Source organism: Suncus etruscus, chromosome 18, assembly GCF_024139225.1.
Source record: "Suncus etruscus isolate mSunEtr1 chromosome 18, mSunEtr1.pri.cur, whole genome shotgun sequence".
NCBI classification, from domain to species: Eukaryota; Metazoa; Chordata; class Mammalia; order Eulipotyphla; family Soricidae; genus Suncus; species Suncus etruscus.
The window spans coordinates 48,655,222-48,727,310 of record NC_064865.1 but is presented as its reverse complement, the minus strand read 5'-3'; positions in this window follow the sequence as shown (position 1 = coordinate 48,727,310).

Sequence of the window (72,089 nt, the reverse complement as noted above, 5' to 3'; positions counted from 1 at the left end):
TTATTTGGGAGAAATTCGAGTTAGAATAGGCAAAAATACAGATCCCTCCAATAAATGATTGCTATGAGAATAAGAAGCACAGATCTTTCTTTTGTCCCCTTGAGAATATAGTGAAAATGCAACCATTTGAAAGCCCAACAGAGAGCTCTCCCCAGAAACCCTGATTGAGTAGAAAGCTTGGTACTTTGACTTAGGACTTGCTAATTTCTTCATCTGTATGAAAATCAATTATAGGGTTGAAGGTTATAGTAGACTGGTGAGGCATTTGCCTTGCACATGTCTGACCTGAGTTTGATCCCTGGCATCCCATTTGGTTCCTGATAGAAGTGATCTCTGAGTGCAGAGCCACGAGTAAGCATTGTTGGGTGTAATCAAAACTATAAAACAACAACAACAACAAAGACATTTTAGTTTCTTGAGCCCCTGGCCATGGTATTTTTGGTATGGCAACCGCAGAAATGGCTATAAAAATGCCCACATATATACAAATACATATTAATGGAATAGTTGCAATACCAGGAATCATTGTATGCTTCTGTGTAGCCTAGATAGAGCTCTGTTTTATGAAGTACAGTTGCAGCAAAGTCTTTAATAGTTAAAAAGTTTCTCTGTTTAGTCCATTTGGAAAAGGTATTCCCTCTAGGGGAGTGTTTAATAAGTCAAAGACATAACAGAAGCAGTGTTGACCTCATTAACATAAGTTCCCTTCTCCTGTTTATAACTTGCTCATAAACCTTCATAACTGCTCAGTAAGAAAACCGTCTGGATGGTAATAGTACTCAGAGGGGGTGTTGTTTGCAGATCAGTGAAGCCAAGCCACATGTCCCTCCACCAAAGAGCCCTAAATGTGCTGTTCTTGGTGAAAACAGCACTCCTTTAAAAATTATTAACACATTAAGACCACTTAGAGAAGAGACTGTAAGTGTCGAAAGTATAAAAATTTTTCTTTATTCTTTTTAACCCTCATCATACAAGTTTATTCTCACATTCCCTGAATTCTGAATTAAAATCAATTGCATAGCTCACCTTAAATTGAGACTAGGTTTTAGAATTATACATGTGCATATCCATGTCTATGTGGACCGCTCATGGACATACTACTTGAATATGCATAATTATGTGGCTGTAGTATAAATGTATTATATGTAAATGTTTACATGCATGCATATTTGTGTATATATATACAAGAATGGACCCATTGATGGTGATATCTTACCCTAATTTTCACTATTAGGTGAACCTGCCATAAAATCGAGTAAATGACTTTATTTATTTTTCAAATTTACTCTTGCATTTAAATGTGTGTGCTTTTATGTGATAGAGAATAACAAAGAGAAGGAAAAGCTTTCATCTTTGCATTTACCTGTCAACACTAATGAGAAGGTAGACCACATATGTAACTGCTTAGGGATGAGAGACGTAAGAATTAAAGATCACTTGAGGGGAAGCATGAATCAAGAGATAGTAGTCTAGATATGACTGTTCTCTTCAATCTATGAAATCTCAGTAGGAAACAATAGTAACTTTAATTTCCAAGGCAGAGGAAATGCACTCTCCAAATTATCTATCTTCCCATATTAATTAAATATATTTACTTGGGCCCGGAGAGATAGCATAGTGGCGTTTGCCTTGCAAGCAGCCGATCCAGGACGAAAGGTGGTTGATTCGAATCCCGGTGTCCCATATGGTCCCCTGTGCCTGCCAGGAGCTATTTATGAGCAGACAGCCAGGAGTGACCCCTGAGCACTGCCGGGTGTGGCCCAAAAATACTTACTTAATAAAATATATTTATTCTATCATTTATAGAATCTAAACAATGCCCTAAAGAAATGACCTTTAAAATATATTGCATGTACATGTCTAAGAATCTAAGAGAAATTGAAATTAAAATAAGATAGGAACACTTCAATCAAATAATGAGTACATTTACAATCACCTTTACATTGTTATGAATAGTATCTCATGTCCCCTGTGCCTCACTCATAAAAATCTTACCAAAAATATCTCATCTGAGTTTAAGAAGAATGAAAAATATTTAATTTACTGTTAACAAAACGGCAGTCATGAAATAAGTAAGTGAAACAAAGAAATAATGAAGGATTAATATTGAATTTTTCTATGTGAGTATATTCCAGTTGTTGCTATTATCACCACCACAACAACATGAACACTAAAGGGGAAAGAAATAAAAAAATAAAATAAATTTGTTATTTTTCATAAATAAATACATAACATAGAATATAAAATGTAAAGTTATAATGAACAAAAAAAGGACTTTGAATTCTTTTTATTTTATTTTTTATTTAATCACTGCCCTTACAAAAATGTTCATACTTGGGTTTCAGTCATAGAATGCACACTGCCTTTCACCAGTGTGATCTTCCCACCACCCATAAATTTTTAATTTTGATGGATGGTGCTAATCCAGTGTTGGTAAAAATGATAGTTGTATATGGATATATGGATACAGAAATGATATTTTAGAAAATGTTCAATATTCTTTCTTACTCCTCTTATTGGCATTGTGAAGCATCTTCTGCTTATTCAAAATACCCTCTTCCAATTCCCCTGGATCTCAACTAAGAATATTAAAGAAATTACTGTAAGGATCTGTACTTTCCTCTAAGATACATATAGACCTACCCTAAGTCCCCCAGAGTATCAAAAGACTTGGAAATATAAAACATTCCCATGATCTAATCCTTCCATCTGTCCAAGAGAGATAGAGAAAGAGATTTAGAATATAATTTTCTGCCAGGCATCAGTCATATCTTGGGACAGATGGAGCTTCAAAGAATACATGAAAAATCACATGGGATATCAACCTGATTAGCAGATGACCCAGAAACCTGAATAAAGAGCATCAGTGTTGCATTAGCAGAAGATGCATAAGAGTGAGAGACCCTTTGAGCACCACCCCAAGATAGGAGATGCCCCAACTGAATCCAATAAAGACACACGGAACAAGAACAATCTGAAAAGCTGATAATTTTCTTTGTTGCCATGGAACTGATCTGGAGGAAGAAGAGAAGGGCATACTTGAGAGTTCCTCACTGGAATCGCAACTTAAAAGGGGAATCCAGCTTGGTATAAATGCAATAAGGCTTGTGCACATTTAAGCTATGCCAATAAATTGCTCAATCATTTCCAACCACTGAGAGTATAATCCATGGCATTCTCCTTTTGACTCACAGAGGCATGTTTTCTCAGATTCAGAGGCAAAGCATTCAGAATTGCTCATAAAGAGCTAAATTCTTTTGCCTTTTCTTTTGCATGACATTTTTTGTTTTGCAGGGTAAATTTCCTTGGGTTTTGGAATGGTGTGAAATCATCAGTGGCCACCACTTTAATGTGTTTTAGCACAGCAGTCTTCTGAAATGTGGCAAGAGGATGCAGATGTAAGTCAATAACAGAGGCCAGCTCCTAAGAAGAACCAAGACTTTCTAGTGGGAATCTTAAAGACAAACCAACAAAAACTAGGAGAGCATTTATAGCATGCAGGAAAAAGAAGTAGGACAAAATAATCCAACAGCACAGGACCACAGCGATGTTATAGAGAGAGTAGGGCTTTGCATGTAGCCAAACCAGATTCAATTCCCAAAACCCTATATGTTCCCCTGAGCCACTAGAAGTGATCTTAATGCAAAACCAAGAAGAAGGCCTCAACACTTCTGGGTGTGACCCAAAACTAAATTACAAAAATCACAAAAAACAAATGCCCCATGTTATCAATAGGAAGGAGAGAAGGAGCTTGAGAACAGAGGAATCTCAAAGATGAAATTCAATCATACAAAGCAACCAGAGAGATGACATCAAGCATGAGCCACACTGAAACAATTACACAGGCTAAAAAGAAAGCGAGGTAAAGTATTCTGTTCAATGGCTTTAAATTTTGCAACACTTTTTTTTTTCATTTTAGATCAGATAAAAAGATCATATTACCACAAAGATTTTACTTTGAGTGTTCAAGTGTGAAACAAGCTGCTAAACCTCTTCGGTATTTATGTGGGTGTATAAGTTGGTAAGTGGATTTGCTTCGGCTTATGTGTGTTTGTTTATGTGTGTGTGATTGAAGCAGCGATTATTAAAGCCTAACTATTCCTGATGGTTAAATGATATTTTAAAAATAATCACTAATCCTTCCCAAATTCTTTCAAATGTACCTGAGCTAGATACCAATATTAGGTGTGATTCTAATGAATAGACCAAATAGTAGGATCATAACATTTGATGTTGACCACCTATTCACAAACTGTTTTTTACAAAAATCACATCAAGAACTATGGGAGTATTTTTTTTTTTCAAAATTTAAGTGAATCTTATAGAGAAAAATATAATAGTATCACAGTAAATAGACAAAAATATTGGACTTGACATTATCATTGAACCATATATCCTGGTTTGGCTAAAACTATATACCTCTATATATTTGGCTAAAACTATATACCTATTCATTTTTCTCTTACATAGACTTTTATTGACTGGTAAGATGTGATCTCTTTCACTTCTGACTTTTTGCTTTTAACACAAACATGAACCTTACTTAAGTCCTAAAATATTTCTGAGGTCTTCACTAGTAGGAATGTTATGTAACAATGCACATAAAAATAAGATTTTTAACCACTTTGTATGAAATCTACTCCAAAATAGCTTGTAAAACTTATTATGATATCTGATCCCTGGCAAGTGAGAATAGAGTATCATATTTCTACCAACACTATCCATCAAGCTGAGTTCCAAATTTATTCCTACCATCAACACTTATTCTAGATTCTCAAAGTAAGATCTTTCAGCAACATTTTCTCCAGTGATAGATTTAGATTGTGTAATAATTGTCAATTGAGGCTTAAAATGTTCATCAACCTGAATTCTTTACTAAAAAGTCAATAAAACAAAAGTACAAAAACTATATTGAGCATCTCCTAAGAATAGTGCTATAAATCTCAAGGACAGAAATTCAATTCAAACGGAAAGCCGTCACTTTTCTATATGGTGGGATTTGGAAGTCTTATGTATCCCCAGAATCCACCAATCAAATTTTCAGCAAATGTGATGTTTTTTCACCTGTGGGTTTATCCCAGCATCTTTCAAGAAAGTTCCAAATGAAACAAATAAAAATGATGTAAAGTAGAGGTAGACACCCCACAGCTACCAGCATGTAAACAATAACCCAACTTCACAACTTTCAAGATGAAACTTGGAAGAGATGCAAGCTAAGTCACTGGGTTTAAAACTCTCAGACACCTTCAGAATATGTGCAGGCTTGGGAATAGTCCCAGTGCTACAGATCCTGGAGTGCCTGGTGCATGTGGCTACATACATAGTCACATAAAGCATCCCAATTCCAAAATACTGACAGTACAGTAGGAATACACCAATTAATTTTTTTAGTTGAAGGGTCACTCCTGGTGGTGCACAGGGAACCATATGGAATGCTGGGAATAAACATGTGTCAGCTGTATGCAAGAAAAACGCTCCTCCACTGGGCTATCACTGCAGCCCACAGCACACCAAATTTTATGGGAAAAAATAATAAAAGACAACTAAAGCTCAATAGAAACACCACACAGATTATTCAATAAGCAACCAACAATTCAGTGAACTCTCAGATAGGAACTTTAATGACCCCATTTTGAGATATAAAACATTTTACAAATGATCTTTCACTAAAGTATTTTTCAGGAACTCCATTAGTCAGTTTTTTTCCAAGAAGCAATATAAAATAAATGATTTTGTACCTGGTAAGTGGGAAGGCTTGGTGGGGTAGGGGTGGAAACTGGGAACAACGGGGAAGGGAATGTCACACTGGTGTTGGATTGGTGGGATTAGTGTTGAAACATTGAAAGCCTGAAATAATTATATTATGAGCAATTTCATAATTTCCTAAACTATGATGTTTAAATAAAGTAAAATAATTTAAAAGGGAAAAATAACATTAAAATGTGTTATAATAAAGCCAAAACAAATAGATAAAAGGAGCTTAGGAGTCATTAGACCAATTATAGAACATGAAAAAAAGAATATTAAAGAATCTAGGTCCTAGAATAACCTTTGAAATGAAAGGGCATGAAGATACCTATTCTAGAAGGTTTTTTATAGGGCCTCAAGCATATTCCAAAATATTTCAGCAAGAGTATACTGATGACACAAGTTAGCTTTTGTGTACATCCTAGTGGCAATTAGTTAACACTTGATGTAGCCTAATTATGATACATATTACAGTGTGTTCTATTTATACCTGAAAACATAATCAAGAGTCCACACTCCAGAGAGTTACCAGTCAGTCTCGGCTCTTCTGAAAGCTTTACCAACCATTACTGACATGTTTTATAATTAGCATAAGAAATTATAAAAGGGAGAAGAGAAAGAAACAAGATAAGTGACAGATCAAAGTGGAGTTAGTGAAGCAGGAAAAAAAATATCCAGACAATTTCAACTAGAGGCATAAAATACCTTTGCAGTAAAAGAGAACTCTTTCCCAAAGATAGTTTGGCATCTGTCCTTGGTTCTTAGGAAGTAATCTCTAAGCTGGCTTGATAAAACTATTTGAAGACTTGATCCATGGCAGATAAACTTTTCTTAAAATATGAAACATGGCAAGGAGCCTCAGAATACATACACACCATCAACAGGGGCATTAGTCTAAGGAGGCCAACCATGTTTCCTGCCTGAGGCCAATAAACGGATGAATGCCAAGCACAGCCAGATTCCCCTGGCTGTCAACAACTCAGTATCTTCACATGTTCCTAGAGCATGTAAGCATAGTGCACACAACTCCACAGAGTGAGGATAACTGGAACTTTCTCTCCAGAGAACGCCCCTGGATCTTTTCTCTCAACTGACTTGAATCTAAATGCTCTTCCTAAAATTAAACTTAACCTACCATGACTTTCAGAGTTTTCAGTAAGTTCTGAGTCTACCTCCTTAAAGTGTTGAGCCTGCTGATGGTCTTGGGAGTCTCTGAACTTTCAACTAATATCAAAAGTGCAGAGAATCTTGGGGACTTCACTTTATTTCTTCAGAAATTAAAGTGAGATAAAAGGTAACTCAGCCTGATGGTGAAGAGCAAATAAAAAACACAGGTTTTTACATACATAAGAACCCACTGTTCTGAACAGATCTTCTACCACAGGAACTGGAATTTGAGAAAGGGCAAAACAGAAAAAAAGGCCAAGATAGAAAGAAAAATTTTTAAAGTAATGTTTTAAAAGAAAGTTAAAAAGCATCTATACCATGAGTTGCTACATTACATTCACCTCGGTTACATACATATGTGAATATATATAGATATAGATAGAACATATATAGTATATATATATACACCATATGTAGTAAGTAAATATACATATGTGTGTGTGGAATCCATAACTTTTCTCCCAATTTTATATGTTTATATTTTATGGATGTGCCCACTCACTGATTTGCAATACTAAATCATTTTCAAAAACTTTACTGCTTGGCAAATTTAAACACGCTTCACACTCATCACCAAGTTTTAGTATCACTCATTGCTATGAAATTGTTCTCCACTTTCCTCATCACCTACTTCTCTTCCTCTTTCTCTCTGGCAGCACCATTTTGTTCTCAGAGTCTAAGAGCTCTGTTTTTGTCCTCCGATTTTTTTTTAAAGTTAAATAATTTGTGAGAACAAAGGTAGAAAGATAGAAGAGTAGAGAATGCTGGTGAGAAACAGTTCTGGAGATTGTTCATAGGGGTCCCTTTCCCTTCTAACTTCAAGACAAAGCAGCATATAATTCCCTTCAGAACCCAGATGGAAATAGAGACTGATGCTCTATGCCAACTCTGACTCAAGAGTTGCCTTTACTAGAGCCTAGCACCTAGTTCACACTTCCTATGCTGATCAAACAGAATGGCAAGCCCATTAGGAAAGCCAGAACCCTAGAGCTTCAGAGTGGCCAAGGTATATAGATTTCGAAGGGAGAAGTGTTTGGGTTAAACATAGCCCTCCATCTACAGAAACCTCCACAATTGTCTATAAATAACATCACCGAAAGCAAACCTCTATCAAGGAAGACCCTACAGATGCCCTGGCACAGACTTACTTCAAAGAGGGTTCTCTTAACAACCAGATGACTTAGCAACAGCACCAACCTACTTGCAAGGCAGGGCTCTCTGCATTTCTCGCTAATGGTGAGATGAAACTAGAGAACTCTCAACATCATCCTGACTTCGATGAAGAAGATGTACAGAAACCAGAAGCTTTAACTTCAGAAACCTGACACCAACAGCGAACCTGTGAAAAAATTTTACCACGACCACAGAGAATGAATGACTCAGGGGTTGGACAGCCTAGTATGCCTGGACCCTGAGTTGGTCTTATGCCAGAAAATTGCAAAGGTAAGGTCTCCTTGTATTTAGGCCAAGGCTTTTCCCTTCCATTTCCCCCATATTTTACTGGGCCTATGCAAACAACAATTGCCACCCACACCGTTTTTACTGTTTTTTTTTTTTAACTCTCATCCTTTAAAAAAAATAAGAGCTTACTAAACTTTCTGCTAGTGCTTCAATGAGTTCATTGGTGATTCAATAATTTTCAAAAATATACTTGCCACTAAACATTTTCTTTCCTTTCTCTCCCATCTCTTTAGTTTTTCTTACAATTTTCTATATTTTTTAAATCATGTTGCTTTTGGTCTTCCTGAAACAATTGCATTATGATCAATTATATCAACTATGTGATGCATTTTATTCAATAAATAAGGAATATTATATGAAAAAAATAGCCCTCCTCAAACTCTGGAAGTTGGGGTTACATGACACTCCAAAGAACAAAACGTCCATGTATTTCTCCTGCAAGATATGCTGTTTTCCTCTCACCAGCTTATGTGTACTGTACACACCAGCTGATACAAGGCAGGTAAGCAGGTTTCAGTAACCTGTTTGTGTGAAAGTCGAGAAGGAGGCCATATGCAGAGCAGCAGCTGTTCCACACGAGATAGCTGCCTATTGCCAACCACATTGCTCTGTGTCGGTTGCTCAGAAACCGAAGCCATCTTCCAACTCAAGAGGCAAGTTCCAATTTCCTTGCCTTGGATCCCACTTTCTTTCCAGAAAAGCAAGACCCTGACACACTGTGAATACTTAATATGTCACAGCAGATTGTTACTTTTTTTTTTTCCTTCAGAACGGTACCAAAGCCAAATAAAAGAAAATCTCAGTGAATTATTGATCTGACCTACTCAATCTCTTCTCTGCAGTGATTTCTCAAGGCCCAGAGAAGCTAGCTAGGCTGGCTTCTTACCCAAACATTTTATTTTTCACCTCTTCACCTCTGTCAACTCGGGCTCCGGGTGCTTTTCAAGTTGTGAGCAAAACTCAAGTGTAAATCCATTTTTGCAGAGTTTCAACTATATATAAATCAAAGACAGTGGAATTTTTGTTTTATTCAAGAAGTGAGACTGCAATGTGTGGATCTGAACGTTTTCCAATACCTTTATCTTTTGACAAGCTATAAGTGTTCTGAGTGCTTTTCACACATTAAAAAAAAAAAAAACATAGGCAAAGATGACACCTGGGCTCAGGTGGGAATCACAGGCTGTATGAATCTATCAAATGCTCCTTAATTTAGGAAGTGTTATTTGGCTTAGTAACAATTCATTTTTTTTAACTCAAGAATATTTATAGAAAAATTCAACTTCCTTTAATGGGACTCACATATCATGAGGAATTCAAGTGTCAAAATTTAAATATCTAGCTAAGAGGATCTTGGAGTTCAGAAATACAAATTCTAGCTTGGAGCATGGCCTTGAAAAGCGATGTCAATCACTAGACAACAATACCGCCAGCTCGGGTTTAAATTATGAATTATAGAAAGATATATTCGATGCAGAGCTAGATTTCCTAAAAATTATTCCTTGAACTCTCTAAGATAACAAATTCTGGCATAAGGCACAACTGAGCATGTCTGAGACTCATTTCTGAAGATCCATTTGATAATTTGTTCACTTATTCATTCACTGTTCATCTGTATAATTCATTTTGTTCAATTATTCTGTTCATTTGTAAGTAAAATACAAGGCAAAGTACTAAATTTTAGGGAAAAAAGCCTAAATACATGCATTGTTTGTTTCTGTTGCCTCTTGGAAGTCAAATATCTGACATACTATAAGCAAGAAACAAACAGATACACTATCATGTCAGGTTTAAAAGACCTAAATTTATTGACTAAAATTAATGAAGGGGACAAGAATTTGGAGCCACACTTGCTGTGCTCAGGGCTTAATCCTGGATCTGTGCTCAAGGATCAAACTGGTAGGATTACAGGGATCATATGCTGTGCCAGGGATTGAGAATATATGTTCTAGCTACACAACGGTAATATCAGAAACTTTCTAATAACCAACATATTTACCAAGCTATATTTTATCAGCTTGTCAGAAAAAATATATTTCAAACACTTACTAATATAAAGCAGACTCTCAACTAATGTTGGTGATTTAAATAAGACTAAAATATGCTGTAGCTCATTTTCTGACATTAAAATTTAATTTCAAATTATAAGAGACACACCACCACACAGTTCTGGGGGGCGGGGAGTCTGCATCACAGATGCAGTGTGTTAGCAAGGAATGCAACTCATCAGCAGACCATTTAGAAAGGAGTGGAAGAAAGATGGAGTTAGAATTGCAGACATGCGAAGTTCTGGGGTGTAGTAAGGACAGTTGCAGAGAACTAGAGATGATTCTTAGTAAAATTCTTTCTTTTAATAAGAAAACATTCCAAAGTCAACCATGTATTTAGGTCCCGATTCCAACATCATTATCATTCCTGTGGCCTTAATGTGTTCCAACTCTCTTTGACATAAATAAATCAGCAGCAAACCAAGACTTGCTGTGTGTGTGTGTGTGTGTGTGTGTGTGTGTGTGTGTGTGTGTGTGTGTGTGTGTATGAATGTATGAGAGAGATAATGAGAGAGAGAGACCTGGTATTATGGTGAGGGATCACTCCTGGCTGTGCTCATAAGATATGTGCGTTCCAGAGATTCACCCCTGGTTGGCCATTTGTCAGGCAAATGCCCTACCCATGGCGCCATGTCTTCAGCCCGCAAGACTTATTCTTACCATGCTTTCTTGCTACTCCTCACATATTCATAAACAATGCTTAAAAGTCTCTAACGAAATGTTTTTTCCTGAAGCTTTGAGGTCTAATAACATTATTCAGAGAGTCATTTCTACAACCTTCTTAATCCCTTCAAGATTTTTAGATGACATGGTAGTTTGCCAATAGCATCATTGTGAATCATTTATACTCTTCAGTAAGATATCAAGCAGAGTCTTTGACTTCATGTCCCTTAGAAATCTACTCACAGCTGTTTAGCAATGATTGGTACTGACCTGAAAAATCACTCCTCTAAGTGACTGGTACATTACTCCTTCATTCATTCTCCTCAGAAGGCTAAAGAGTGTCCAATTCACATATTTTCTACCCTAAAGTCCCATCTACCAATATCTTAGTGCACTAAAGATGTTACTATCATATAAATAGGTCAGGGTAGCATTTCCCTATTTCAAAACATTATCAGCTAATCTCCAGAATAATATATATTTGGATCATTAAGAACTCCAGGAGAATATTCATATTATTCTGGGGACAGAGTACAGGAGTATAAAATTTTAGAAACCTTCATTTTATAGAAACACAGCCAAGTTTTGGATTTATAGAACTGAAAACATCAGGGAACTCATTTAATTTTATATAGTCCATAGCATCAAAGTTATGTGATTAATCTTTTAAAATTATGACTCTGCTAGACAAAAGGCTAGTAACTTTGTAATATATGTAGCTTTTCTGTGTGCCAAAGAGTAGATTCAGCAGATCCCATAGCGTTTCTCTATAACTTTCAAAAGTTTTAGCTGCTTGCAAAAAGAAGGGAGCTGTTTCATAAATAAAAGGATATGGGCTCATTGAACAATTAGAGGTACTAAATAAGGAAAGGGGCAAATAAGTCGACCATACTTAATACAGTTGAAACTTGTCAGAAAACCATCGTCAGGGCCAGGGAGATAGCATGGAGGTAAGGCATTTGCCTTGCATGCAGAAGGACGGTAGTTCGAATCCCAGCATCCCATATAGCCCTCATGCCTGCCAATGGGCGATTTCTGAGCATAGACACAGGAGTAACCTCTGAGTGCTGCCAGGTGTGACCCAAAAACCAAAAAAAGAAAAAAGAAAAAGAAAAGAAAATTATCTTCAGAAGCAATTATTCCTAGAAAAGATAAGGATATAGGAAATTCAAGGCAATGTATCTCAAGACCACCTAGAAAATTGTTCATATACTCCAAAGATAATGGAACATATGCAGAAGAGTTAACTTTTGCATCAGAAAGTAACCTTGTTCTTTTTCTTCACAAACCACAGTAATTGAATGATTCAATATCAAGTGTTTTATGCTAGCACTGCCTCGAGCTCTTATCTGTCCACTTTCCCTGGTTCCAAAGGTGCTAAATGAATTAAAAAAATAATAAAACCATAAGTAATCTCAAGTTTCTGATCTTTTGGAAGAAGGGACTTCAGCCATCAAGGCATCTACAGGCCCAGCATACAGGAGATTAAAACCCTGAGTCCAGGCATAAAAAGGACAGCGAAGCAAAGAGTAAAAGCCGAAGCACATGCCTATGAGGGAGGATAAATGGAAGGGAAAGACACTTCTTGAGGAGTCTGGAACTCCACTTTTCCTAGGAGCATATAGAAGCTTCCAGACCATGACATCAGCCTCAGTCTTATATATACTTACATGTCAAGTTTTACAGTATTTCCACATGAACTAGGCATGATAATAAACCACCATGAACTGGGCATATATGGGTAGGCATAAGAGAAATTTTGAACTATGCCTAATGCAAGTCTTTTCAACATAAAATGGATCTTCCAAGATCCAAAATGTTTACAAAGCTCAACAGGTCAAAGACATTAAGGTAAACTCCCTTGCAGGTCCCTTGCAAAATCAGTTCCCTTTTGCATGGAGATAGCTCCATATTCTGAAACTATGGGCTGCCTTGTGATCTCCCACCTTTCCCTTTATCTAAATATATTTATGATTCTGCCATGCCATAATAATTTTTAAAAAATATATCTAAACCACACACTTATGTAAGAGAAATCTATTAAATTATCCTGACATGGGCTTTCAGTGAGCCAATTAAGAAAAGTGTGTGCTGAAGATAAGAAATATTTCTATGTGGGTTTCTAAGATTTGTTCATTAAATAGTAGAATCAGGCTAGTGTCTTTTGACACGTGCTTACATGATTTTATTTAAACTACATTGGGGCATGACTTCTTTGAACCCTGATTTCTTTATACTTGTAATGTGTTTAATTAGATTATAATAGTGTCCTTTACTGTTTTTTGTTCTTTTTAAATCATTTGAAAAAGAAACTTTGGTTTTTACATAGAGGATGCCCAACTTCCTGTTTAGGGTCTTCCCTGAGGATCTCTGTTGTGTATGTAAATATTTTATGGGATTATTATGTTACTGACCCTACCCTGATCAGTGATTGTGCCCTACCCTAGGGTGTGACCTGGCATTCTGCTCCCACCCTAGGGTGGTACCTGATTCTGCTTCCACCATTGGGTGGTATCTGATTCCACCATTGGGTGGTACCTGATTCTGGGGGATAAAAACAAGGGTCTGTGGAAGGCGAGAGGCTTTTTGCTGGAACTAAGACTGAGACTTTGGACTTCAGTCTTGTCCACCGAATAAAGCTAATATTTCCACAAGCCTGAGTGTCTGCAAGCTGTTTACCCGCCGTTTCACCTCAGAACCGACGGCTGGACGGGGTGGCAGACGCGTGCTCCGAGCTGGAAAGGAAAGACCTCATCCTCCATCCCTCCATCAGTCAACCTCTTCAGGGGCTGACTTGCAACAGACCTCTGTAATAGTGTTGTCATTATTGCTTCAAGCTCTGACCCCAGTCTCCAAAGTCAGGCGTTCCAATGTCATTTCCCCCATTTTTTCTATAGCTGAACTTCTACTTCTGTGACTTCTATAATCCCCTTGTTGAAAACCTTTTCCCTCTTGCCCTCTAAGCCACCTGCTAATTGGTGTGTGATGGCACATCCCACCTGTATAATATCTCTCTCCTGCTAATAAATGACACAAATTAAAATGATCACACTTATCGTATATTCCACTTGAGATTAAATAAGGGAATGTTTTATTCTGCGTAAGTATCTTACAGCTGTAGGAAGAAAATGTTAATCAGACATTAAACATGCCAAGAAAAATAAATTCAATATGTAAATAGCTACTTGGAGTAATTAGCTATTTACTATTTAATAAATGCTAAATATGAACTCCCAATTCACCACAATACTGGAGAGAAAGTACTTCGAAGGGCACCATAATAGGTTAGTGTTGACAAGAGTCTACAGCCCCAATGAAATACCAGAAAGTTTAATCAGATTCTTAGGCAGTATAAGAGCCCAGCATCAAAATCTGAAGGAGATTGAGTGCCTGTGGATGGAAGGGAAAATGATAAAGACCCCATTTTCTTGGCCAACAGAATGAGGTCTTTAAATACTTCACCATCAATTATATCTAAGTGCTAAATAAGCAATTAGTGCATTTGAACCCTGATAGCAGGTCATTAATTGGCATAAAAAAAAACAAGCTTTACTTAGATTGGCTATGTCATATCTTTTCATTTTACTTCTAGAACATTATCATTTATAAGAAGTGGTGCTTCATCTTATATGTCAATTAGATCAAATTATGGATGTCTATAAAGTTGATAAACATTATTTCTATGTATGCCTTTGACATCTCAGGAACAAGTTATCCACTGAATCTAAAGATGGTCTGAGATGAAATATGGTCACAGCATCTAATTCTCCTAAACATCTAATAGAACAAAATGCAAATGAAGGACAAATATTTATTTTTCTCCTGACTCCTACACTTAGAATATATATTTTTCTGTAAATATATTTGTTAATCAATATACTTGTCATAAGAATTGCTTCACACAGTAATGGAAAAAAACAATCACTAAAATCTGTTGTCTGTAATTTGGAAAATCAGGAAAGCAAAGCTGGTCAGTAATTCAACCCAATCTGAAGGCCTAGGATTTAGTCAAAGGAATAGATTTAATTTCTGGTGTGAGTTGAGAGTTATAGAACCAAGAGAACCAATGTTCAAGAGAAGGAGGCAAGAGAAGATAAGTATTTTAACTCAAGCAGAAAATGAATTTGCCTTTATTCTACCTTTTTATTTGATTAGAGTTCTCAGAAGACTAGATAATTGAACACAGCCCCTAACACTCATCTTCAGATTTAGAGGAAAAGACTCTTACCTAAGTGGAAAAAAAAATTCCACTGACACACCTTATAAAGGATTGACATCTAGGATATATAAAGCACTCACTAAAATGAAAAAAGGAAAAAGAAAACCTTATCAAAAATTGTGCAGAGGAAAAGAACAAACACTTCTATGAGAAACATCAATGGATGGCCAATAGGCGCATGAAAATATACTTGTCACCACTTATTACTAGAGAATCAGAATCAAGAAGACTCAAATCATGAATGGCACATTTTAAAAGTACTGGGAACATTCTGTACTGGAAGAGACCTGGCAGAAAAGGAACTCTCTACTTTTAGTGGGAGCATTATCTGGTTCAACCCTGTAGAAAACAGAATGGAGAGGTCTCAGAGAAGTAAAAAATATGACAGCAATTCCACTCACTTATTGGTCTCTATCCCCAGAACACACACACACACACACACACACACACACACACACACATACACACAATGATTCAACAGGACATGAACAGCACAATTTATTACAAAACAATAAAATAACTAGTATCTGAAATCCAACTAGGTGTTCAACAACAGATGGATAATGGACATATGATATATATACATATATATATTTCATTGATAATATTATTCATTTTGCTGCAATTTGTTTTTTGGGGATTATTTTTGTTTTGTTTTTATTTTTGGTTTTTTGAGCACCCAGGGTTCTGCACTCAGAAATTACCCCTAGCAGGCTCCTGAGACCATATGGGATGCTGAGAATCAAACCACGGTCTGTCCTGGGTTGGCTGCATGCAAAGTAGAGACCCTGTTGCTGTGCTATCTTTCCAGCCCCAATTTTGCTGCAATTTGGGTAAAACTGGATATCATGTTGTGTGAAGTAAGACAGAAGAAGGTCGACTATTGTATGGTCACACTTATCTATGGTATAGAGAAGATTAGGAAAAGAAAATGCATGATATGAAAGTGAGAGGGATGGTACCCAGACTACCGTAATCCTTGAATATAAAAATAAGTCAGGGAAGGAAAAAACTGAGGGGACTTTCTGAGCGTAGAGCCAGGAGTAACCCGAGGAGCGATGCCAGGTGTGACCCAAAAACAAACAAACAAAAAAAAAGACAATAAAACAAAAACAGAAGGCAACAGGAGTAAGTAAGGCTCAGGAGCTTGGGGCACTTCAGAGATAAGGTATATGCATCTATCTTTGTTTTGTTTTGGGGCCATATCCTGCGATGCTCAGGGGTTACTCCTGGCTCTGCACTCAGAAATCGCTCCTGGCAGGCTCAGAGAGACCATATGGAATACCAGGGATCAAAACCTGGTCTATCCTGGGCCAGCCACTTGCAAGGCAAACATCCTACCACGGTGCTATCACTCTTGCCTTGTATGCGGCCAACCCTTGTTTGATCCCCAGCACCTCATATGGTTGCCTAACTCCTAAGACAGATTCTGGAGTGCTGAGTCAGGAGTAAACCCTGTGCACCACTGAATATGGCTGATAAAACAGGGATTTTCTTTTTTTTTTTCTTTTTGATCAAAGTGGATTACATATCTTTCATAGTAATATTTTAGGTACATATTAACATTGAATCAGGGGAATTCCCACCACCGAGGTTGATCTCCTTTTCCCCCCATTCCCAGCATGCCTCGGATACCCCACTCCCTGAACCCCTGGGCTACTAGTATAAGTGATCCGCTCTGTATCTAGCTTGTTATAGATTGGGTATCGATTCTGTTGTCATTGGCTTTGGGTTTGGTGATTAAGTCTGATCATTTTTATTACTATTTAATGATCATACAGTTATTTGGACTTGGTACCCTCTGTTATTTCCCTCTCAATTTGAGTGCAGAGTGAGATGGTTCCAGTTATGTGGTTCTGTTTGAAAAAAGAAAGAAGAAAAATGAAAGAAAAAATCAAAAGAAATAGAATGGGGTAAAAATGCCACAGGCCAAAAGTGGGCAAGTTTCTTAGGATGTCTATGAAAGGTCATGATAGATTTTTCTTTTTTTTCCCTTTCTAGTGAGGTTTCTTTTCATGTGGAGGCATCTAAAATAGGATGCTACATTTGACATGCCTCACTGCCCTTTGCTTATCAGCAGGAATTTAAGTGCTCCATTTTCTTCTCCATTCCACAAGCCTGGCACCCTGAGGTGAAACTTTTCTGCTTCCCCACTATCAGTGACCAGGGGAAGCAGTTTTCTTCACATAGACACACTAACTCGTTCAGCCTAAATATTAAAAGAAATAAATATGGAATGATTCCAATAAGTTGGAATCTTTTTCAAAAATTCTTTCTCGTTTGATTTAGAGCTCAGGAGATGAAGAGGGCCAAAGGACTTCCAACAAAAGGGAATTAAATGGGGCCAACGCAATAGCATCAAGGATAAGGCTTTTGCTTTGCAAGCACCTGACCTGGGTTCTATCCCTAGTATCCCATATGGTCCCACAAGCATCAGCAGGAGTAACCCCTGAGCACAACCAAAAAGAAAAGAGCATTAAACAACATAAATTAGACTTTACTAACAAATATTTGGATTTAAAAAGGACAATTCCGAGATCTCATCATTTATAAGGTGGCATTCTTTCAGGAAAGTACAGTAATTCTGGAAATTCCTAGATACCAAAATTCTCTAATCGATATTTCCAAGGATTATAGTACTTGGGAAAAAATTCTGGAAAAAAATTATCTTAAGAAGTATTGGTTGGGCCCGGAGAGATAGCACAGCAGCGTTTGCCTTGCAAGCAGCCGATCCAAGACCAAAGGTGGTTGGTTCGAATCCCGGTGTCCCATATGGTCCCCCAAGCCTGCCAGGAGCTATTCCTGAGCAGACAGCCAGGAGAAACCCCTGAACAATGCCGGGTGTGGCCCAAAAACCAAAAAAGAAAAAAAAAAAGAAGTATTGGTTATGCCTCCAGTATCAGAACAAAAATTTTAAATGTAGTCCCATAAACTCAGATATTGGATATTTTTGTTTTTATTTATTTTTAAGTTTATTTTTTAAGTTTCTTTAATTTTTTATTAAATAATTTCTTTAAACACCATGATTACAAACATAATTGTAGTTGGGGTTCAGTCATAATAAGAACAGCTCCCTTCACCGGTGCAACCTTTCCATCACAAATGTCCCCATTTCTTCCTTCCCCACCCTGTGCCTGTATTCGAGACAGATTTTCTACTTTCCTCACTCACTGACATTGTTATGATAGTTCTCAGCGTAGTTATTTCTCTAACTGCACTCATCACTATCATTTTCTGTAAACATTTGAAAATAATGTTAATTTATTAAATAACCCCTTTTGGATTCATCATTCTGTCGTGGGTTTTCGCTGTTATTCTAATCTTTATAATAATTATCAATACATGGCTTTCTTTTATTTTTACATCACTTTTTCCTAACTGAGGTTGAAGGGTCAGAGAAATTTAATGGCTCTCCAAAAATCAGATATACAATCAAAAGACCCTATATCTGCTTGGTTCATTGTCACATTGATTACATTATTTTCATTTACAGCTAAATGGACTCATAAAATGAAGCACTAAAGAGTGGGTCCAAAAATCAAAGAAGAAACCCCGCACCCACAATAAATATGTTGTTATATCTGCCATCTCCAACGTCCCTAAATAAGAAAAGAACCAACCTCATGTTTCTGTACAGGGGCAGATGGAACAATCACCTCTGGGCCACAGGGGCCTTGTTAGTAAGATAATGTCAGATTGTGCCCAACTACAGTCTCCCTTCCTCTGTCCCAATAGGCCCTTCTAGAAACTGCACCTGGTGAGTCAGGATTTTTTTTTTCAGCAGAGATCAAAACTCAAGAATTAGCTTTAGGTACATGAGCTCTCAGAACAACAATTATGCCCAGACTGAGAACCTAGCAAACTGTTACTACTTCTAGGAATAGGACACTTCCTAACCCTGGGTACCAGCCACAGACTGACAAATTCGTGCCAATAAGTGACTCAAACTTCCCAAGACTATATTGTGTTCAAATCATCGGTCACTTGTTCACATAGGTGCCTAGTCAGACTTGCAGGGAACATGGCCATCATCCATGCATCTCAGCAACACATTATTTTTTTTCCAGTTCTCTCTCTTAACCTTCCTCTTCTGCCATCCTCATTACACACAGGATCAAACAAGCATTCCACAATCCACTTCTGAGTGTTCCCTGTGTGAGACCCATGTTCCCTTTGCTGATAATGCAGGCTTCCTGCCACCTGTGACCCAACAGGTTTAAGTTGTTTGTTTGCTAATGGACGTGAAGCACTCTTCTACTTAACCCTGGACTTGACCCTAAGCTACTTCAGATGCTAGAGCCTAATCATTTCCCCTGAGTTCTAGTTACTGCCTGCACCTGGTGTTTCCTTTATTATTACCCAGACCTGCCTACCAGCACACAATCCTGTGCTGTGTCCAAAACCTGAGATACAAAGTGCTTGAAGGAAGGAAGCCTGGTACTCACAAAATGTGAAATTCACGAACTCTCTGTCCTTCCCTGCCATAAGGATCCACAAAGAACACCTTGTGTGTGCTTTCTCTGACAGTTTGAAAGGGCCTTTGCTATTTAATCAGTAGATAGTGGCCAAAGGATAACACAGGCGTTCATAGTGGGAATTCTTATCTCTCTGCTCCCACCGGCAGAATAGCAAAGTCTGCAGGCTTGGCAGTTTATGTAGCTGTAAGAAATATTTTTGTGTTCCTATATATGATTTTTGTGTTCCCATATATAAAAATACTTGTTTCTCCATTCAAAAGTGACCTCTAGGCCATAGGTAACTTAGATGAAATTCAAGGTAAAACACTTTTTATAAAGGAATCTTTTCCTCCCCCTTTATATTTTATAATTCTGTAATTTCTAAATTGCTAACTTTGGTTCTATATCTTTGTATTCTTATTTTTAATTTATAAATTGCCAGTTCTAATTAAGGCAATGATAAGGAATTTTGAAAAGTTAATCTATTGATGGATCACAAGAAAAAAATTACATGCCTCATACTAAGCAAAATATTTATATTTTAGAGGTATCCACTAGAATTTTGTAAAAACTATAAAATTTGTAACAACACTAGAATTCTGTGTAAACAAGTTTAAAATATTAAACAACATCTAGCAATATATTTACTTAATTTTATATGATTATTCTTTTGAATTCCATTAGAATTAATATGTATCACTCTAATAAATAGATTAATTAAAGTAATGAAACTATTTTATTTATTTAAGCTTTTTTTCTGTATTCAGCGGGGTAGGTGACTCCGAGGAAGAAAAAGAAGTTTTGGTGTAAATATTTGTCTTGACTTTCTCATCAAGATCTGCTTAAAGTTTAATGACCTTTGGCTTTAGACGTGTTTCCAACTAAATGTTATTCTTTTGTAGAAAGAGTAAAGTGATATAAATTGTCGGGTTAAGATAATAGCTTAAAACAATTAATCACACAAGATTTAAAGTCCAGACCTTTATAATGAAGTGTCACCACTTTTCCAAAAGTTATGGACTGGCCAAGTCAGATATGAGGAAATCCTTGCTCTGTATATCAAAATCTCCTCTCAATACTATCAATGTGTCTCTTCCCTATACTTTCCTATTCAGAATAAGGTTTCAGAAATATTGACATTTTATTTATTTTGTAAGTTTCATGTTTTTTATCATTTTATTGTTACTTTTATCATCATCATTATTATTATTAGTGCTTTGGTTTTTTTAGCTACTACTGGTTAATTATTCAAAAATCGCTTTCTGTGGTCTTTATGAGACCATGTAATGACAAAGATGAACTTGGGACTTTTGGTCCTGTCCTCTGAGCCATCTCTCTGTACTTGATTGTAACTTATTTTTCTTTTCTTTTTTGTGTGGGGGTGGTGGTGATGTTTGACACACCCAGCAATGCTCAGCACGTACTCCTGGCTCTGCACACAGTGATCAGTCTTGGAGTGTCTAGATGAACCATAGGGATGCTCGGAAATGAACCCCTGTTGGCATGTGCAAAGCAATTCCTCTACCTGCTATACTATCCCTCTAGTCCATGATTATGACATATTTTTAAATTTTTGTTTTGAGGCCACACCTGCTGGTGCTCAGGGGTTACTGCTGGCTCTGCACTCAGGAATCACTCCTGAAGGGTTCAGGGGATCATATGGGAGGCTGGGTATAGAATCCTTGTCAACTCAGTGCAAGGAAAAACGCCTTACCCATTGTGCTATAGCTCCAGCTCCGATTGTGACATATTAATAGATACTCTGAATTGTTATAGTAGACCTTGATCTTAAAAAGAAAAAGGAGATTGCTACAATAAATGTGAAAAGGGGGGCTTTAAAAGCAGTGTTGACAAATTTTTGTACTTAAGTGCTGTGGATACAGTCCTTACCAACTGCTTACCAATCCTTCATTCACAATTTTTGCAACTCTCTTTTCTTTAAGATTCAAAAAACAGCAATTTCTTCTCTTTTTTTTGGAAATAGGGATTCTGGTGTAAAAGGGAAAAGATTGGAGTGGCATGTCTACACGTGAGCGGGAGCATTAAGAGTCAGAAAGTGAATCGGATCTGAGGGACAGCTTTTATGACGGTTCTACACAGATTTCACAGCTTTATATGCTTTCGATGCTCTTCAGACCTCTGATCTCTCTGTGGGGTATTTGCCACTTCTCAGATAAGCCAAATGACTCTCTGACTAGGGATTCCACCCAGGCCCAGATCTATGCTTTATGTCTAAATCAATGTTAACTAGACATATTTTGAAAATTATTTAGCAATGCATGTGACTAAATATTTTTCATATGAAAGTAATGTTAGGCGTCCATTACATTTTACTTAAAGATAGAGAACTTGGGACAAAGAACCCATCAAACCTATGGATTCACTGTTTCCTGTACCCTCCTTTACTAGAGCCCACACAAGCATAGCACAATACTAGATGCTACGAGATCTATTATTGTTATTGGCTACATAATAGTTGCTTCCAACTGGCTTTTATAATTTTTTTTGTTTGTTTGTTTAGCAGCTACACACATTGATTCTCAGAGATTACTCCTACTTCTGAACTCAGGAATCACTGTTGGCAGTGCTCTGGGGACTATCTGGGATGCCCAGGATCAAACCTGGGTTCATCATGTTCAAGACACTCTACTTGCTTCAGCTCCTCCTGATATATTTATTTTAAATTTATTATTATATTTAGACTTTATGGCTGCATAGATGAAGCATGTTCTCCAATTATCGTTGAAATTTTGTATGAAAGGTTTATGTTTTCCATTGTTTTACTATAATTTTATTGATTTGTTGCTATTTTTGTTTATTTTATTTGAGTGTGTGTTTGTGTGTGTGTGTGTGTGTCATACTCTGTGATTCTCTTATGCAACTCCTAAAACATTGCTCAGAAGTCACTCTCAGTGGTTCTCTGTGTTTTGGCCATGAGACTCCTGCATACAGAGCATGTGTTCCAGCCCTTTAAACTATCTGCGGGTCATATAATTATATATTTAAACTCTTGAATTTATAGATCTTGGAATTCACTAGATCTCCTTAAGTTGGATAGATTTCAGGCCTTAGGTACCAGTAAAAATAAGAAAAAATGAAAATCATTATTTGAAATGTAATAATTAACATGACCTCAAATAACCCAAAGGTTTTTATTCAGAAGTGACCCCTAGGGGGCGAGAGGGAGCCCATAAACTGTGCTGTGCTGTACTCAACATAAACTAGGGTTAGCTGCATACATAGAAGGGAAGTGCCCTTTTGTATTTTTTTTACTGCAATAATAAGAATATTTGTATATAAATATTTATGTACCAGTAATTGTAAAGTATAACTGCATGATCCAGGCACGTGTAAAGCGGCAGTAATTTATTTGTGCAGACCAACTGGAAATTTCTGAAGACCAGCTCTGGTTTGTAGGTGCATGATTGAAAGCATGATCTATGCTATATTTACCCTAATATGACAATTTTTCATAACCGTCCATTTTTTTCTAATTGCCTATTCTTTCTACTTATAATTTAAAAGATACTGAATATTACTCCTCCTTATTGTTCCCCTTCTAGAGATAATACAATGGTTATTAGTATGGTATATTTATTGTTTAATATTTTCCCCCACAGGCCTGTACCACATATTGATAGATATATGAAATCTATAAAAAAAAATGAAAAAGATTGCACTTAAGTTATGCTTCTTTTATCTGTGCTAATAGTATCTTATAGAAATATATCAGCTGACTGAGGTCCTTTGAGATTCTGATTTGGGTCCAAACGAATCAAAATGCAAGCCATCACAGTTTTGTACAAGGTAGTTTGCTTTGGCTTGAATTATCTAATTGTTCTTGAATTATTTTAGGAACCCTTTTAGTTTTATTTCAGTCTGTATGGAAATGATACTTTCTGTTATATAAGCAATCATATTTACTAGAAATTCTCTTGGGTTGCTATTGTCCATGGAAGTAGAATAAGAATAAATATCTATTTTTTTTATCCAAGCTTGGAAAGGAAAACATAAATCTATATAAATTTCCTTTAATAGATTTCCATGTGAAAATTTCAATGATACAGATTTGGCTACCAAAAGATCACTTGGCTACTAAATCTGACCATGAATGAGCCTGTAAAATGTATCTGTAACTTAGTCATATTGCTTTAAGATCTCAGGAGCTGTGTCTAGTCCAAATTTCAAATATGCTTATTATGACTTATTCAAATCCCATGTGCTATGGACTGTGATCATTCCTGAAAAGCAGTTCTTCTGGCAGATTAAGAGAACAGTTTGCTTTTGCCTCAGGCCATTAACATTTTAATAAAATGGTCGTCAACTGTGTTAACAATTCATCTTTAGGGGACTTTATCTATTATTAACCTTATTAAATAACAAGTTTATTACTGCTGACATGTAGATTTTCCAGCCTTCATCAAACATGCTCCTCACTCCAGCTCTCTTTCACTTGCTCTCTTTAAAAATTTACTTCAATTAAGCTGAATTTCTGTGCCAAGTGCTTGTTTACAAGTTTGTTGGTTTGTTTTCCTTCAGAGTGATTTGAAAATGATTCTCATTTCCAATAATAGTTGATTAAGCCAAACACATTTTATGTGCTTTGTTGAGGAACACAATCTGTTAAGCAGGAATCATTTACTATTTCTGACAGATTTTGGTGAAATTGACAGTTGTTAGTCTTAATTTTTTTTTCTAGGAAAAAAAGCAGGTCACCGGATACAAGTTAAATTTTATTTTCACAGGGGAATAAGATGGTATAATAAGCAATTATTCCCAACAGCATGATGCCCAATATTTTTTTACTGAAATCATCATAACCACTCTATTTAATCTCTTATTGAAAAAAATAAATCTGCATGAGAAAAATATAAAATATAGAAAAAATATAAAAAGCATTTCAGAATACACTGGAGAACTAATTATGTAGTAAAAGACAGGAGTAGTCATATTTTGAAAAAAAGAAACTTGCAAGGATGAATACAATATTTATTGGTATGTTTCTGATTTGAACATTTGGTGATTCAGAAGCAGTGACTGACACTGAAAATGGGATCAAGAAATGGTGGATGAGAGAAACTTAACAGATGTCAGTAGTATTATGAGGTCAAGAAGACAAAGAATCTAAATATAATAACTGCAGTTTGGTTGGAATTCTCAAAAACAACTTTTATAAAGGTATTTTAAAAAAAATAGGTCATCCTTTACAGAGATTGATTCCTAGCTTCAAGTGAGTTCAATATTAGAATAAATTGATTTTTCCATTTATAATCTCTACCTTAAAAATAATAATACAGTGTACCTAAAGAAAAGTAGCATGCCCTATCACCTTAAGTTTATGTACAATGGTTTATGCAATATTATAGATTATGAGTATTTAAAAACAAAATTATATAGCATTATATGGGAAAGACTTGGAAACCAAAATAAAGTGGAAAATATGAAGAAATAGACTCCTCTAGTGAGATCTTTAAGTTACCAAATGTAGGATTTAAGATCATTGCTATCAGAGTCCATGATAAGAATCTATAAAATAGAGAACTCCAAAAGAGAAATGAATTTATTTTAGATCAACATAGGAATATTCAAAGACTTCATAATAACACCTTTTAGAACTTAAAATGACATTTTGGACTGCTAATCACATAAGAGTGATCTGATCACAGTAGGTTGATGAAAGAGTTCATGGACTCCATGTTACTGTTAGGCCAGGACCAGTAAGAGAAGCTCAGTAAAGGGTGGCAGGAGCCAAGAGTCCAGGAAAGTTTCCAGCACTCTGACAGGAATTATCCAGCAGGAGTAACAGAGTCTCCTGGCCCCACCTAGCACTTCAATCCAGGGCTTTCTATACCCCCTGAGCCAACTGTCATCCTGTGAGTTAGAAGGGGGAGGACTTCTGATAACTGACATTTTTCATCTTAAAGAGACAGTAATTCTCATATAGCTAACTAGGTGCCATAAGTGTCTCTGTTTCTTCCAGGTAAATGTAACAGAACTCAACAACTATATAAAATGTTGATTACAATACCCCAAAATACCTTTTACAACTTACCAAAAAAAAAACAAAATATAAAAAAATTGAGAAAAATTATAGTGAATATTGATGATCACTAATGAAATTATCAACAATTAGAGAATTACCATAATAATGAACAATGTAGAAAAAAGATATTTGAAATGCATAGCAGGGGATATCAACAGAGAAATAGAAATGTACAATAACCCAAAATAAATTTAAAGACTTCAATATAATATCTAAATTTTAAAATATGGCTGTCTTCAATATCAAAATGGAGGTGGAAAAGAAGAGTCATTTAATTTAAAACTAGTTGATAGCTGTTATTTAGCCTGAAGAATATAAAGAATGAAATTGCTTCAAACCTGATCTGAATTTCAAAGACCTAGAAAATAAAAAAATTAAAATTTTCATTAAGCCAGAGCAATAGCACAGTGGGTAGGGTATTTGCCTTGCAGTCAGCTGACCTGGGTTCAATCCTCAGCATTCCATATGGTTCTCCAAGACTGCCAGGAGTAACTTTTGAACTCAGAGCCAGGAGTAACTCCTGAGCACCACCAGGTGTTACCCAACCCCCCCCCCCAAAATAAACAAATTTGCCTTGCATAAACCCTGTGCAGATTCTATCTCTAGTAACAAATATGGCCCATACAGTCATACCAAAAGTGATCTCTGAAAACAGAGCCAGGATTAAGCCTTAAAGTTGTTCGTGTTTCAAAAAGAAACAAATAAAAACTCAAACTATAAATTCTTATAATTTGAGTAATATTAATACTAGATTGGGAATTGATTATATTTTGAAGTAAAAATGGAGGAAAACTCCCTAATTGAAAAAAAAATAATCTTATAATTAATTTAGGCAATCTAAATGGAATGGTTTTTTTAAATAATCAAAAAAATAATGTCTAAAAACAAAAATACTTTAAGCAAGAGTATAAAATGTAGAAACAATAGGTCTAAAAACATGTCTGGGGCCAGTGAGGTGGCACTAGAGGTAAGATAGCTACAAGCACTAGCCAAGGAAGGACCACGGTTCGATCCCCCGGTGTCCCATATGGTCCCCCAAGCCAGGGGCAATTTCTGAGCGCTTAGCCAGGAGTAACCCCTGAGCATCAAACAGGTGTGGCCCCCAAAAAAACAAAACAAAACAAAAAAATAAGTCTAAAATAATAAAATCTAAAATATAAATACTGTAGGCAAGAGTATAAAAAATAGGAACAACATACCACTGTATATGAATAAACAGTAATTCAAATATTTGTATACTCATCAGAAAACAAGGAAGCATATCTTTAAAGGAATAAAAACATCAAAGCATAATTCTACACCTTATGATGTAGCCGTCCAGAATTTTCAGACAAAGTAAAACTAAGGGAATTGACCTTATTTATTAAGAATGGTAAGAGTACCTCTGGAAAAAAAAAGAAAGAAAAAAAGAATGGTAAGAATAGGGCCAAGGCAACTTAGTAAGATAACTTATTTTTATACTCTGCTGTCATAGCTGATCTACTCTAAAAGTTGTGTGATATACATAGAAACCAACCTAAAAATCATAGTTTTCATAATGAAAAGGAACACAAAGATGAACTAGAGACGGGGAGGGACTCAAAGGCATCACAAGTCAACCAACTCAAAAGGAAGAGCTGACTAAAGTGATATATACCTTATATCCTTGTAGGACTTACAATGAGCAGCTAACACTGCAACCCAAGTGTTCTGCATAGTCAGAAAAGAAAGCCAGACATTGTAGGGTGTAAGCAAAAGTCAGAGTCAGTCCACTGGCAGGTACCAGCTTGCAGACCTCTCTCAGCCTTGCTAATTATTAGCATGCCTTGAACCATATTGACTTTCATTCTCCATAAAAACAGACTCAGGGAAAATTCCTGAGAAGAAAATTATCTACTATCATATAACTGATCTAGCTGGAGGTCAGGCATTAAAAGGAGTGCCTACTCCTAGCAGATCTGGCTAAAAAAAGTTTACATTTTATTATTTTTTCTTTAATCTTTAGTTAAGCACCATGATTACAAGCATGTTTGTAGTTGGGTTTCAGTCATAAACATATATCAAATTCAGTCATAAACATATATCACTCCCCTTCACCAGTGCAACATTCCCACCATCAATGTTCCCCTAATGCCCTTTTCCCCCTCCGCTGGCACACATTACAAAGAACAAGAACAATCAGTGCTGGTGGGGATGTGGAGAAAAAGGAACTCTTATTCACTGCTGGTGGGAATGCCATCTAGTCTAGCCTTTATGGAAAACAATATGGAGATTCCTCCCAAAACTGGAAATTGAGCTCCCATATGATCCAACTATACCACTCCTAGGGATATACCCTAGGATCACAAAAATACAATTCAAAAATTTCAGCCTCACACCTATATTCATTGCAGTGCTATTTACAATAGCCCGACTCTGGAAACAACCAAGACACCCTTCAGCAGATGAATGGCTAAAGAACCTGTGGTCCATATACAGAATGAAATATTATGCAGCCGTCGGGAGATGAAATCATAAAAATTTCCTATACGTGAATGTACATGGAATCTATTATGTTGAGTGAAATAAGTCAGAGGGAGAGAGGTAGACGCAGAATAGTCTCACTCATCGATGGGTTTTAAGAAAAATTAAAGAACATTATTGTAATAAGGCCCAGAGACAATAGAGTTAAGGGCTGGAAGGCCAGAAGATCAGGCTCAAAATTTGAAGCTCACCACAAAGAGTGGTGAATGCTGTTAGGTAAATAACTACACTAACAGGAAGTTTACATTTTAATGCTAGCCAAGGAGTCACACCCTATCAACAAGGGGGCTTTGGTAGTTTATAACCAGGAGTTAGAAAGATAGCTCAGTGACTGAAGTACATAACTTGTATGTAGCTAACCCCAGTTCAATCCTTGGTACCAGAAGACCTTTGAGCATTACAGGATGTGGCCTGGAATTCCTGGAAGCACAGTCAAGTGTGGCTTGATACTGAAGAACCAAGTAACACTGTATCCTTGATTCCTTACATTGAACAACCTGGTTTTCTAAAAATTTACCAGAAGATACACCCTGCCTCCTGAGCACCACTTGAGAGAATCCCCACCACTATATCTCCAAAAGTTATGTGTTTAGTTAGCAAGAGGTCCTCAATGACTGCTGTGTTCCCTTGTTAATTCATCTGTAGCTAGATCCTTCTCCCCAAGTTCTCTCATCACAGCCAGATCCAGAAAGCTCTTACAGTTTCAAATAAGGACATTATAAATTAAATAGCAAAAGTCAAAGAGAAAAAAATAATTTAAAGGAAGTAATGGAACAGTAAAGAGCCAAACATTAGGGACATCCCTAAGTCTATCCAATTTCACTACTGAAAGCCTACAGCTTAAAGTGAGTAGCGCAATCTATACAAACATCTAAAATAATATAACCTCCAACCAAAAAAATTCTATTAAACTAGGTTATCTATCACTCATATTTTGAAGGCGCAATAAAGACAATTCCAAACAAACAAGTATCAGCAAACTGCTTATTGTCACTAAAACAACCCTAGAATTTTAAGGATTTCTTATTAAGGGAAAAAAAAACTCAACTAAAAAAAAATAGCGAGATAGTGGAAAAACAAAAATGTGGTAAAGAAGACTCTTAAAATGAAAGTTTTCTTTAAACTTTTCTTTAAATGAAATCAAGGCTTACTTGCATTCATTATGAAAAGCTGAGAAAAATTCATGTATGACTAATGGTAACGTCAAAAAGCTAAATAATACTTAAAAGAAACACAAGAAGTGGTAAGTAGATCAAATCCCTTTTCAAAAGGGAGGTATTAAAGCATAAAAGGATGGACTAAGAGACAAACAAAGGAATAGGTACAAAGCTAATAAAAACTCACATCCAGGGACCAGAGCAGTAGCACAGTGGTAGGGCACTTGCCTTGCACATGGCTGACCCAGAATGGACCTCGGTTCAATACTTTGGCATCCCATATGGTCCTCCAAGCCATGAGCGATTTCTGAGCACATAGCCAGAAGTAACCCCTGAGTGTCACCAAAAAAAAAAAAATAAATAAAATTTTGGTGTTGCCCCCAAAAACAAAAAATACAAAAAACAAACACATCCACAAATAAAAATCACACTAAATTATATTAATATATTCACTAAATATCAATGGCCCAAATCATTTATGAACCTGCCAAGTGGGCAATGGAAAATCTAAACTTCTGTTATCTACTAAAGGCAAGTTGGGCTCCATGATTAATAAACTGGGGCTGTGGCACTTGAATTCATAATAGCCAAAGGAGGAATATCAGGCTAGAGAGATTGCTCAGCAAATAAGAATTCAAGCTCTGTGACCCAAGTCCAACTCTGGCTTTACACAGTCCCTCATCTTCACGGGTTGTCAGCCAACAGTGCCCTCAGAAACAGCAGGTTGGCCCCTGGTGGTCCATGTCTTCAAGCTTTATCACTGAATGACTTGTCAGGCTTAATATTTCCAGGAATGGCATTCACGTCCCCTTGCAACTTCCTCTTCTCAAAGAAACCCAAACTAGAAGCAACCCAAATGTCTTTAGATAGAAGAATAGAGAATTAAAAGAATGTACACACATACACATTTATTCTTATGAAGAAGAAAACTGAGATTTGGAACATTATAGATGATCCTGGAAATCATTGTGCTAATAAATAAACAATCATTAAAAAAAAACACATTTTAATAATTACGTTCCTTGGGAGTTTCTATCAGTTGTCAACTCATAGCTGCCAAAGCTGAGAAAGGTAAAATTGAAGAGGTTATGTTTTTTAAAAAACAAAGAATACATTTATTAAAAAAGGTAGAGGAAGCAAGCTCATGGTTAGCATTAAAGTGTTTGCTTAAGACATAAAGCAAAAAAGAGACTCCTGCAAATGAAGGAAGCAAAAATCCAATGCAGAATATGCTACTGCTGTTTTAGTACTTGGAAAAAAATTCTAGAAATACCATACTGTACCCATACCAAGCTTTAAAAACTAATTTGTTACATAAAGGTGAAGTTGCAAGGAATCAAACTAATATAATTCATTAAAATATACTATATGTTAAATATCTTACATTCATCATAATACCCAACACTTGCATTTATTATATTAACAAAACAGTTGATTATTTTCCATTTGTTAGGCATTTTTCAACAAGAAATTTAAGGTATTTGCATCATCTTCAAATTATGCTGGCTTGACTTCATGTCTATAGAGAAAAAAATAACCAATTAACACTCAAGAGATCACAGTTTGAAGTAAACTTGGAAATCTTTATTACACTGGTTCTTGAGGACAACATTGTCCCCCAGGAAATACGACTATGGAGACACCTTTGGTTAGCACAAATGGCGGACTGCTACTGGCATCTAGTGGGTAGAGGCCAGGAATGTTACTAAACATCTTTTCACACACAAAATAGTCTTTGCCCAATTAAAAATAAGCTCAACATCAGTAATACCACTGAGATTAAAAACCCTCATTAGATATGCAAACCAAACCTACTACCTCTGTTAGGATTACACTCTATCACTTAGATTCTATCCTGCTTTCTATGATTACCTGGGCTAAGTATAAAAAAGAAAAAAGGATTATAGGGTCAACATGGCTGCCCTCATCACTCCTCTGTTTTTTTGATTTTAATATTTTCTTGCATTGATGATGCAGCCTATCAACCAACTGAGCGTCATAGCCCTTCTACATCTACCCTTTCAATGAATGAACATTGGAGTTTGAGCATACAGCAAGAAGAAACTGCTTGGATCTTAAATGTTTAGCTCTTCTCTCTCTTGTCTTGCAAATTCCAATCCTCTTCATGTTGAATGACAACCTTTCACAAAATATTTCTATTATGCTGTTTCTTAGTGTACCAGATCATTAAGAAAACCCATGAACTCTACAGAGCTAAAAACAAATCTCAAAAATGGAAAGTAGGAAATAGTTAAAAAAAATTTTTTTTAATTTAAATCATTGTGATTTAAAGGGTCACTCATACTTGAATTTTAGACATACAATATTTCAGGACCAATCCCACCACTAGTGTCAACTTCCTTCACCCAGTACTCCCAGAGTCCATCGTATGCCACCATTCCCTGGCTCAGCATGCCATTGTTAAGAGTCAACTTTCTAGGTTTAATTTTTAAAGTTTGGATCTCATGATTTCATTGTTGTTGATTGATTCTGGCTTGGCTAATTAGTTCATCTTTTCTAACACTTACCAATTCAATTAGCCCCTGTCCCTGTCATTTCACATGTGTCTTTCTCCTCTTCCACTCAATTTCTTTCCTTTGCTGAGAAAGAAAGAAAGAAAGAAAGAAAGAAAGAAAGAAAGAAAGAAAGAAAGAAAGAAAGAAAGAAAGAAAGAAAGAAAGAAAGAAAGAAAGAAAGAAAGAAAGAAAGAAAGAAAGAAAGAAAGAAAGAAAGAAAGAAAGAAGAAAGAAAGAAAGAAAGAAAGAAAAAGAAGAAAGAAGAAAAAAGAAAAAAAAAGAAAGAAAAGAAAGAAAGAAAGAAAAAGAAAAAAAAAAAAAGAAAGAAAGAAGAAGAAAGAAAGAAAGAAAGAAAAAAAAAGAAAGAAAGAAAGAAAGAAAAAAGAAAGAAGAAAGAAAGAAGAAAGAAAGAAAGAAAGAAAGAAAGAAGAAGAAAGAAAGAAAGAAAGAAAGAAAGAAGAAGAAAAGAAAGAAAGAAAAAAAGAAAGAAATAAAGAAATAAAGAAAGAAAGAAAGAAAGAAGAAAGAAACAAAGAAAGAAAGAAGAAAGAAAGAAGAAATAAAGAAAAAAGAAAGAAAAAAGAAAGAAAGAAAGAAAGAAAGAAAAGAAAGAAAGAAAGAAAGAATGAATGAATGAAGAAAGAAAGAAAGAAAGAAAGAAAGAAAGAAAGAAGAAAGAAAGAAAGAATGAAGAAAAAAAGAAGACAGAAAGAAAGAAAGAAAGAAAGAAAGAAAGAAAGAAAGAAAAGAAAGAAAGAAGAGAGAGAGAGGAGGGAGGGAGGGAGGGAGGGAGGGAGGGAGGAAGGAAGGAAGGAGGAAGGAAGGAAGGAAGGAAGGAAGGAAGGAAGGAAATAAGAGAAAGAAAAAGAGAAAGGAGAAAGGGAGGAAGGAAGGAAGGAAGGAAGGAAGGAAGGAAGGAAGGAAGGAAGGAAGGAAGGAAGGAAGGAAGGAAGGAAGGAAGGAAGGAAGGAAGGAAGGAAGGAAGGAAGGAAGGAAGGAAGGAAATAAGAGAAAAAAAAGAGAAAGGAGAAAGGGAGGAAGGAAGGAAGGAAGGAAGGAAGGAAGGAAGGAAGGAAGGAAGGAAGGAAGGAAGGAAGGAAGGAAGGAAGGAAGGAAGGAAGGAAGAGAAAACTGGGGACATCGGTGATGAGAAATGTGCACTGGTGAAATTTTTGTATATTATTTGACTAACTCAATCATGAACTACTTTATCTGTAAAAATAAAAAAAAAAGTATCACGGTATCCATGGTGTTTAAATTAAAAACAATCTGAGCAATGGCCTGCACAACAACCAAGATCTCCAGTTCCAAAGGTCTGTCCGAGACAATTGCAACGGAATGGGTCTTCTGGAAACATCCTAGGATCAACGCAAAGACCAAGACCACCAACCACAGAAGACGGATTAAAATGACACTGAGGGAGCAGAACTTTGAACCACAAAGGAAGACTTCATCATAAGTTCCACCCCTTGACCTGTGTAGATCCCGAGATCTTTAGCTACAGAGGTCTGACTTTATCACCTAGGACGGAGCAGAAGTCTTCCAAACTGCACGTAGGCACCAAGGGGAGAGTAAATGAACCTGTACGGTGTCTATAGTTAATCCCATGACAATATACTCCAAGGGTGGAGAAACCCTATAGCTCTTAGGCCAAGGGAATTTCTTTTGAATAACCCCAATATTTACTGTGCCTGTGCAGGAGGGAAAAAAAAAGCACAAAACAATTTTTCTCCTTTTTTATTTATCTACCTAGTTTTTGTCGATCTCATTGTTTTGATGTTGTGTTCATTTATATTTATATATTTGTTGTGTCCATTTATATTTATATATTTATTTTCTTCCTTTCTTTATGTGCTTTGCCATGTTTTTATCTCAAGATCATGGCTTTTATGTGGTGCTTACCTTTATTGTTGGAGTGCTCACTGGATATTTTATTTGACACTTCTTTTTGTACTTTTGGGATGATTCACCTTTTTCCCCTTCATCTCTCAAACCTATGATGAGAGCCTCTAGAAGGACTCCGCCCATTTTCAGAGTATTTAATTTTTACCCCAGTTTATTATTTTTCTCTTCTTCAAACAAAATCATGTAACTTTATCTATCTAGTTCCGCCTCCCAGTTACTGGAGGAAATAAGGGTGCTACCAAGACCAAACAGGTGTAAGACCGACCACTAAGTAACAAGTTAGGCACAGAGGAGACCACATATTCTTGCAGCCCCGGGGGTGAGGGAGGAAGATATGGGAGATAGGATGGGAAAGGAGGTTGTAGGGAGAACAATTCGGTGATAGGAATCCCCCTGATGTTAATTAACATGTACCTAAAATATTATTGTCAACAATATGTAAGCCACTATGATCAAAATAAAAATTATATTATTAAAAAATAAAAACAATCTGAGAATGTTAAAAAATCATTCTATCCAACAAAGAGCTTGAAAATTTTTATTTAGATATCAGATAATCATAAAATTTCACTTTGATTTGGAAGTCTGGAAGTAGTTAATAGTAGCTGTGTTTCTTTATTTCAGTTTATGGGCCAAGCATATAAATGACATGACTGGTTTGCCTAGTACACATTTAAGGAAGTTTAAAATTTCTAAGTTAAGTATTGTTCTTCTGCTGGTTTAGTATTATTTCCATCAAGTAATCTTCGTTATGCCTCATTTTTGGTTTCACAGTGACAGAACTAAAAACCTTATTCTATCTAGGAGTTTCTTTAGTGTTGTTTACTCACTCACTGTAAACATGGACCTTATGAGGTTTTGTTTTGCACTTCAATTCATATTTCTTGCAAATATTAAAGTGAACTAGGATTTCTAGGATTTTAAATAATGTACATTGTTGGATTTCAAAGAGTAGATTTAGACACTAAAAGAAACAATAAATCTAAAAGGCTTAATTATGAGTTGAGATAATCATTCTTTTTCTCATCTCAAAATGTATTCTTTTCTTCTGATGTTGGTTTTGATATCTTGGAGTGGTCCAAACTCATCACAATCACAGGAGTGACCTATATGAGATAAAAATTATAAATTTTCTGTCTGGTCACACCAGAGACTCATTTGCTACTGGATAGCAAGCCAGAAAACAAAGATTTAATATATCTAAGATGGAGAGAGTGAACCTGATGAAATTTAGAGTTTTAATCTATAAATCCTTATAGTATTCCATTTAGAATTATATATTCAGTTATTTCTGTTGCTTTAACACTGAATGTAACAAATATTGAGGTCTTCTTAACACCAAATATTAAACATAAATATAACCTTTTAATAGTAAACAGAAATATAACTTCAATTTGTAATTAAAAAGAAACACAAATGGCAGAGTAAGATGCTAAATCTAATGCAAAATAAGCAATAAATAAAAATGTTTTCATATTTATCTAAATAATTTAATAATTAAGTAAATAAAGAGAATAGAAAAAATACCTCATATAAGCTATGTAGCTTCTGAAATTTTTTTATTCTTTATTTAAACACCTTGATTACAAACATGATTGTGATTGGGTTTCAGTCATGTAAAGAATACCCCACTTCACCAGTGCAACATTCTCCTCACCAATGTCCCAAATCTCCCTCCTCCCCACCCCACCCCGCCTGTACTCTAGACAGGCTTTCTACTTCCCTCATTCATTCACTGTGTTATGATAGTTCTCAATGTAGTTATTTCTCTAACTGCATTTATCACTCTTTGTGGTGAGCTTCATGTCATGAGCTGGAACTTCCAGCTCTCCTCTCTTTTGTCTCTGAAAATAATTGCAAGAATGTCTTTTAATTATCTTAAAATCCATAGATGAGTGAGACTATTCTGTGTCTGTCTGTCTCCCTCTGACTTATTTTACTCAGCATAATAGATTCCATGTACATCCATGTATAGGAAAATTTCATGACCTCATTTCTCCTGATAGCTGCATAATATTCCACTGTGTATATGTACCACAGTAGTTTCTGCAATTAAGGAGTTTGCGCATAAATCTTTTTTTTTGTTTTGTTGTTTTGTTGTTGTTATTTTTGTATTTGGCCTACACCCAGCAATGCTCAGGCCTTACTTCTGGCTCTACATTCAGGATTCCTCCTGGTGGGACCTACAGAACCATATGCAGTGCTGAAGATCTAACTTGGGTTGATTATATGCAAGACAAATTTACTAACCATTTTGCTTTCTCCAGCTTCCACTTTTCAACCTATATATGTTAATTGTGCACAGTGACTTACTTCTCAAGATCAAAATATAAAAGGGAAAAGAACAAAGTTTATAGTGGAAAATTTGGGGAACAAAGTATCTTGAGCTTGGTGATGGAAGCCAATATCCATCAATAGTTGCAAGTTGATTCATAACATGGACCCTTAAGATTAAAACAGCAACACATCACTGGGTGTGTCTTCACCTGAAAGTCATAATCTCATGATAACATCAGAAAACTCCCAACTGATAGCATCATGTATGGCATCTAACCAGTTGTGCTTAAAACTATTAATTAGGGGCCAAAGAGATAGTTCAAGGGGTAGGGTTTTTTACCTTGTAAATGACTGATCTCATTATTCAGTCCTCAGCATCACATATAGTTTTCTAGTCCTGCTAGAAGTCATCCCTAAGCACAGAGCCACGAATAAACCCTGAGCACCATTAGATGTGACAACCAAACAGAAAACAAAAACCTGATAAAGAATAGTAAAAAAATTAAAAAATTAAGTAGGAACAAAATTTTTTTAAGAAACTATGGAGAGGGCCAGAGATAGCATGGAGGTAAGGCATTTGCCTTTCATGCAGAAGGTCATTGGTTCGAATCCCAGTGTCCCATATGGTCCCCGAACCTGCCAGGAGCAATTTCTGAGCATGGAGCCAAGAGTAACCCCTGAGCACTGTCGGGTATGACCCCCCCCAAAAAAAAAAAACTATGGAGAACTCACAACAAAATGCAATGCGCTACCTTTATGTAAACACTTTTATACTATAAAAGAATTTGCCAGCAAAATTCATAAGAATAACCATACATAAAAACTATAGGTCAAATAATATTAGCCTTGATATAAGATGGTATCATCGACTATTCCTGTTAGTGGGTTTTATTTGAATAATTGCTAAGTGTGTGCCACTTCTGCAATTCAATGAAGTCACATGATCTCCTATTTCTCGTATAAGACCAATGACAAAAACAGCCTCATGAATAAAAATAAATAGGTTATTTGGGGGTAGGGGAGAATACCCAGCAATGCTCAGGACTTACTGCTGGCTTAGTGCTCAGGAATCACTCCTGGCAGGCTCCATGGATAATATGAAGTAAAGGGGATCGAACTCTCCTTGGCCGTGTACAAGAAAAACTCCCTACCTTCTATACATTAATTGGGCTCCAGGATAACCATCATTTTAATATATAAGGGAGTGGGGAGTGATGCTCAATATTACTCTTGGTAATTCAATCCATTTCCTGGATCAAATTGCACTGGCATTGTGCAGCAGGTACAGCGCATCCATTTCATCTCTAGCTAGTTATTCCAGGAGATGCTTCTTACATAATCACTTAAATCAAACTATACTTCCCTTTCCAGACAGAAGAAATCACTTGCAGCTAATCCATCTCCGACTTTATTGCCCATAGAAATAAAGAACAGGTTGCTCCGACACAGTGTACAACAGGAGGCTAGGAGACAGCAGTCATCCATTTCCTCATAGTGTACAAGTTTGGTCGTGTTTGCCTAATTATCCCATTAACCTGTACCTAAAGATCCAATTACTCCAGCTGTGGGTGATTGAATAAAGGGCAATTGCAACAGATACCAGGCAGGGGACATGTGCTTTCCTCATCTGTAAAGTTTGTAATTGCTAGTTCTGTCTTTCACCAAGAAATTGCTATGACATAAGAAGTAATTCAAGTATTTCCAAAGAGCCATTTCTAAACTGATAAACACTCATTTAAATTGTAAATGTTTATTATGAATCAAAGCATTTCCCCCTTACTTTAAGTTCGTATTTGTACTATTTTTTGTCCCATTTTAATAGGATAAGAAATATCAAACTTAAGTCAATTGAATTCTTGCTTTTTAAAACTTTGTTCCTCCAATTCAGGACACTGCCATCAGACAAAATCAGACCACTCACTCCAGTTAGGACTGTGTGACCCAGTCAATGTTTTCTTTTTTGTGTGAATTGAAATAGTCTTTATTGAAAAATATTTAGAAAGATGTGAGGGAGAGAGAGATAGAAACATGTGTTCAAGAGAGAACAGATTTCTGAGTTGTGGAGGAGCAGAAGGAAAAGAGTGAACATGATCTTGAAACAGCAAGCAAGCTTCCACACTCTTTTGCTGTGATTTAAGTGTTGAAATTGTTCATTAGAGCGAAGTTTAATTTTCTTCTAAAACATACTTTCAGAAGCAGAGTTATGACTCTGAACTCAAATGTACTACTAATGATGTCCATAAATCCTTTCATTTTCTCTAATGAAGTCCCCCAGAAAATCTTAAAACCTTTTTAAAAAAAATTTTATTGAGCCCAATGTGAATTACAAGTCTTTTACATTTATATGTCAGATACATAGTGACAGTAAATTAGAGCAAATCCCACCACCAATGTTGACCTTCCTCCACCACCATTCCCAGCATACACCCCATACCTCCATCCTTAGCCCCATAGACTGCTAGTATTACAGGTCCCTTTTCTGTATAGCTTGATGTAGTTCGGGTCTCTCTCTTTTTTTTGCTAAAAATCTTTAAGCACCAGGATTACAAGCATGTTAGTAGTTGGGTTTCAGTTATAAACAGAACACACCCCATCACCAGTACAACATTCCCATCACCAATGATCCCTCTCTTGATTCTATTGTTATTGACCTTGGGTTGGGTATTTAGATCTGATTATTTTTTATTTCCATTCAATACTCATGAGACCACTTTGCCCCTGGTATCATCCACATTTTTTTATTTGTAGGAAGCCATAGAAATATGAGTTTGAACAAAATGATTCATATTTTATGGTTATGTTAAAAAAAAAAGAGGAAAAAAAGAAAGAGGGCAGGAGCCCCTGCCTAGATGCTATAAATTTAGAAGAAAAAAAAAAGAAATAAAAAGAGGAAAAAAGGGGGGGGAACTAATGTGACAAATTTTTTATTTGTTTTGTTTGTTTTTGCTTTTGTGGTTTGTTTTGGTTTGAGTTTTTGTGGTTTGTTTATTTATTTTTGCAGGCATAGTAAGTTTTGGAGAAATTAGAAAGGAAAATCCCTTATCCTAAGAGATACAGGGTGTCTCCACCTTTGAAGCATATTGCCACAAGACTCCAGACTCCAGATTCCAGACATATTCATTGTCAAACCCCAAGGTCTTTCTTTATGGTGCCAGCAAACTTCCACTCCGTCACAGTTGTAAAAGTTAGTCGTCTGTAATTAGAGATCTGGGTTTTTGCACAGATCCTAGGATGAAGTCTAGGATAGAGTCTTTTTTTTACAATCCCAGAAAACGTTCTGCTCAGTGGCGGTTGTTGTAGTCAGTCTTCTGTAATTAGTGATCTTGATTTTTGCACAGATTATAGGACACAATGTCTTCTGAAAATCTTATAACTTTTGTGATTTCTCTTAAACATTCAGAATGTTCTGCCATCTCTACTTTTATTTTCTGCAGACAAGCTCGCCCTTCTTCACAGTGCATGAGAAATCAAGAGAAACAAATGCCCGTATGTAGGCCTTTTAAGTCCACAATTCAATCCTCCCCTCTGTATTTTCCATTAAAAGCTACTTCATAACCAGGGTTTCAAACTCTTCCAACTTTACAGAAATCTTTGGCTTTGTTATCTTTTCTTCCTCTTTCTCTCTCTTTATCTCTTTGAGTGTATCTATCTATTGATTCTTTCAATCAATAATATATATGTCCAAGACATTCATTCCTTCTTTTTATACAAGTTTTTATTGTAACAGGATTACAGCTGTGCATCATTATAAGTACCTATATATTACACATCTTCAAAGCAATCTTCTTTAGCTAGCATTCTTTTCTCCTTTACAGTGAAACTTCTTTGAAAATATTGTCAATACTTTCAAATGGGGCATGCCTACTCATGGATTAATACACTCTAATGGAATTTCTGATTACTTTGATCCATCAAGATGAATTTGTCAACACCTACCAGTGATCTCCATGTTCCATGTTTATTAATTAATAGACAATGACTAAAACTGGCCTTTTCTTTAAGTATAGATGAAGACACTCTTCTCTTGACATAAAGTGACTTCATTTTCTTTCCCTCCTATGATATTTTGCTTACATATGATCACATATGGCATGCAATCCCTCATTTAAGGTTGTTACTCAAATTTTACATACTCAGAAAAATTTTCCTTCTAGGTCATATTTTATAAGGCAAATTTCTACAAAAAATACAGAAAAATAAAAAACCTTATATCATTTGTAGGAAACTAAAATGGTTTCAACTTCATTAGTAAAGAAAAATAAAGCTAGGGCAAAAAAGCCTGGAGTCTTTTTTAAAAAGTGAAAGTGAAATTTCTTTCTGGTCCATCAGTTCTACCTCTGGTTACTTTACCAAAGTAATTTAAAGCAAGGAATTGAACAGATGAGTGCATACCTATATTCATAGCTTCTTCACAAGATGAGTGTGACTTGTCAAAGGAGAGAAGCAGCTCAATCGACTGTCGTTGAATAATGTACAAACAAAATGTGGTCCATTTCTACAACGTTATTATTATTGAATTTTAAGAGGAATGAAATTTGACACTGGCTACAACATGGAAGATTCTTGAGGATACTGTTTAAGCCATCACAGATAAATAATGTATGATTCTACTTTTGTGAGAAATCTAATAGTGTCAGGTTCAGTGTTAGGAAGTAAAATGATGATTACCAGGGATTGGGGATGAATGAGACATTGCTTAATAATATCAAGATGAAATGAGCTTTTCAAGTGGAAATGAGCTCCAGAGATTAGTTACACAATAATACTACTGTCTGTTAATTAGTTAAAAGGGTAAATTCTAATTTTTACAATTTATAGTTAATTTTTAATTACATATTTCCACATCTCTATTTTCCTTTAATGCTTTTTTCACCATAGATTTATTGTCAATGGTGTTTTACTCATCATTTTGATTATTATATATTTCTCCTCATTACATAAATTACATGAAGGCAAATATTTTTTCTTTTGCCTTTTTAATTAAATCATCATGATTATAAAATCATAAAGTCATTCATGATTGTGTTTCAGGTGCACAGTGTTCTAGAACTAATATTTTTATATATATAAGAAAGTAACTTTATTTTTATTTTATTGATTCTTTTTTTTAAAGTATATTAGCATGATGCAACTATTCAGTACTGCATACAGTGCATTATTTATAAGACACCACAAGGACACAATTCTTATAAATTAACATGGATTGTTGTTCTCAGGTTTGTGCTATTTATACCTGCTAGTGATAGTGACCATCAACTTTTTCTTAAGATTTGGAGTCAAAGGAGCACTGTAAAAACAATGTTAGAGTGGCAATTATCGTTTGCATGGGCCCACCAAAGTATGGGGGTCATGGAAAAGAAAAACTTTGGCCTAAGTACAAGGAGACCCTACCCCTGAAGTTTCCAGACAGAAGACCATTTCTAGGCTCCAGGCAAACCAGTTTGTCCAATCCCGGTCATTGTCTGCAGTGCCCATACAGTTGTATCTTTCACAGTCTCTGTAGTTGATCTCATGCCTCTGCATTAAAGGTCCTAGAATCTGTACATCCCACATTAAAGTCAGGATGGTGTGGAGCGGCGTCTAATTTCATCTCACAATTAACGAGCAATGCAGAAAGCCCTGTCCAGTACGCAAGTCATTGTTGTTGTTTAAATCTTCTCAGTGTTAAGGGAAAACTCTTTTGAGTAAATCGATGTCAGAGCAGCAGTAGGGTCTTCCTAGAACTAATATTTTTTAACAGATGTCCACCAATGTCCCCAGTTTTCTCCTGCCCCTCCAGTTTTCTTCTATGGCAGTATTATTTCCTTCGTATCATATACATCACTATGCCTCCTTTCAGCACTATCTTCTTCTACAGAGAAGCCACTTTTTTCACCAGTGTGGTATTGCTCCCTTCCTTGCCCTATCTTCCTCCAAGGGGCAAGCTTCTTATTAAAGACCAGTTCTCATGCATTTCATTTCTATTGCCTTTGGGCATTTGTTATTCCCAAACTATGTTTTTCTTAGAAGGCAGATTTTTGTATCATAATAAACTAATGTACTCCATTACCTGAAGCAGTGTATTGCATAGATGGCATGTTCAAGTACTTTTTAAATTTAAACAATTTGATGACTATTATGGAGATTATTTCCTGTGCTTTATTGAGTTGTCAGTTCAGTGAATATGAATTCTCAACGTCTCAACATGCATAATCTCAAATGGAGATCTCATTCATTCTAACTACTACCTAGATGTTTATGTAATTGCAAATGTATCTATGGCTTAGATTCCTCTGCTGCAACCTATATTTTATATTTGCTAAATATTAATAAGAGGTTGATACTCCACTCAATTGATGAATGATAGTGGTAAAACATCATCACCCTCTTTTGGGTAAGATCATTTTTCAATGTTCTTATACAATAAAAGTCACTCAGTTTTAAAGAGAACAATTTGCTATATTATTTATCATAAACTTTTCACTCTTTCATATTATTGCCTGTTATTTCTCTCTCTGTTGAATCTTTTTCATTTTGCTTTGAGCTAAAGTTACTAAGATTATTCATAAGCATTTCTTTTTCAAGAAATAATTGCATTTTGAGAGTAAAAGTACAGTGGATTTTATTGGTCATAAAACAGCCATTTTTGACCTTTCTTAAATTCTTGCAGTGTTTTTTATGAATTTGTAACAAACTATACTTCTTCCAGGAGTATATAGAAATGCCACTTGATTTATATCTTATCAAAGTTTTGTTTTATCTTTGCTATTCTCCTAGGCATGTATTAGAATAAATTTGTGGTTTTATTTGCATTTTTCCCAGTGACAAATAATGTGAAGTAATTTTTGTGTGTTCAGCAGACTTCTTCATTTCTTCTTTTATAAAATACTGATTTAAATTTTGCCCATTATAATATAAAGTGAGCTATATTTCTCTGTGCATAATTTAGAACATTTTGAAATCAATTTATTCCTCTTATTTGACATGCTTTGTATTAATAGAAACATGTCACTTTTATTATTTATTTCTAGTTTTGAGAACAGAAACCTAAGATGGGAACTTGTTGGTATTTTACAATATTACTGAAGCAACATTGTCACACAGAAAATATAATGTTTTCATGTGGCGGGTACATTGTTACTAGAACAAAGTGCCACTGTTCTGATCCTGACAGTTGGTATATAGATTTTCCTATATATAATAAATCATTATTCTTTGTATTTATCTATCATTTTATTTCTTTTCTCTTTAATCATTGTATAGGCATGTAATATAAAATATTGAATGCCCATTATATCAAACATCCTTGTCTTGTTCCTTATTCCTGCAGAAAGTTGTTTTAAGTGAAAAACTGCCCAAAAGATAAGACTGAACACATCTCCAAATCTCTCTTTCTATATAGAGAAATACGAAAATCTCAAATTATAATCTGTTTATTTTGTGATACCTATTTTTCAATTTTATCTGAGCTAAAAAGTTGTTCATTGAAATAAATTTGGTTAATAATAAGCTCTTCTATAATTACTTCAGACAGAAGTGTTAGTGAGAGTTTATTATACCACTATACTCATAAAAAAATCAGGCTTCATTTTGCTTCTGATCTTTTAAAGTATAGGTTGTAAAGGAATTTTATAAAATTTTGTCATATTGTTTCATTCAATTTTAACTTTTAAAATAACTTTATCAATCAATAAATAAAAAATAAATAAATAAATGTCACTGAGTTTAGATAAAAAATTCTTGGGATGATTTATACAAGACCTAGAAATCTGTTGCACATATTCCATCTGGAACACAGATCAATTTTCAATTATTGTTTTATATTTTTGATAAATTTAATATCAAGAAAATACACATTCTGTCGGGTCACTACTGGTACTATAAGTTTTAATATCTTGGATAATAAACTGTACACAAAACAAATATTTAAAAATTCACCATGGCAGAGAAGAAAAATATTCCTACACTACTTGGCTTCAAATCAAATCATAATTTTGCATCCAAAGCATCTTTTAAAGTGTGATTGATCTTTCACCTCTTAAATTACACATAAAACTATAAATAATTTTTTAATTATTGTATAGGAATGTCTAACTCCAAATATTTGAGAAAATGATGCAATGATTATTTAAGCTTTAATTTAGCAGATTTTAACTCTAATTCCTTAGCATTCTCATCATCTGCATACATCATCCAAAAATACATAACATGTACATAGAGACTAAATAAATACATGGGAACATAAAGCCTATTGTCTCATAGACTATGGAGTAAATAAAAAATGGTATGGTATAGTTTAGAATCAAGTGTTATGCATATTCATATAATGCTCCAAGAGACAAAGCAACCTTATATATCATTGTGTATTTTCCTTAAAAATTACTCCACAAGGAATATTTGATAATAACAATTATCAAATTGATAAGTATTAATGACAATGATGATAAATGTTTATTGAGGACCAGGTGCTTTTTACTACAATATGTGTCTTTGCAACAAAAATTATGCCTAGAAATTTGAAGTTATGTATTGGTACACCAGTCATCATTGTATTGATTTCACACAATTGTCATGGTTTTAGTTCTTAGGATATAAAAAAAGATATAGAACAATAAAATTCTATCTATGTCTAGAAGCAAAAGTGAAGAAAAACAAGAAGAAATAAAGTAATTCTAAAAATAACTTTAAAAAAAACTCATTTCAAATTTTCTATAAGTCAACAGCTATAAAAATACTAGTATTGTTTAACACAAACAGGTCAATGTAACAGAACACAGAGGGACACAAAACAATCAAGTTACTTTTAACATGGGTGCAAAGGTACACATGAAATCTAATATGAAAGTACAGGGGCTGGAGAGATAGCACAGTGATAGTGCATTTGTGTTGCATGCGGTTGACCTGGGACAAACCTGGGATCAATTCCCAGCATCCCATATGGTCCCCCTGAGCTTGCCAGGAGTGATTTCTAAACACAGAGCCAGGAGTAACCCCTGAGTGCTGGTGTGGCCCCAAAACCAAAAATGTTAATGATAATAATAACAACAATAACAATAATAATATAATAATAAAAAAGTATAGTTTCACCAACCATTGGTATTGGAAAAACCAACAAAAACATAAAAAAATAAATTCATTATATTCTACACAGAAATTAATGGAATATATTGTAGAACTAAAGAAAAAAGTAAAAAAATATTAAGATCTATGTAAAAAGTAAAGAAGAAATTTAGATTTTGTTGGAAGATTTTACTATAACACCATGAAGAACATGAATGACATGTTGGGGCTGGTGATAGCTCAAAGGCTAGAGTATATTACTTGTATGTATGAAGTTCTAAGTTCAGTTCTCGAGAATCCCTTAGAAGGGTTGGATGCTATTCAAGTGACAGTCAAGCACTATCAAATATGGTCTAGTAGCCACTAAGCACTGCATAGAGGATCCCTAAATATGGGCAAATAAAATTATATAAGTATAAATATGTATTTGACAAGAACAGTGTTACAAGAAATAAAAGGCAGGGGCTGTAGAGATAGCATGGAGGTAGGGTATTTGACTTGCATGCAGAAGGACGGTGGTTTGAATCCCAGAATCCCATATGATCCTCCGAGCCTGCCAGGAGCGATTTCTGAGTGTAGAACCAGGAGTAACCCCTGAGCACTGCCGGGTGTGACACAAAAACAAAAACAAAAACAAAAAAAAGAAAAAGAAAAAAAAGAAAGAAAAGGCAATGCAAGAACAGGAGAAATATTTGCCAGTCACATATATGAGAGATTTCATTCAGAATAAAGAAAGAATTATTGGAATTTTGGATGTGCTATAAAAATTAAGGAAAATCTTTATTGATTTTTATTTATTTACTTTGGTTTGAAGGAGACACTTGTAACGGTCAGGGGTTACTCCTGGTTCTATACTCAGGAATCATCCTGGCAGTGCTGGGGAACCATATGGGATTCTGGGAATCAAACCCTAGTCAACACATGCAAAGCAAGAAGCATCATTTCAGCCTTAAAGTCTTTATTTAATAATGCCACTATTGAAGGAGACACCATGAGAATTTGAAACTTAATTTTGACCACAGGCCCTCAGCTTCTTCTGTGTAGATCTTTGCTGTAAACTCCTTGCGGTTAGGCAACCTTCTCTTCATAAATAATTACTATGCATGGATATAAATAATAATTGTTTTACCGGACCTTGCTAGATCCTTGGAAGCACAAGCCATTGTCATTGTCATTTCAGCCATGGTGTTTGGTAGGTAAAATAGTCACAGAATAACTTGTCTGAATGAATAAAATACTGAGTCTAAAAGTTTATTATTTTCCCTGTATCTTGCATTTTGATATGCTAATGACAATGTGTATAAAAGCTGAAGAGTGGAGAGTAAAAGACTGATTAGATCAGTTAAACATAATTTTCTGACGAGCTTCTATTTTCTAGGTTAGAAGGTACTGATGACATTAAAAAAAACTGATGAATTTTATTTTTTGATAGTAAGAGAGAAAACCGTGGAAGTCTGTATTTAGGACATACTGCTGAAAGCCCAATAATAAAGTCATCTACAGACTAAAAGGCAGCGTTATAGATCCAACTCTGGGTTCAAATAGAAAAAGAAAAATAAATAATGCCACTGTTTACTATGTTTTTGGATTAAATTTTTCTAATGGTAAATAATTTTATATATGAGAAAAGTGTGAATTTAGGAGTTTTATATAAGTGGAAATGGCAATTTTTAGAAAAAGTTAGTCGTCAAGATTGAAGTCCCAAGATTTTCAATATTTTTAGTTATATTTTTTATGAACACATCATTCCAACAACAGAATCATCACCAGAGAGCCTGCTTCTCACCACCAGCTTCCCACAAACCTCTCTGAACCTCCACTCCCATGTAAATTTAATTCCATAGGCAAGCTCCTTTTTGTTTTTTAATTATAGATATGAGATGATGTCTATACACTTAGAAATGAATAAAGCTGGGGCTGGAGAGATAGCACAGCGGTGTTAGCCTTTCAAGCAGCCGACCCAGGACCTAAGGTGGTAGGTTTGAATCCCAGCGTCCCATATAGTCCCCCATGCTTGCCAGGGGCTATTTCTGAACAGATAGCCAGGAGTGGCCCCTGAGCACTGCCGGGTGTGACCCAACAAACAAAAAAAAAAAAGAAAGAAGAAAGAAAGAAAAAAGAAAGAAAGAAGAAAGAAAGAAAGAAAGAAAGAAAGAAAGAAAGAAAGAAAGAAAGAAGAAGAAAGAAAGAAAGGAAAGAAAGAAAGAAAGAAAGAAAGAAAGAAAAGAGAAAGAGAAAGAAAGAAAGAAAGAAAGAAAGAAAGAAAGAAAGAAAAGAAAGAAAAGAGAAAGAAAGAAAGAAAGAAAGAAAAGAAAGAAAAAGAAAGAAAGAAAGAAAAGAAAGAAAAGAAAGAAAGAAAGAAAGAAAGAAGAAAGAAAGAAAGAAGAAAGAAAGAAAGATAGAAAGAAAGAAAGAAAGAAAAAGAAAGAAAGAAAGAAAGAAAAGAAAGAAAGAAAGAAACAAAGATAGAAAGAAAGAAAGAAAGAAAAAAGAAAGAAAGAAAGTAAGAAGAAAGAAAGAAAGAAGAAAGAAAGAGAAAGAAAGAAAGAAAGAAAGAAGAAAGAAAGGAAGAATGAAAGAAAGAAAGAAAGAAAGAAAGAAAGAAAGAGAAAGAAAGAAAGAAAGAAAAAGAAAAAGAAAAAAATGAATAGAGCTAAAATCATGAAATTCCACAATACTTTAAAGTAAAAGTTTGGGGCCGGAGATATAGCATGGAGATAAGGCATTTGCTTTGCATGCAGAAGGATGGTGGTTTGAATCCCGGCATCCCATATAGTCCCCTGTGCCTGCCAGGGGCGATTTCTGAGTGTAGAGCCAGGAGTAACCCCTGAGCACTGCCGAGTGTGACCCATAAACAAAAAAAAAAAAAAAAGAAAGTAAAAGTTGATTAAGTAAATATTGATTAAGTAAATATTGTTCAGAAACTATATCTCAACCATATAAATTTTAAAAATTAATATTATGGCTTATTCTGTCCTAATAAATTATAAAATCTACAAGAAACAAAAACACAACAAATGGGAAATTCAGTAAGAGTGAAGAGAATTAAGAAAATTTTAAAGAGGAAATCTAAATAGGCCTATAAGTTATAAAAAGTCCGCTTTAGGGGCCAGAAAAATACTATAGTGAGCAGGGCACTTTCCTTGCATGCACCCAACACAGCTTTCATTCCCCCAAACCCCATACAATCTCCCAAACATTGTCAGATCCTAAGCTATCTAGTCATGGACAGATAAATTATTTTTTAAAAAAAATGTGTTTTGTCTTAAAAAAGAATATTGGTTTTATATTACAAATATTATGTTATAGACATTGATTGAATATATGCATTGATAAATAAAATTGTTCTAAAATCTTTCTGGGTTCTAAAATAAAACAAATCTGATCTAAAATAAAAAAAAGTCTGATTAATCTAACAATTGATCAGACATTGACTATCCCAGTATAAATTAAATGGAAATTAGTCATTGAAAAATCTGTTAGCAGCTAGGAGTAAAAAGTATCCTTGTATAAAGAAGGAGTAAACATATTTCTCTTAATTTAATAGACAGAAACCATCATCATCATGAATAAGTGGCAAATTCAACACCAAAAAAAGCTTGTCTTGTCTTCTAAAGATGCTCCTTTAATGCCTCTTGCAAAGCTGGTTTCAGAAGGCTATGAATTCCTTGAACTGTTGTTTGCCCCTGAACCTCCACCTAGGAATCCTTTAAGTCAGATAGTAGTTGGATAGAGTGTCCTTGGTTCCATAACTTCCCTGAGTTTTTGTATTAAATCCCTCCGCTCTCTTTTGGCCCCACAGACTTCTTCTTGCTGCTGTAAATCTGATGGGCTCTCCTTTTAATATTATTTTCTTTTTTATCTTGCTGCTTTCTAAATTCTATCTTTGACTTTTATCATTTTGAGTACAATATGTCTTAACATTTTTCTATTTAAAAGTATTTTCACTGAGACCTTTTAGGTGTCTTGGATCTGGGTGCCTGCATTCTTCAACTCCGGGAAATTCTTATTATTGAGTTCTTTAACTATTGGTTCTTTATTCCTGTTCTTCGCCTACTCTGATGATTCTTATATTCTTTCTCATAAAATCATTCCACTTTTCTCTGGCATGCAGATTTACCCCATCTTCTGTTGTTTTTTAGTGGTTTTCTTCCCTCTCACCTTAAAGCTCTTTCTCAGCTGCTATTTTTCCAGTGCTCCAAACTTCTAGAATTATTTTTAATATCACCTACCATCCTCATTCTAACTGAAATAGTCTCATTTCAGCTCTCTTTTTCTTGTGCTTTGCTAACTTTCTGCACCATTATTTCTTGAAGTTCTTTAAACATCCTGACCACGGTGTCACTAAAGTCATTCTCTGAGGATTTTCAAACTGCCTGGCGCTGGCTGAGTCATCCATATATGATTTTTCTCACTGAGCTCACCTTTTGATGATTCCACAAGCATACCACCTTTCCATAAACTTAATGAAATAATTTTTTATCAGGATCCTTTTAGTTTACTTTGTTCTGATGCTCAATTTTAATTTATAAGCTTTATGAAGTTATGATTTGTGTATATAAAATGTTTTCTGTGTATCTACCCCAGAATATTATTTGAAAAGCATGCAAAAATGTACATATTACAACGATTTAGATAGTGAAGGTATAAAAACAAATGTTATCTTTCTTGGTTTTTAAGAGAGTTCACTCAAAAGATGTACATAAGAAACCAAGAATAGTAATTAAAATTTACCTTAAAATTTTATTTTATTGATTCTAAATATAAGGAAAAATATTTTGAATTTTAAGTCACACTCAATGATGTTCATGACTTATTCCTTGATCTTAATACTGCTGCTTGAGGACCATCTGGGATTCTAGGATAGAACCTAGATCTTCATCTATCATGTGCTATAAAATTTGCTGCATTATCTCACTAAACTCAAGAAACTTTGACATTCAAGCATTTTTGACATTTTAGTGTTAGTATAATCTATATCTTACCTTGACTTTTCACAAAACTTGAAATATACAAATGATTTTTTTCATTTATCTTTGACATCTACAAAACATGGGCATTTAAGTATATTTAATTGTTATGCTGGGTAATGGAAGTTATTAAAATATTAACTTAAAAGATAAGGAAAGCAATTTGTTGGGAAAATGGTAAGTTCACAAGCTTGCAACTTCTTGGTTCTCTGTTTGAAATCTTAGCTGTATCAGTTTCCCAAACATATTTGGCTTAATTTTTTTAAAATAAAATAACTCACTGCAATAGAAAGCAACACCCAATCTGGACCACTATCCCCTAGATTATTCTAATGCCCACTTTCAGAAACACTGATCTAAAACATAAGATTTTGCTTAACCATCTACAGAGTAGCCTCTAAGTTCAAGGAACTTAATACACTCAGGGAAAAATTATCAAGCAAACAAGGTCAAAGTGACTTTGAATAAATTCCCCCATCTCCTGTGTCTCACTGTGCAACACATTTTGGATGTGGACTGCAGTAATAAAGGCCACTAATGAAAATGCATTCAGGTTAATCAGCTATTATTAGAAAGGAAAATAGTTTCCAAAATGCTTCAGAGGAAAATAAACTCATCAACCTGCAAACATGCTTTTGGCATAGAAAATTAATTTCCTGTAATTGAACTAAATATTAAGGAGAAATAATTTCATCATGAATATGCACAAAGGGGGGAAGAAAGTGTTTTAAAGATATTCCTTTAGGCACGATTGAGGCCCAGTTACGCACTATGATAAGCCATTCACTAAAATCTACACTTTTTTATTTTTAGTTTTTTTCTCTTTCCTCCTTCAATTTTCTTGCCTTTTCTCTTTTCTAACTGCCAGAGAAGTTATAATGCATGAAAATCTTTTTCTTAGGACTTTTTAATAGAGAAATATCATTGTGCAATCAAAAGAACAATCAGATAAATTTAATCAAAAATTTAATAAAGTCATAGAGCACATATCTAGCATGCCTAGATTTTATTCTGGCACCCAACAACGCATGACCCGGAAGTAATGCATGACCTCAAAGTGTAGAAGAACACCTCTGAGTGGAGCTTTGGTTTTCTCTCAAGCAGCAAGAGCGAACCCTATTTTTAGAAAGAACAGTCAGATACGTGCAGAATAATGAGATTTGACACGCTCCATCTATTTGCTCATTTTTAGTTCTACTGAAATAATACACCCTTTAAAAAAATTCCAGTAGTACTCTTCAGGATGGGACAGTATAGCAATTTACTGATCAACTGTGTTAGCTGCACATTTCACTTTTAAAATATTTATATAAAATGCTCAGATCTCCTAACTGAATACTGGAAAGCTGGAGGCACATCTATCTGTCAGTAATAATCACTAAATCATAGTTATAGTAGGGACATGTTAATAGTTGACAGATCAGCAGGTGCCCATAGGATCTTTTTGAATTATAGTCTGGACTTTTAGAAAACATGCTTATCAGTAGCTGTGATTAGAGAATTGAAGCTGGAAGTGAATGTCTAGTTATCCAAAGGCCCTGGAATATTTTACTATTCAAGTTTGAGCAGTTAGTTCAGAAATTCTCTCTTAAAACCTCTGAACCTCTCTCATTCTAACCATGTTACCTTTTATTTCTCAGCAAGAATGTGCTAAAGATCTCTCTTTTTCTTTTGTATGGCAAATGATCTTTCTCAGTCTTCCATGGATTAAACAAATAGATCTCATGCCAAGCACGTCCCTTAATCCTCTGCTTCTTTTCCAGCCCAAGAGATCTCTTTTGAGAGAAATAAAGTTCTGATATATTGACCATAGTTTAAATGTTAACACACTCCCTTGAATGAATAGTTTTCCTTGAAAAAAAGAAAATTGGCATTCTGTAAACAAAATAAAATGCCTATGATTTATAGCCATTTCATACATTCATTTGATGTTGACTTAGGGAACCTCATATGATTATTCCAATTTTACTCAATGAGTTATAGACAACTGCATTATTTGGTACACTGATGTTCCAAGATTTAGCCCCTGGAGAATTAGTCAAGTCAATTGATATCAATTTGACATATTTAGTCTTTTATTTTTTAAATAATATATTATTAGGCACAAATTTATTGATTGGTCAGTTTAAGAAATACAACATTTCAGTACCAATCCCACCACCAGTGTAAACTTACTTCCACTAGTGTTCTCTGATTCCCTCCCAACCTCTAATCTGCCTCTTTGAAAGGCATATTTTTTAAGTTTGGTTAATTGTAGTTTGGATCTTGTGTTTTCAGTGTGTTGATGCTGTGGTTTGCATATATAGATACAACAGCCTTCTACACTATCAATGTACTCAAGACCCTTGACCTCTGTCTCCTGTTACTTCTTCTCCAAATCTTCTTACTTCCCCTCTCACTTTCGTCCTTCCATGTTCTCTCTCTCTCTCTCTGAAATCAAGAGCACTCTACGTGCATCTCCAGTTTTGCAGGGTAGTGAACTCTTGGTTGAAAGTTTTACATTCTTTTTTTTTTCCTAAGGAGAGCTTGGATCTTTTAATTGTTTTTTTAATATCTTTATAAACACCTTGATTACAAACATGATTGTGGTTGGGTTTCAGTCATGTAAAGAATACCCCACTTCACCAGTGCAACATTCCCCTCACCAATGTCCCAAATCTCCCTCCTCCCCACCCCAACCCTACCTGTACTCTAGACTGGCTTTCTACTTCCCTCATTCATTCACATTGTTATGATGATTCTCAATGTAGTTATTTCTCTAACTGCACTCATCACTCTTTGTGGTGAGCTTCGTGTCGTGAGCTGGACCTTCCAGCCCTCCTCTCTTCTGTTTCTGAAAATTATTGCAAGAATGTCCTTCATTTTTCTTAAAACCCATAGATTTACGTTTTGTAATTTGAATATGTCATTCTACTCTGCTTGCCAGTAAGGGAGATATGATGTCTTATGCTATTCCCCTTGTATTTTAATATTTTCTTTCTTACAATGCTTAAATTACTCTGTCTTTATTTGGTGTTTTTAATATTTTGATTATTGTATTTCTCTTAATATTGTTCTTTTTGAGTCTATTTATTTTGATTCACTTTGGGACTCTTGACTCTGCGAAGAAACCTCCCTTTAAAGACTAGGGAAATTATTATCAATTATTATTTCTTCCAACTGTCACTTTCCCTTTCTCTTTTATCTCTCCTGGTTTGCCTATAATTTGGAGACAATTCTTCTTGATGCTATCCATTAAGAATATTATATTCTTTCCATTATTTTACTTTCCTTTGTCACTTGATTATTGATGCTGTTTTTGCATCAAGAGAAGCTCACTTCTCTTTTTATGAAAGGCTCTAAGATTTTCTTTTTACAAAATAATTCAAGTTTAGCTTATATTTTCTTATTGCTATCCTTGAAGTCAGTCATAATTTAACTTTCTTTTAGCAAGAATAGCCTGTCAGGAGAGACTTCAGAGCACAGAACCAGGAGTAACTCCTGGGCACTGCCAGGTGTGAACCAAATAACAACAAAAAAAGTAGAAAAACATATAAGGGCTGATGACACTTCACAAATAGTCCAGTCTTGGCTGATACTTCTGTAGCATTCTCAGGAAGAAGGTAAGGACAAATTTCCCTTTTTGCATAAACTACACTAGCCCAATACCACCCCACACTCTCCAACAGAAACCACTCCAACTCTACTCCTTAAATCTTATCAAACTTCCAAGCCACGGAAGCTTTTTTAGATCTATAAATTCTGAACCACTAAGTGACACGTGGTCCTGGGACAACTCAATATTTTGAGCCCAGTAGTATCATAGAAAATCTGATGGAAAAAAAAGTTTAATAATATATTAACCTCAGTGAGCCTTAACAGTAACACAGAGAGCTCAAATAGCACCAACCAGAACCTAGTAAGTCCTTAGACACCATCTTTACTAACCATGGAGAGATAGAACAATCATTTCCAACTGACCTGTGTTGACCTACGTTTGGATCAATCCATTTGCCTTTGTGCTGTAACAAGCAAAATGAAGTGAATTTATTTATTTGAGCCTTCATGGAAGCAAACTATGGTGATGGATGAGAAATTGGGGACACCGTTGAAGGGAAAGTCACATAGGTGGTGAGTTGTTGAGTATTTAATGTCTGAAATGACAAGTTAGTAAGTCAAGATGTCATAATAAAAATTTTTATAACTAATAAAAGAAAAAAATGACAGAAGATAATATAGTTGGTACCCAGCTTGTACTTCATTTTAAGAAACCTTAGGAAGAGCTGGACGATCTCGATTCAAAGACTGAGCCCTGTTAATCAAAATACCTCAGGAGCAAGCCCTTTCTAGAGAAAGTAAGGCTGAGAATCTGCCCACAATAGTGCAACATGAAAACTCCCTTCCCCCCACTTTCTGCAAAAACATGACTGAGATGGCACTGCATTCAGGTCCTATGACCCATGATAAATTTAATACCTTTTCCCATTACACCAGGCTCCTCACATGAAATTGAGTTTCAAGATCTTTAGGCTTCCACAGTCCCAGAGCTGTGTAAAGTATCTGAATGAAAATTTCACCAGCTTCTTAAATCATTTTTAAAGGGTGAGTTGGGGGCAACAATCGAGAGTCTTGGCTCATAAAATTTTTTGATCATATTATACAAGCAATTCTCTCTGCCCTCATAACTTGGTGGGAGTCTGATAAATACTTGGGTATGCTTAGCACCTAGTCCTTTAAGAATTTATACAGAAATTTTAAAAAGAGCTTAAATCGGAATGTATCCAAGTGAATCAGATATTATAAGAAAGGAAAATATTCTGAAAAAATGCTTTAGAGGAAAATAAACAAATCAGCCTGTAATCAAGGTTGTGGCATAGAAATGAAATTTTCTACAGCTACGAAAATAAAATCAACTTCATTTCAAAAAAAGGCAAAAATAGCTTGGGATTTCATTTTTTTTAATTTAAACATAGTCCTTGTTCCTAAAAAATATCAATGATATTTCTCCTAACAATGTCCTAACAGAAACTTTGCAGAGGTTTGATGATCACCAAGAAGTCAAAGCAGGGCCCGGAGAGATAGCACAGCGGTGCTTGCCTTGCAAGCAGCCGATCCAGAACCTAAGGTGGTTGGTTCGAATCCCGGTGTCCCATATGGTCCCCCGTGCCTGCCAGGAGCTATTTCTGAGCAGACGGCCAGGAGTAACCCCTGAGCACCGCCGGGTGTGGCCCCCCAAAAAAAAGAAAAAAAAAAAAAAGAAGTCAAAGCAGATGCAACAAGAACTTATGAGGGTGAGATGGAAAAACACATTAACTTGAAAGAATTAATGGAATTAATGTGTTAATTTAATGTATTATTGAATTTTACACATGCTCAGGTAATCTGTGAACACTAGCATTCTCCTTTCTTTACCTGTCATTATTCTGAGAAAAGAAAGCAACTCTGACTATATCACACTCGTTGAAAAAAATTAATAAATGATTATACTTATAGTTACTCACAATACATTCTCGTCTCAAAGAGCCAACTGTGGATTCCTCAATTTAAACCATGCATATCGGTTCTTACTTGGAACTCTGAGAATAGGGACATTTTAGACATTTTCTCTTGGCCTCTAAATTTTGAGCCATTTTGCTCATGTATTCCCTTTTTCATTAAATTTGTGCATATAAATAACACATTTTTCTGTTTCATTCTGCCTATGCTTATCACTTTCCTTTATCACATTACTGTGAAATTTTTCACTCTTCAAAAGCCGAGCTGATAGTACTATTTTATTCTATATTTTTACAGTTGTCTTAATATAGATTAATATAATTATTATAGATTAACTTAAACTGTGTCTTACTAATAGTGATATATGAATCATTACATATAAATATCAATAGAACTATTAGGTATAATTATCCTTCAAAAATATTAGTATGCTTTTAAAATGTACCTACTGGGCCAGAGTGACTGTACAGTAGGATTGTATAGGATTTGCACTTGCCAAATCTGGGTCAGATCCTTGGCATCCCATAGGGTCCCCTGAGCACCACCAAGCATAACCAAGAGCCAGCAGTAAGCCCTAAAATCCACAAGGTATAGTCCAAAAATCCCCCAAATTAACTAATAATAAAATGCACCTAATTTTATGATTAATATTGGAAAGTTGAAAGCATACATCCCATTTCAATGAATCTACCAAAACAATTTTTTCTGGAAACTTTCATTGTTCACATTTTATATTTTAAAATCTGACTCTCATAAAAGCCTATGAGTTTGTTTTCAGTTGTGCTGTCATCTGTGAGTTGTGGTTTCTCTATTAATATTATTTGTAGAGGCCTTGACTGGGAAAATGAGTCTGGCTTTCTCTAAAGCTAGAGTTCTATGTGCAGGCTGATTTTTTTTTTTTTGTCACTGGTGTCTAATAAATAAAATCCAGGCATGTTGCAAAACACACCACCACAAAAGACAGTTTCTTACTTACCAGAAGAATTATTCTGTCTGAAATGACAGGAACCTTGATATTGAGAAACTCTGGTCTAAGAAACATTAGACTAGAGGGTTCCATAAAATTCTCAGCCAATTCAGAGTTAAATATCGCCAGTTAAACTGGGGGACTGTATACAGAAAAAAATAAAAGAAGAAAGTATAAGTATAGGTAAATTGTTCAACCAAATTGTTGAAATGATCTTACAAAAGAGTTGCAAAGACAGGCCATTTATATGCATGGGTGTGCCAGAACACAGTTTCTGAGCAAAGTCCAACTATTCATCTACAGGGGATGACAGATGACATATCCTCAGAGATTTATAATAGTCATCTGTTTGGGGGTCCAATACTGCTCTTTGGTCTTTCTTAAGCAATTCAAGATTTGAGATAATTTCAGGGACTCTTATGATATTATGGTATTAGGAAAATAAATACTCAGCAGTGCACATTATTTACTCGGTGGAAAATATGAGAGGCTTTCCTGCACAATAAACAGTGGACTTTAGGGTAAGAGTCCATGAAACATTTCAGGTATTTTACTGGCTGATTTCCAGCCACTTAGCAGATTGTAGCATTCATTGCAGCAGTGTGACAAGCAAGCCCGAGCGTGTTTTTATTTGTATTCATGTAACTTGAATGTTTCAACTACTGTCATTTTATTAATTAATGTGAAACAACTCATTAGACCTGGTGTTATTATTAGAAATGGCCCTTTTCCAAGGCACTCAAACAATGTGCTGTCTCATTGCAGCTATATTATTTCCAAGTCATCATATCTGATGACAAAGGATGAAGGATCTATAGAACCAGGTTCCTGGTGGGCATATCTCTCCTCTCCTAATTTTTTTATAAATTCATATTTTTTTAAATTCATGCGATTTATTTGGTTCTTCTTCAATAAGCATGAAGGATTCAAAGACATGTGATCATAGCCCTAAGAATAAAGCACAAAAATTGTTTTTTCTATAAAAGGTGAGAGGTCACTGATGATAGTATTCAAGGCCATGAAAGAGAGAGAGTTCAAACTTGAAGGTTCATTTTGGGAATCTGAATCTTCGCTATGTGGTCACATCATTTTTACAGCTAAACTATGATTAAAAATATGAATCTTCCTTTTGACTCAAATAAAATTGTAAAAGTTCATTTTTTTATTATTTACAAGTACTTGGAGGTAAAAAAAAAACAACTAAGTTTGTTCTTAACTTTAGCATTAAAAAAATTTCCCCCGGGGCCGGGAAGGTGGCGCTAGAGATAAGGTGTCTGCCTTGTAAGTGCTAGCCAAGGAACGGACCGCGGTTCGATCCCCCGGCGTCCCATATGGTCCCCCCAAGCCAGGGGCAATTTCTGAGCACTTAGCCAGGAGTAACCCCTGAGCATCAAACGGGTGTGGCCCAAAAACCAAAAAAAAAAAAAAAAATTTCCCCAAGTAAGTATTTCAGTCTTTCCCAGGGAAATAAAAACTATGAACTCTTGTCCTATTTAAAATACAGCATCTAATCTATAGTTAACAACACACTATTGGACACACAAAAAAGAAAATGTAGGTGAGACTGAGAGAAAGTACAGTGGTTTGGGTACAGTATAACCTGCACTCAACTAAAGTTCAATTTACCATGCTATCCCCAAGTGTTTCCCAGTGCAGCTTAGAGAACCCAACACCACCAGAGTGGCCTGAGTAGCCCTTATATTGAAATACAACATCTTTGGAAGCCAAAATTGAACTGTCAACCTTATTGGTTGAGAATTGCTGGTGGAACCCTACTTACTAATTGGGATGCCCCATAAAATTTTACGAAAGTATATTTTATATTAAACATGACAAAAGACATGCTGAACCTCATTTAAAATGACAAATGCTATATGACTTTATTTCTATGTGGAATCTAATTTAAAAATAAAAAGGGAAGGTACCAGGACCAAACAGATGTAAGATCATTAAATAGTAAGCTAGACACAGAGGGGACCACTTATTCTAGCAGCCCGGGGGGTGAGGGTGGGGGATATGGGATGCAAGATGGGAACGGGGGTGGAGAGAGGACAAATTTGGTGATGGGAATTCCCTGATTCAATGTTAATATGTACTTAAAATACTACTGTGAAAGATATATAAGCCAATATGGTCAAAATAAAAATTATATATAAAAAAATTTAGATCCCATATTTTAAAAGATCAGACTTCTGATTCCCAAAAGTTAGTGCAGAGAAAAGAAATTAGAGGGAATGTCGCTTTTAATCTATCTTTTCTGTAGTAATGTGTAGTTAATTTATATAGAAATAAACATAGGAATATACTATACAATATGATGCCTATAAGTTCACATTGTACCATAGATGGGAAACTTATTAAGAAAATAAATGCTAAAAGTTCTTCATGAGGGGAAAAAACTTCTTTTACTCTCAATCGCATCTATATGAAATCATAAATGCTGGCAAAACATAGAAGAGGATCATTTCACAAATTATGTTAGACTACATACATACATGTGCATTTGTGTTGTGTAATCTAAAACCATACCTTGGTGCATATCTGTTCTATCTCAATAAAAGCAGGGAACTAGAAAAAATTTCAATTGTGAAATCTCCTAGTACATACTCGTTTCACTGTAAGTTTCAAAAAGTGCCCCCATCTTTTCTTCAGGCTTCCTTCATAAGAGTAGCGATGAATCTGTTCAGTTTCCTCTCTCCTTTCCCTAGCCCTTCTCTAAAGCCTTCTCTGTAAAATCCTCCTTTTCTTTCTTAATGGGTCTGGATTGCCATATGCACAGAAATTTATGGAACAAGTTTCCAGGAAGATAATACACTGTTTTTTCTCCCTTTATAAAACCAAAGGTGCCCAATACCACAGCTAGGATGAATTCAGGAACCAACCTTTTCCTGTACATCAGGATATCAGGTAGGGTCAGACAGAAACGTGTAAAGAAGAAAGATTTACTGACCACACATGAAAATTCTTGGTTAATATTCTAAACTGGAATGGAGTTGAGTGATTAGGAGATCAACTGGTTTTAATCCCTAAACAAGGGATCTCTTGTTTATCTTCTGAGAAGTAAGACCTGCTTAAAGAAACATTTAGACTCAGAAAAGAACTAACTCACAGAGTATACAAGAACTCAAGAAAGACGTGAAGAGAGAATCAAAAGGGGAAATTTCATCACTTGATGTACTTTGGCTGGTTTACTTTTATAACTAATAGTGATTTAGTTCCACCTTTATTTCGATTTTGATAGAATGCTGCACACTGTCCTCTCCTTTTGCTTTCAACTTTCGATTTTCAAACAACTTTTCACTAAAAACTTTTCACTAAAAGTCCCTTTATACATGTCTCTGTGATAAATAATGCACACCTTTAAAGCTGATCATTTTAGTACATTAAGCAAATGAACAATCTGTGACTAAAAGGAAGTTAAAAACTATAGTTGATTTGTTATGGTTTAAACATGTTTACTGCAGATCCTGGCTGTTGGACTAAAAGCTGCAATAAATATAATTGTGTGCATATATTTTCAAATAAGTGGGTTTTTTTCATTTTGTTTGGTTTCAGGAGTCATTGCCAAGAAGTGGAATTAGTGAGTCATAAGAAACTTCTCTTCTTACTTTAAAAAAAAATTGCCAGTGATCAAAGAATAGATAGAGAAGTTCTGGCATATATTCACAATAAAATATGATGCAGCTATAAGAAAAAAATTAAATCTTTCAGTTGACTACAATTTGCACAGAACTGGAAAGTTTCATTTTAAGGAAAGTGAGTCAGGAAGAATGACAAATACCAAATGATTTCACTTACCTGTAGTATACAAGAAACAAAACAAGAAAATAAACAGTATTAACGATGAGAAATCCTTTGGCTTGGATTACAAAATTTAATTATTGAGTGAGGGAAGTTAGGTAATAAAATAACGAAAGGATGAGGTGGACTAAAATAGCATAACAACATTGTACAAGATCTTGGGCATCAAGATATTTGACAGTCATAGGATACAGTGACATTGTACATCAAAACCATAAATCTCAACATTGTTGTAAACATATTACCTAGGTGCAATAATAATCAAAATTAAAATATAAGAAAAAATAAATAAAATAAAAATAAATAAAATATAAGAATAAATAAAAATAATCTTATGACAGAAATTACACTCAAAAATTACCTACTCAACCCTGATCCTATTAGAATGAGGAAATTGAAGGTTCACTAAACAACACACAAAATAAGTAAACCCAGACCTCGACTTTCTTATTCTAATAGCATTTACTTCTTCATTTATACCTGTTTTTTTACTTCTTATCATGAATGTTCAGCCTAGACCACGCTGGGAGAAAAAACACACATCAAAAAGCATTAGACTATCTGAATTCACATATTCTGGTGTAGAAACAGACATCTATAGAAACAAACATACATGAAAATAGATGGTAGATCATATAAACAAAATATTTTATACACATTATGAAGATATAGATATATTATTGTGTGCTTCTTCTCCCATGATGCTATAATGAGATGTTTGTCAAGGGAAAACTCTATAAAATTCATGGAACACTGGTTCTCCTCAGCCTATCATTAGAGTAGCACAGACTACATTCAACTATCATTTTAGACATGGTACATGATATGCACACATGATCACTCTGCACTGGGTGAGCTATAAATCTTGCCAAATTATATTTACTTAGTGCCAAATTGGTAAGCATTGCCAATTTTTCGCTTACCTGCGAAAACTATCAAAAAAAAATTCTGACCAAATAAAGGACTTGTAAGCAAAATTGTCAGCACCTGCATTCTGTTCTTGGCCTGCTTTTTGTCTTGAGGACTGCCTCAGCTGGCCTATAATACCTGTGGGTGCATCAAGGCACGTGGGCTCTGTGGACATTATAATAACTGTCCTACATGCTGCTTTTGGAAAAATTAAAAATACAACCTGCTTAGAAGAGAAATCATTTCTTTCAAATAATTGATCATCTGGGGATTTTCATAGGGCACTTTGTACCTTTAACGTCTTTAATCAAAATATCTTCTTCCAGTTCATTACTGAAGTGATATGCACAGCAATTTATAAAGTGATAACAGAGCAGCTATTCTGTTTGGAGACTGAATCCTCGATTGGATAAATAAATAGACTTGAGATAAATGCAATATCGGTCTTCCTACTCTTTAATACTGTAAGTCACTGATCTTTTGGACATCTTTAAATTTTCATGTATTTGGACTGGGGCCATTTGGTTCAGGTAGCCTTGTTAAAAAGGGATTTGCAGGTCTTTGCAGTGTTACAGCCCTGCCAAGTTAGAATAACTCAAGACAAGGTCAATGTCTAGGACTCTCTTGTATTAAATCAGCAAGTAAGCTTATATGCATTGCAGATTCCTTGCCCATGAGATCTCTTGTCTAAAGCAATCTGCTGAAAGGTGATAGGGTTGAAACATGGGCCAGACAACATGCATATGGCAAAGAGTTTGTTATATTCTAAGTGGCACAAACAATGTCCCCCTGAGTCAAGATAGGAATAGTGTTAGTAAATCAATAGTTTAAATCCATCTGAGACAACACTATTTATCAAAACTCTTTCTTATTAAGCATAATTCTGTTCAACAAAAACCTTAGCTGCCTAAGTTGGCAGAAGCCATCTTATTTCATATGGCGGATTCTTTCCACATGAAAACAGTAATCAACAGTTATAATTTCCTTGTATTTCTCTCTGACAGAAGGTTTGCTAAACAGACCAAGTGTTTCCCTTATGCTTAGGCACATGGCCATTAAGTAAATTCTGACTAATTGAATTGTAATCATGGAAGATTGGAAAGTAATGATAGTACTCAAATATTAAGTCATAAATGAAATCATTAAATCATACCCAAAAGTCAAAGTTTGCTCTGAGATCTAAAATGGCTCAAGCATAATTATAAAAAAAACAAAACACCTTTAAAATGACCAAATATATGGAGAAAGAAAAAAATAAATATATTGAAAACTACTTAGTTTTCTTGGATTTTTTAAAAATGAAATAATCTATAAATTCCCTTTGGTTCAAAGACATGCTATGAGTCTGGGGAAAAAAAGAAAACCTTGAATTGTCATATATAAGTAGTCTTCCTTGAATATCTTTGTTCTCTAAAGAATGAGATGAATAAAGAAGCTTTTAGTGAGCTAGTCAAGAAAATGCTCCCAGGTGAACTTAAAATCAAGAAGCAAGTGTCGTCATTGGTCTCTGAAGTAGGATGAACTCTGCCTATCCCATCCCACCTTCATTCTACTCTGAGCTCCAAATATGCTGAGACATATGGCATTTATGAACCTTCTCCAAGGTCTTATTCTACAGAAAGCAAAAACCTATATTAACCCCTCTAATTCTATTAATGAATTTTTTTCTGTGTCTAAACCTCCATCTCTCTTTTATTTTATTTTTGGGCCACACCCAGTGATCCTCAGGGGTTACTCCTGGCTATGCACTCAGAAATCACTCCTGGCTTGGGTGACCATATAGGATGCCGGGGGATCAAACTGTGGTCCATCCTAGGCTAGCATGGGGCAAGGCAGATGCCTTACCGCTTGCACCACCACTCTGGTCCCTAAACCTCATCTTTAAAATTTCACTCTACTCAATATTTTTCAACAGGTTGAAAGAATAAAAGATTACTCAGACCATGGACAGCTGAAAGTGGACATGTATACCTGGAATATGTACATGTGTACTACTTTACCACTACATTCTTGCCACCAGGATGGTTTATATTTGCTAATGATTCACTTATTTCAGGAGACTGGAAAGATAAGAGGTGACATTGTAAATATTCCTTTATATGGAAAATATATAATGAATGTAAGCTCTTGATAATGGAGAAGTAATGTCAAGGGACAGTAGTTTAATACTAGCTTCTCTTTTTATTACTTATTTGATGGGATTTTACCTGTTTAGAATGTCTGAACATGCTAAGGAGTATGAGACAAAAGCAAAACTTCAGTCAAAGAATAAACTGCAACTGCTCTCTTGTACACTTTGGATAAATAAACCAAATAAACCTAAATTTTTTATGGAATATAGATGCTTGTGGTTAATATCTCCTCAACCCATAAACTGTCTGCCTCACAGTAATAGGTTAAACTCAAGAACATTAGAAAAGAAAACAGAGGATTATTGTCTATCAGTATATTTTTCCAGCAATAGCAAAAATTATTTGTTACTTCTAAATGGCATGGTCTAGGTCTATTGGAATGGGACCATTCAAAGGGCTCTTAGCTTGACATATGGACCTTAGGAAGAGCACCTAAGTAAAATTTAAGTTCCCAGTTAATGCAATTGGTGCTAGAATCTTCATCTATGCAGCCAAAGCAGGACTACATTAGCAGTGTAGAAACAAGTCAGATGAAAGGTAGCCACTGGAAAAAATAATTTGAGATTTCCAAACTTTTATCCCCCAATATAGAAGTTAGAACAGAGCTCTAAGGTTAGAACTGAGCTCTTTTACTAGAACTAGAGCTTTATTACTCATTTATATTCTGCTACTATCAGGAGTGGGTTTTGTCTTGCCTCTGCAATGTTCATCCTAGTTTTTTAGGTTCTTATGCATCCCAAGTTAAATTGGTGCATTTTAGCCTTTCAGTCCCTGAACACAGACACCTGAGAAGATTTTTAACACATTGTAAATAGCTTCCACGTTTCTTACAAGATTGATTAGCAATTTTCTCCCCTATTTTCTGATTCTGGGACCAAAACAGAAACAGGAATTAGTGAGCATATGTTTTGTTTTGATATTTTTTGATCATACCCAGTGGTACGTAGGGATTAATGTTGGTTTTGCCTCCAGAGAGTACTCCTAGTAGTGCTCAGGGGATCACCAGGAATGCCGGGAATTGAAGTTAGGTTGACCACATGCAAGGTTATTGTCCTGTTCATTATACTATTCCTTCAAACCCTCATCCTTCAGCTTCATAACTGAAGAATGGCATATGTGTTGTACTTCACCTTTTAGAAAGTGTATTCTTGGGTGTTTGTGAAGTCACTTTTAGGAAATGTGGTTTTAGATATTTTTTGGGGGGAGTAGCCACACTTGGCAGTGATGAGGGGTTACTCTTGCCTCTACACTTACTCTTCACTTATGAACCACTCCTGGCAGTGACCAGGAGACCATATGGGATGCCAAGGATTGAAATTGTGTCAGTCATGTATGAGGCAAGTAACTGTACTATCATTCTGCTCCACATTTTCATATTGGTTCACAAATATTCTAGAATGCTAGATTTCGTCCTATCCATAGTATAAATAAAAACATGGAGACCATAATTAAAAACTCAAGGCCAGAACTCTCAACCATTATTTTAGAGCTTTTATCATTTTTCTACAACTTCCTCCCACACTTCTGAAAGTTTGAGTGTTCTTGCAAATAATTTGACATACTGTGCCTTATGCTCTGCAAAAACAATTCTAAATTAAATTTCTACTGATAGAATTATGGTAGCCTTGGACACTTTCTATCCATACCCTTCATCAGTATGTGCTCAAGTAATATAACCAAATTAGTATTACCCATATTCAAAAAAAGCATAAACCATAAACTTAAAAAAATAAAACAATGGGGGAAAATAATGAGTAGGAGAACTCACCCAGCATTTATGTTGTTAGTAATTATTGAAAACGTGGAATTCTTTTCCTGGTCTTATATTTCCCCTCCAAAACATTTCCCTAGTATATGTGGATAAAAATCATTCATTTGTTATCATTCACTGAGAAAAGTTTTGAAGACATAAAAGTGCTAAAATAAAATAATGAATTTAGTATAACTACAACCCAAGGTAGATAGTCCAGTAAATGTTGAGTCCACTGTAACAGCAAGAGAAAGTACTTTTAGACTCACTACAACCCCCTTTTTACAAATAAAGAAAGAGTAAATCTTGTTTACGTGAAAATCAAGGAAGAAGTTCCCCCAGAAATTTCAATACTGAGAAGTTAAGGCCAGGTCTTCATTAATGTGGACTGGAAAGAGGGAGAGGAAACTTAGCTTTCTTTAGTTGTGGCCTCTTTCACTTGGTGTTGGCTGAACTCCAACTGAACTAACCTGTTCTTTGTTCCCATTTACAAACAAGAAAAGACATGTGCAGAGAATTTAAGAGTCGTATCCAAGGTCTGATAACTATTACGAGAGAGATCCAAGAATAGTAATGTGTTAACCATTCTGGTTTTAGAGAGAGAGAGAGAAAAAAAAAGTCCAGGGTGGGAAGTTATGTAACAAGGATTCCTTTCTGTCACCAAATGCAACTTTCAACAGGTCACTGATCAGCTCTGCTCTGCTTCCTTGATCTGTACAATGAGAGGATTGAAACCCGTGATTCGAAGGTCTCTAAGCTTTCAGTCTGAGACACAGAATTCTAGCAAACCAACTGTGAGAAACTCCTTAAAAATAATGCACCATTTCTCTGTCCTTCATGTATATAGAAGGAACAACACACCACAGAACTCTCTAATCCCTACTATAATTTTACCTGATAAATAGGCTTTTTTTTTTTAGTCTAGCCACTCTCTCAGAATAATAAATAATTGCAAAATGATGATAAATTGATCATCCTTCACTTCTGGGATGTCTTGGTGTTGACAAATAAAAGATTAGTCCATTTAAAATTTTATGACAACTTATACAATGATTTTAATATTTGCTATTTTAATTTTATGTTACATAGAATTTATTTTTTTTATTTATTTATGTTTTGTACCAAATCTAGACCTTACTCCTGGCTCTGCACTAAGAGATCCAATCTGATAGGTCTAGTGCTGGATATTTAACACAGGTAAGGCACACGTAAGACAGGCATTCTACCTACTATACTATCTCTCTGGCCCCACAAAGCTAACGCTCCAAGTATAAGGAATAAGACACTCAAGAAAAAATAGTTACCTTCTAAAGCTCATGATTATATCTGAAATTTTGTGGACTGAAGAGTACATCAGGTATAGCACTTGCCTTGCGCACTGCTGTTCCTGGTCTTAGTTCTAGCACCCCATATGGTTCCATGAGAAACACCACTAAGGATTAATCTCTGAGCAAAAACAGAGTTGGAATTAAGCCCTGTGCACTTTCTCGTATGGTTCAAAAACAATTTTTTGTAAAGATGCCCCCCCATAGTTCAAAATTTGCTAAGAAATGTTTTCTAATACTTATTAGCAAGTCCAATAGAGTTTGAAATTAAGCATTTTCTTAACACTGCCTTGGAGAAATTCATTTTGGCTGAGTATGAAGTTTTAAAAGTTATAGCAGGCGTTACATTTCTATAACACTTTATTCAAGTGTAATAAATACAGAAACATTCATACTTTATTTTGGACCTCAAAATACCAGGTGAATTAGACATTATATTAGTTTCCTAGAATGGCTGTGTACAAATTTCCACAAGGTGTATGGCTTAACACTGAAGAAATTAAATTCTAGTTCCACCTAGAATGTCAAGGTATCCTCTAGCTATACTTCCTCTCAGACTCTGGGTAAACTCTTCCCTGCATATGCCTAATTTCTGGCCTTATTTCTTTATTCTTTGCTGCTTCGTGTTCCCTCATGCCAACCTGACCTCCGAATTTTCCTCCTTTTGTAAATAAAATCAAATTCAGCTAGGCACCTACTTCCAAGTAAAGTCATAATGCCGAAGGTCAAAATATCCAGGTTTATTTAGTTTTTGAAGCTAGGACTCCAGCTATAATTGGAAACCTTGAGGTCATCAGTATTTCCATTTTACGTATAAGGAAATGGAAGTAAGACTGGGAAAATCTGAGTGACTTCTATAAGGTTTCACAGAATGTGGACACAAGAGATCCTGTCTCCTCATATTGATCCCAGGTTTATTCTACCAAAGCAGCATTAAGACGATTAACTCATGATTTACCAGAATCAGGATTGAAGAAGTTCTTTCTTTAGACAGGTTTTTTTGTTTGTTTGTTTGTTTGTTTGTTTGTTTTTGTTTTTTGGGCCACACCCAGTGATGCTCCAGGGTTACTCCTGGCTATGTGCTCAGGTTAACTTAAACTAATATGGATGTGCATGGAAATGTAAAAAAGTACTTTGCCTTCAATGTTTAAGGAGTTTTATGGCTTTAGATTGCTTTGTGTGCTGCTAAGAAATATTATGTATTACAATCTGGGGGCTTGTGGGACAAAGTAATTGTACATGGGCTCTGTTTTATTTTTCTTAATGTTCTTTGGCTGAAAGTTCAAAGTTCAGATATCAGCAAGGGGATTTCTGAGAATTCTGTTTTATGGGTAATTGTTTTTCCACTGTAACTTTACCTTGTTCTTTTCTTTGCATCTTTGTTCTCATAATTAAAAATTAAAAATTAAAAAAGAAATCTGGCTTGGGAGACCATATGGGATGCCAGAGATCAAACCGAGGTCTGTCTTGGGTCAGCCTTGTGCAAGGCAAACACCCTACTACTGTGCTATCACTCCAGCCCCAAGACAATTTTCTTGCTTCTAGTGACAATGCTTGAATATAGGATGCTTGGAAGCATGCAGGATTCTCCTTTCTAAAAATCTAAATCTAATTGCCTTGGGTGATAATTTGTACATCATCGTTTAACTTTAATCAGAAAATGTTATTTCCTTTTGAAAATACAATTTTTTTAGTGACCACCTCTGGCTAACTTGGTTGCAGAAATAATAAGCCATTATTGAACTGTCTCAATTCCTAACCACAAGCATTCGTTGGCTGCTATGAATGGTGCTGAAATAAACCCAGACTGTTATGTGGTACCTGGGACGTGTTGGAACCTTTCTCTTAAGTGCATTTGCCAAGAAATACTTCATTTTGAATCATGGGATAAAAGGAGCCACATTGAAACATGGATTCTCTAAGTGCCAGTGCAGGTGTCCCAATGTAACAGAGCATCTCTGCTTTCTCAAGGCTCGCCCTATTGATGGTATCCTCAAGCTAGACAACAGACTTCTTTTCATAGATGGCCTCCTCTACTCTGGGATTTCACTTACTCCTGTGTCAGTCCAGCTGTAAAAAGAGACTGTATGCCAGGGTACACAGCCTAAATTAAGCTATTCCTTGGCCTCTCCTCTCAAACTCATGTGACTGTTTTTAAATAAGAATCTATTTGTGGGAATTCTTCTGGAATCTCCTATGGTCACATGGCTATGTGTCTACAGGTTAAAATGAATGATCTCTGATTGGAGGATGCTTCACTGTGATCTTTGAAGTTCTAGCTGGAAAAACAGGTCACATAAAGAGGTTCAGGTGACCAGAAGACCCTCATGTAAAGATCACGAAAGCCAAGAGAAATTTTGCATGTTGATTTCGTTTGGTTCAGGCTAAGCTAGATCCGTGGACTTCTCATGATAGCATGCCTGTATACAGCACTAAATTGTGGCAAATAGTCTTTAACTCATTGATTTAGTAATGTTTTTCACAGACATTTACTGAGGATTCTCTATATATATCAGCCACTGTTCTGGCTCTAAAAATGGAGAGGTGAATTAAAAAAAGACAGTCTCTTTTTTTAGCATGACATATACTATTTCCATTTCAAAGAAACATTTGAATGACATATAAAGAGAAATTAGAAACTGGATTGCCTTTATGCTCTTGGGATGCAGGTAATTGGTTACAAAGTGAGAGAAATGGAAGAATAAACTTCCTGTTTCCATCCTTACCCTCCTTTTAGCTATTCTTCCACCCCAACCCCAGATGTCAGAACCCACAAATCCCTGAAATACACCCTGAGACTTTCTCTAGAACTCAAAAATCACAGGGAGGAATGAAGAAATAGAATTAGCCCAGACTAAAGCATAGACTAGATATGATGTGTTATATTATTATATGTTTATAAAGATAAAGTCTAAATGTTCCCCCACTTTCTAGTTTCTAGTTGATTTTACATAGCTTTCTCCTTCAGGGAAGAGAGCTTGTACCAGATTAGTTTGTCTTGATTAATGCAATAATAAGATCTGAGATAATAACCTGGGTTACTAATATTCCTTCATGCAGATTTATTACCTAAATGGATGTCTTTCAATTCTAACTTTTTCTGATATTATGCATTGCACAGAGATACCTTTTTTAAGGGTAAGATTTCTTTAAATTAAAAAAAAAGTAGTTTTTTGAAATGTGCTTGCTGTTCACTTTGTAAAATAAAAGGTCCTACTCTTTGTGATTCACAGAATTTCCATAAGAGTGGAGGGTTACGTCAATCTTACTCATCACTAAAATGTCAGATTTAGGACAGAATCTGACCGAAGTTGACAGGATGAATAGAAGAATGATAATGGCTATGCTCAAACATCCTCCACAGATTGGCTCCACCTCAGGAATCATTGCCTCCTCTAAAAGAAAATATGTCAAGTCATCTTAAGTATGTATGTAAGGAAGATTTTAAGAGGTTGTATTGCATATCTATGCTTCTTTCCCATGCACCTTGACCTGTCTAGTAGAGTTCTACTTCCTTCCCTGTGTTCCTACTTCCCACATGTTCTGTTAAGTTTTTCAACAGGACTCAAAAGTAAAAGGAGAAAATCAGGGTAACTTCAGTGACATTCTGCATCCACTGTTCAAGGGCAAAACCCATGTATAATGGATTATGTATCCTGGGTCTTTCATTGTACTTTTACCACTAGACTAGTCCTTTATTAAAATAGTATTACTTTCATGTTAAGTCTCATACATTGGTAGAATATTCAGTAAGAAAATAAATATCTACTCAGAATATTGCTATCTAAATTATCTGGGACACAGGTATGAAAACAAAAAGAAATAGTTAACATTAGAAGAAATACAGGCTCTTCGCTTGCTGTTGAAGGAATGAGAAATAACATTATCTTCAACTATTTAAACTTTTCAGTTAAAAAGAGGGGGGGAATAGTCATTATTAGAAAGTCAATAATACTGGATGGAAATCACATAGGTTTTAAAATCATAACTGATTGAGGTGAAAAAAAAACAAACATAGTTTCTCATTTGTTTTCCAGAAGCAAGAGTCAAATTTTTAATATTACCTACTTTATTGGAAAAATACAGATAACTTTCTGAGTTTAGTCGAGCTTAATGATAAATTGTCTGTGATTAATAATATAAAGCACCTGCTATGTATTTGGTGCTAAGTGAAAAGTATCTGTAATTTTCATACTTTAGATTCCAAGTTGCATAACCAATTATGGTTGTGGAGGTATACGGAAACTCATTTCAGTTCAGTGAAGAAGGAATGTTCTAGGCATTAGGGCTGCTCAAAGATTCAATCAGCTGAACTATTTATTATGAGGCGTTGACTCCTCCATTATTGAAGTCATCAAGCATAAACAAAATGACCTTTTATCAGGCATGACAAATACAGAGACTTAGTTGCAAGTATTAAATTCTAGACCCCTTTAACTTCCAAGTTTCTCTCATGCTTTGAAATTCTTGATAGATCCTCAAATGATGAAAACAACTTTTAAAATTATTTTTGAAAAGCGAAGATAATAATGATAGCAAGAAGAGTAGAAATTTGTCAAGCTATGCCAAGTTTGCCTTAATGGTCACTTTGCATCCCAAAAAATTCATAGTCAGAATCCATATTTTTCCAGAAACATGACTTAGAAAGATAAAAGATGTAAATGTCCCCCCAGTCTCTGGCTTGCACTTGTCTGTTTAAATAGCTCTCACTGTTCCACTTTATCTTTTTCTCTCTTGTGGGGAAGCAAACATGACAAAAATAGTTAAGCAAGTGCTCTTGATTAGCTCTAGGAAAACATTCATTTACTGGCAATTCATCAGCATATGCCCTGGGAATTCTCTAACCAAGTCTGTTTTTCAGTTAGCTGATTATCCTTCTCTCCTTTTTTTCCTTTTCCTTCCTTTCTTCCTTCCTACCTCCCTTCATTCTTTATCCCTTCCTTCCTTCCTTTCTTCCTTCCTTCCTTCCTTTCTTTCTTTCTTTCTTTCTTTCTTTCTTTCTTTCTTTCTTTTTCTCACTCTCTTTATTTCATTCGTCTTTCTTTCTTTCTTTCTTTTTTCTCTTCTTTCATTATTTTTTTACTTTCTTTTCTTCCTTTTCCTCATCCATACTCCATTATCCTCCTCCTCCTCCTCTCCTCCATCCTCCTCCTCCTCTTCTTCCATCTCCTGGTCCTTCTCCTTCTCCTGGTCCTCCTCCTCCTCTTCATTCTTCATTTTTCTCTTCTTCATCTTCTTTATTCTCACTCCTTTTCTTCTTCTTCTCCTCCTCCTCTCCCTTTTTTCTTCTTTCTTACTCCTTATTCTTCTCTCCCCTATGTCTCATCCATAATAAAATAAGATGTCACCTTGTCTCATGAACACTTTCCTCTCTTTAATGAAGAACCAGCATATATGACCTTCTACAACATTGTCTGTTCTGGTCTCTCAAGGAAAATTTCTAAAAATTTTTAACAAATCCATCCATAGCACCCTCTGAGAGATTATTTCTTTATTCCAGTACAATGTGTTTGCACCAACATATTGTGACTGATCCTAATGAAGAGAAACATCTGGACATA